This window comes from Sphaerodactylus townsendi, linkage group LG11 (genome assembly GCF_021028975.2).
Source record: "Sphaerodactylus townsendi isolate TG3544 linkage group LG11, MPM_Stown_v2.3, whole genome shotgun sequence".
Classification (NCBI taxonomy): Eukaryota; Metazoa; Chordata; class Lepidosauria; order Squamata; family Sphaerodactylidae; genus Sphaerodactylus; species Sphaerodactylus townsendi.
Window position 1 is genome coordinate 2,779,440 of NC_059435.1, and position 56,504 is coordinate 2,835,943.

Below are 56,504 nucleotides of genomic sequence, written 5' to 3' on the forward strand. Positions count from 1 at the left end.
ACTGAAGCCAGGACCTGCGGGGCTGCCTGTCTTGCAGCCTCTGTCAGCAGGGCCAGCCACCTGTTGCTGGAGGAAGCGGAGTTCTTGACGGAGCTCATCCTGGCTGCGGCGCAACTTGGCCGTCTCTCACCTCAGGTCTCGGGCCAGGTAGACGGAGTCCCGCTGCTCAATCTCAAGGAGCTCCCCCTCATCAGGGTCTGGTCCCCACCACTGCAGGGCCCCCACCATCCAGGAAGCTCGGCGTTCTGGGGTGCGGCTGGGCCATTCCCATTTCTACAATTTGCATGGTGTGGCCACGCGTCACCTGGTTCATGAGGGTAGGGGGTCCTGACTGGGGCTCTCTCCCCAGAACCATCTGGCCTGGCTGCCCCAGTTGTAGTTCCATCGTTGGTGTCCCACCATTGCCAGTATCCATTCCGCCATCGCTACATCCATTGCTATAGCTTCGGGGGAAGGGCAGTATATAAAACTAACAATAAAAATAAATAGATAGATAGATAGATAGATAGATAGATAGATAGATAGATAGATAGATAGATAGATAGATAGATAGATAGATAGATAGATAGATAGATAGATAGATAGATAGATAGATAGATAGATAGATAGATAGATAGATAGATAGATAGATAGATAGATAGATAGATAGATAGATAGATAGATAGATAGATAGATAGATAGATAGATAGATAGATAGATAGATAGAGGATGGGCAGTATGCGCAGTTGTTTGGAAGGTGCCTCAAGGACGTAGGAGAGAAAGACAGGCCACCTGTTCAGCCTCCTGTTGCCCAAGGCTGGGAGGCTCCCCAGGGTCATTTGCTGTAAACATCAAGGAGAAAGATACAGGGAGGAGAGAGACGGCCCCTTCTACATAACAATCAGCACACATATCAATCAGAGTAGACATCAAACAGAATACACTGGAGTACATGTTAACATTCAGGCTTTGGTCCTGACACAACTATAGTAATAGGGAATGAATTGAGGTTCATCCTGATTCACCAGCTTATACAATACCTTAAATATTGTTTTGCTAAAAAGAGACTAGTCTTTTCCAGTAACCCTGGCTTATGATGTAGCAAAATAACAGGTTAAAAGAAAATCAGTAGAGTAATCAAATATGGATCTACCCAGTCCAGGTGATGAATGTGAGAGCCAACCATCCCAATTTGTATTCGTGCCAAATACTTCAAGCTGTGCAAACACATCATTAGCAACTTTGATTAGGGAAATTAGGCAGCAAAAGGCTGGGTGCTTTTTTGACCGAGAGGCCAAGGCATTTGGTCCAAGTCAACGTCGTCGGGGACATGAGACGAAATCTAATTCAGGGTCTGGTTCCACTTGTTTAGTTCAGTAAGAGATTTGTTTTGAGTTCCTTCATAGGATGTGTTCAGGACTATCAATCAATTCAGCAGCTGTTCCATTTGTCTCAGTGTGAAACATATTATTTCTTGTTATTTTCCTTGCCAGTCGGCAGACAGAGGAAGAAAAGGTCCCCCATTTTACAGACGGTTGCCCTTCGTACCAGCAGATCAGCATCTGTGGGTCAGCTGGGCCCTTCTCTTGCATTGCAATGGCCAGTGACACTAATCTAGGTGCCTGCATCTGAGCCCACACACATGCAGGAGTCCTGATCATTTGTTTCAGGAGTTCTTTTGAAACCCTCCACCCAAGATCTCAGGCCGCAAAGTCACCAATATGCTGATCATGCCCAGCCATGCCTTCCTTTCCCCCCTAATCCCAAGGATGCTGCTGGTTCTCTGAGCTGGTACTTGGAGTCAGCAATAGGCTGGATAAAGATGAACAAGCTGAAGCTTTATCCCAACAAAACAGACCTCCCCGGGGTTAGTAGGAAAGAAGGCCAGAGACGTAAGATCTCTGCTTCCCTCGAAAAGCCAGGTTTGCACCCTGAGAATACAACCCCAACGCAGCCGTCTCCTTAGAAAACCAGGGGGCTGCCTGCCGGGAGCGCAGCAACTGTGCCCATCCCTGGGTCAGCCAGATCTAGCCATAGAGATCTGAGGGAGAAGGGCAGCTAGTCAGCATATAAATAAACGTAAATGAAAATACTTCCCATCATCCATTGAGAAGCCAGCCACCTTGCTGGGAGAACATGAAATTTCCTCCTGGACTCCACCTTGGCTAGCTAACAGTCTGCTGAGTCAGAGAGGCAAGCCACACCTGTGACTTTTCAACTATGCCAGGAGTTTTCTTTGACACGGGATCCGATTGAAGCAGGGGCGGGTCCAAGGTGCTCTCAGCTGAGCTCCTATTGTGCTGCTGGTGCTGAACTTCCTTCTGAGAGCTGCCGAGTTTCTGAAGCTGTCCCCTGAGCTCTTTGCTGGCTTTCCCAGTCCTTGCAGGGAGCCGGAGTGAGCAGAGGAGCCGTCTGTGGGAGGGCCACTGCCATGCGGCGTGCCTGCATTCCTGCTGCTGTGCCTGGTAGGAGTGGAGAGACTCGGCTTCCCCTCTGGGCCGCGAGTGGCCTCCTCCTGCCCGCCCACCCGGCAAGACCCCTCTCCTGGAGGCCCCTGTGAGGCCTCCCCCGGCCCCTGTGGCCATGCTGAAGCAGATCCTGTCAGACATGTTCGTGGATCCAGAGCTGCTGGCTGAGCTCAGCGAGGAGCAGAAGCAGATCTTGTTCTTCAAGATGAGGCAGGAACAGCTGAGAAGGTGGAAGGAGAGGGAAGCTGCTGCCCCGCTGGAGGAGGACGCCTCGAGAGGGCAACGAGCAGGGAGGACAGGTGGGTGGCGGAGCTGAGCTGAGGGCTGGCCGGATGCCTGCCCGCCTGCCCTGGGGAGGGCGTCCGGGAGTGGCTGCAGGCAGGTGTGACAGGCGTTTGCCTGCACGGTGGGATTGCAGTGTTGGCAATATTTGGTTTTTCTGTCGTTCTCTGGGGCATTCTGAATGCTGCGCCTGCAACATCTCGTCTACCCATAAGACAGCCCTGAAAGGCCGGCCAGCATTCGTCTCCCCCAGTCCTGGAGGATGTTGACGGTAGAAGTCCCTTCATTCACAGCCTCGCAGAAAATTCAAGCTTCTTGAGCTGTTGGAAGGATTGAGTTGCTAGGCTGCTTTTAGCATTGTTAAGTGCTTGTTTATTGTATTTTAAACCATGTTGCATGCTGCCCTGGGCCTGGCAGGGGAAGGGCAGCCTACTAAGTCCAACAAATATTAACAACAACAGCAATAGCAGCAGCAGCAGCAGCAACAACAACAACAACAACATACACACAATTTCCGTGCAAGAATTTTTGACTCCCCCATGCCACCCCACTGTTTCTGAGCATGCCTGGTGGGGCTTCCTCCTTCCGGCCAGACAGAACCCTTCTCTTCTCTGGTTGAAGGGGAAATGGTGGCTGCAGGCAGGACCTCCACAGGCCACTTCAGCTGAGCTTTCACAATGGTGGGCTTCGCTCTGTTCTCTCCCTTTAGTCTTTGGATAAGTTAATTCATGGAGGGGGCTGCATTTTTGCAGTCTTGGGAAATATGCAGTCGGGGCATATTTCCACTGTGCCTCAGAGATGGTGGGAAGGGTGTGTGTGCATAACTGGCCACCTTGTGGCTCCTATCATGATGTGTCAAATTGGAGGGGGTTATGGGGGTGGTGCCAGCAGTGTGGGGCCAGCGCCGTGCTCCTTTTCTGCTCTGCATCGCCAAAATACACAATTGCAGATCCAGTTCCATTCGGCCCGGGGGAGGGGGCTGCCTGCTCTGCCACAGACTTGCTGTGAGGCAACCGTCTGAGACGACAGTGGGTGTTTCCCTGCCTCAGCCCATCTCTTCTCACTTGACCCTGCATGACCCACTCAGCTGGCCCAGCAGGCATTGCTCGTTCCGGTAGAGTAGGGAGATCTTAAGTGTTGTCACGACCCTTCTGTGACCACTTCTCTCTGGAATAGCCTTTCACAGCAGGAGCGGGGGGGGGGGGTCCCTGGCTGATTTTTTTTACTGAATTCATTTATGCCCCTCCTTTCTCCTCAGTGGGGTCCCAAAGCAGCTTACATTATTCTCTTTTTTCCATTTTATCCACACAGCAACCTTGTGAGGTAGATTAGGATGAGGGTGTGACTAACTCAGGGACACCCAGAAAGCTTCCAAGGCACAAGTGGGGATCCAGACCTGGGTCTTCCAGGTACGTTCTTAACCGCTGTACCTGCCCCGACTGTTTTCATGGGTGTTTTTAGGAAAACTTATGACTTTTTTTTTTAACTCTACAAGGTAAATTTACTCCAGATTGATTTTGTGGATCATTTTTGAGCTGTGTGCTGCATTGTACCATCCCCTGGTGTTGTTTTATAGCTGTGGATTAAGCATCATGCTATGTTGGTTTTGATTCTTGTTGCTGCAAGACACGCAGAATATATGGAAGAATGGAAAATGAGTTGCTGCAACAACAACACCCCCCCCACACACACACACACAGAAATCTGTATCAATTGCGAGACAGAGTAAGAGCTGGAACAGAAATGTTACATGATAAGTAATGCAACATTAAAGCATAAAATTATCACAATCACTATCTTATTATTTTTTTGTTAGGCAGACTAGTTGGCAGTCAATGATGGCCAGTTAATCAGTGTGAGTCTGTGATCACAGAGATTCTATTCCTAGAAGGGGCCGTAGGAGCTGCCTGGTCCAACTCCCTGTTCAATGCAAGATCAGCTCGGAGCGTCCCTGACAAGCCACTGTCTGAGGGGAAGCTCACCACCTCCCTGGGCAGCCTGTTCCACTGCCGAACTTCTCTTACTGAAATCCCTTTTCCTAATATCCAGACAGGACCTTTCTGCCCATAACCTATTATTGCAAGTCCAGGAGCAGCTCCCTGCCCTCCTTTAACTGACAGCCTTTCAGATACTTAAAGAGCGCAGTCCTGTCCCCGCTCAGCATCCTCTTCTGTGGACTAAACTTTCCCAACCGCCCTCAGCCTCTCCTCGCAGGACCCCTGATCTTCCTTGCTCTCCTCTGCACTGGCTCTACTCTGTCCACACCCTTTTTGAAGGGAGGCCTCCAAAACTGCACACAATACTCCAGGTGAGGCCTGACCAGTGCAGTGTGCAGCTGGACTGTGACATCTGGTGATTTGGATGTTCTGCCCCTTCTGATGGGCTGCAAAACCATATTGGCCTTTTTTTGCCCCTGTGTCACACTGATGGCTCGTATTCTTGTCCATACACAGGATCACCTAGAAGTGTAACCCCCACCCCCATCCAGTGTGCATGTCTCTCATTGGAATGACTCAGATGTAGAACTCTGCACGTGTTCTTCTTGAGCCGCATCTTGTTTACATCTGCTCACTTTTCCAGTGTGTTCAGATCTCCTTTATATTCCAGGGTGTTCACTACTCCTCACTACTCCAATTTGGCGTCATCTATAAATTTAATGAGTTTTAGGAAGCATATAATGGCTGAGGCACTTAATTTAGCGGCGGAGATGGCCCGATTCCTATGTAGTGTCCAGGAGGCCCTATGATGGTAGGTAAGCCCTAGGTATTTATATGACTGCACCTGCTCGAAACTACTGTGGCCTATCCGCCAATTGGTGGCTTTCCATTTATGCCAGGTAAATGTCACTCACAATTTTGGATTTATCTAAGTTAAGTTGCAAATCGTTGAGTGTGCAGTATTCTATACAACACTCTAAAGCTCTCCTTAGTCCGACTTGTGAGCGGGAAAGTACAACTGCGTCATCAGCAAACAGAAGCAGGGGTATGGAAGTTGAGTCCAGAGTTGGACTATGTACTTGGGCCTCACTTTTAGTGTGGGAAGCTAGATCGTTAATAAAGAGCAAGAGTGTAGGAGCCAATGCATAACCTTGTTTTGCTAGTAACTTGAATTTTTGGGGTTAACAATCCCTCCATGTTACATCTCCACGTGGCAATAGGTGTTTGTGTGCAGGATCTTAATTAATTCAAGCAACCTTTTGGCTCTACACCTTGGCTGCTGGAGTTTCTTTCCAGAGAATCTCTCTATTAACAGAATCCAAATGCTGCCCGGAGATCAATAAAGGCTTGCATACAAAGGCTCTTTTTTCCCCTCTTATATTTAGTTATCAAGCAAACTTAACACTGTAGGCAGTGGTCGAGGGTTGACTTACCCCTTTGGAATCCAATTTTGTTCCTTCCCTATGACATTTTATCAACAATCCAATCAGTTAATTTCCCAAGGAGTGTATTTGGCATAAAGTTTCCCAAGACCCAGAGAAGACTGATTGGTCTATAATGTCAGATGGACTGTTAGGGTCACTTGCTTCTTATAGATAAGGATGATAATTGAGTAGCTCCACACAGTGGGAATTATGCCTGTTTGGTTAACCATGTTAAACAATCGTGCCAATATAAGGGACCACCATTCTCTAAATAATGCACTATAAACAAACTCTGGAAGAAGAGTGTCAGGACCAGCAGCTTTACCTCGTTTAAGTTGGCTTATAAGCTTTCCTCTAATCTCAAGAGAGAGACCACGGGGAGGCCAGGGGGGTTGTCAGAAGGTAGAACATGAACCAGGGTGGAATGAGAATTCTGGCACTCCCCATTGTTTCCAAAAAAAACTCATACCATTGCTTGATCTTGAGATACTAGAAGGAGAGGATAATTGCTATCTCTAAGCTCCACCAGTGACTATTTTCCAGAATCTTCTAGGAGTCGTTGTCCTGTACTGATTGAATCAAGGAATTCCAGCAAACGATCAATTGCCTCTCTGTTGATTAGTCCCAGTAGTTGCAATGCTAATTATGCTTTTCGCAATAAAGTAAGATGTGGGCAGGCTATCCCATTTTTGGCTTTTATAGTTTTTGTAAATTTCCCGCAGTGAGTGTTTTATGGCCATACTCCTAGAGCAGAATTCCAACCTGCGTGGAGATTTATTGGGCAAGGATACATTCTTGCGTTGGGACTGTTGGATTAAATCCTTAATTTTTTTGGTGATGTCATCAAGTTTTAAAACCATCTCATCCGGGGATGGAGCCCTTAGCATATCCAACCTCAGTTGCTTCAGCTCTTGAGAGCTGAGAAGCTGTGTAATTTTGTACTCCAATGCCTTGGAGAATTTAATGAGTTATTCCTCTGGATCATTCATAAAAATATTGAAAAGGGCCGGGACCAAAAACAAGATCTGTGCACGCCCCCCCACCCCACACTGCTGCCATGGGACACCTCCCTCTATTCAGATGATATTCCATTGGCAACTATTCTTTGGCTGGGGTTCTCCAACCTAACTCTCCTTGAGTCTAGTCTGTGGTACTCCAGCTTCCTGAAATCAAGGTGAATGCTTTCTCGGTCTTGTGGCATATCGCTCATCCTTCAAGAGGTCTGGAAGATGTGTTGTTGGAGCTCTCCGTTGTGAAGGGGGCAGGGCGGGGGTTCATACTTGTCTAATGCAGCCAGGTGCTTTTCAGCAGCCTCTCCGCTGGAGCCAACCGGTAGCCCAGATGCTGCCTATCACCATCTCATGACGAGACTGTTTTCTTCTTCAGGGAGCAGCTGAGGCAAAATAGGCATTGACCTTCCTGCTTTCTCTCTGTCTGCATTTCTCCATTTTCACCCAAGAGCCTGTCCCCTCTTTTGCCTGGCGTTTCCTCCTCACTTGACTGAAGGAACTCTCCTTGTTGTTGAGAGCTTCCCAGGCCAGCCTCAGCTCACTGGGAGCTTCAGATACTCGTCTTTAACGGTATGTCTTGCTTCCATTTCGTGAACATTTTCTTGTTAGCTCATCATGAAGTTCTCTGTTCATCCACTTTGGCTGCTTGAATCTCCTACCATGTTTCTGAGGAGTTGCTGGAATATTGAGGGCTTGAGATTGCAAGCATTTTTGTTTTAGGAGACCCCACCCTTCTAATGAGCAGGAGAATAAAATACGTTGTACTGTTTCATTGGTTCCTGAATCACAAGGGCAGACTCGTTCTGCCTATGGTGCTCTGTGTATGGTACTCTGGAATCTTCCAGAGAGTAGGGCAGATCACATAACGTTAAAGTGAGCAAGAGTGTGAGCTCTATGCTGCCTCAGATTTTGCAAGAGGGAAAGAGATCCGGCTGGTGTGCTTGGGATTCCCAGACTCAATGGGAAGCATGTCTCAGAGGCAGCACATAAAAAGTTTTGAGCCTCAATTTCCAAAAATCTGTGTTTTATACTTCTGCAAGCATCAGAACGGCAATGAAAGGACTCAATAGATAGGCCAATAGTGTTTATCTTTTTCTCAGTTGCAATTAGCCAGCTAGATAAATGTGACTGAGTAAGCATCTCATAAATCAGACTTGAAGGGGCAGAGTTATGGAGCACCCGCAGACAGTACTTAGGTGCCCTGAGCCACGCTGACCAGTTTCAGCAGAAAGGGCTGCGTAAAAACACACCTCGGCATTCTCATGAATTTGCATAAAAAGTGAATTGCGGGAGTTCGATTGAGTAGCTGGCAAATCCAGTCCACAATGGGGCGCCATGTAAAAGTTGAGTGTCTGTCTTAGTGTTGAAGATTCTTAAAGTTGTGAGGACAAGCTGATTACCTGGTCAATACTAAGTGAGGTATGGCTGAGCCCCTCATATTTTCCTCAGCCAAACAGGTCAGGAACTTCTGTGACTATGGATGCTTGGCAGAGTTTGTCCCCCAGCACACATCAGAGAAATTGAAGTCGCACATACCTCCATGGTCATGTTGCTTGGATACCCTGTCTAGCTGCTCAAGGAGGGCTATGTTCACGTTCTCATCCTGGTCATGTGATCTGTAGCAGACTCCAACCACAATACTCTAACCCTAACCCTTCTGTCCCTTATCCTGGCCCAGTTATTGTCCACTGGGCTGTCACCCTCCTCCTCCAGCATTTCCTGACGAGGAAGCCCCCTCCTCACTTACAGCGGCTCTCCACCTCCCTTCTGCCCCTTTTGGTTTTTCTTGAACAATTCATATCTGTCCACCACCACATTGCAGTCATGGGACTCATCCCACCAAGACTCTGTAATGCCTTCTACCTCTTGTCCCTCTGGCGGCATTAGAAGCTCGAGCTCATCCATTGGGACCATCACACCTGAAGTCCCATACCTCCATTTGATCCAGCCTTCCCATGTGGTGCTCTGCTGTTTACGTTCCTTCATTGAACACTAGTCATCTCCTTCCCCTTGTGATATTTGGTCATTGACCGTAAATAAAGTCGTCGTCGTCTTCTTGTTCTTCCTCTTCCTCTTCCTCTTCCTCTTCCTCTTCCTCTTCCTCCTCCTCCTCCTACTCCTCCTCCTCCTCCTCCCCCCCTTGTGGTTCAAAGCCCTCCCGATGAATCTCTCCAGGGTTCTGCCAAACATATTCTCCCCTGACCTTGATGGGTGGAGTCCATTATGTGCCAGAAAACAACCTGTGGCCCCAAGATCAAAACCACTCCTGCCATTTCCTGACAGCCGTGTTTAAAGTTTTTTCCCATCAGAATTTGAGGAAAGTGTTCTCTCCTTTCTGAGCAGAAGCGTGTGCAGCAATCGCAGTTGGCCCTTTTGGGGAGAAGGGAAAGCAGAGTTGTGTCGTAACTGGCATGACGGTTCCTCAGGAAGGAAAGTCTCTCTTTGGGAGTTGGATATGGATGTGTAGCCTTGGAGGACTCTCTTTCCCCCCTACTTGTGTTTTTGTACGTAAATCAAAATATGGCAGACACATCTTAATCATCAGTGTTCTTTTACACTGCAGTTGAAACTGAATCCTGACAAGACAGTAAGAGGAAATGGCAACAATGCAAATGACATTGTCCTTTCCACAGTTGATAGGGTTCAGCTCATCTTGTTGACTTGGTGATGAGCCATGGGGTGGTACTGGGCCCAGCATTATTGCTGGAGAATGCAGCTGCAGAAACACTTCATGTAGCCCAGAACGTGGCCCCCCACCTTGACTTGGCCGATCTGGCCACTGTCAGGAGGCCTGTTATTATGGGGATTTGGCTATTGCTGCTTTCTGTATGCTGAGGCTGGAGGAATGGGTTAAGTGCATTTTTAACTGACTTTCAACTGTCTTCTGTATGATGTTATACTGTACCAGGTGCTGCTCAAGGTCAGTGTCTGGCCGTCTTTACCATTATCTCTTTCTCAGTTCCTTTTGGGCATGCTTTCCCAGGATTGGGGGGGGGGGTTTGCAGTCTGCTTTAACTGCTGGGTTTTGCGTGGGCAAACCTCAGTTCTGGCATGACCAGAGAAGATCCTCAATACTCAATAAACTACTGTTCTTTTACATGAGTTTGTTTCAGTTTTTGGGATTCTGACATTATGCAAGAACTCCTCTTAGGTTGAATTCCATGCTGCTGTGCATTGCTGGAATTTCACCTTCTACTTTTGCAACTTTTATCAAAGACTTTTCTTGCCAGTATGCTCTCTTCCGAGACCCAGCCAAGGGGAGCGTCTGCAGCTGCAGACCAAGGGTGCCCCATTTTTGATGATTTAACAGGAACTTCGGACTCAGCCTCTGACCCAGCAGAGGGGCCTCGGATCCCACTTGGAAGTGCGGCAGGCAGAGAAGCCCCTGCCCCAGGTGGATTTTTGGGCTCCATCAATCAGTTCACGACTGCCCCGTTAGACAGCTCGCAGGGAGTTACCGTGCGCCGTCGTCGGGGTCTGGGCTATTGAGAATCTCAACCTTCGGGTTTTGGCAGTGCAATGTGGGCTACAGCACCTTTGGCTGGAAACGTATCGTTGGCCGTCCATCTGTTGGAAGGGGCCAGCTCATCGGAAGCTGAAGCCTGGTGGATGCTCCAAGTGTCAGAGGAGGCCTGGGCTTCAGAGCGAGAGGAGTACAGCCGGGCCTGCGCCAGAGGGAATGGGACATTGAGCACCTGCAAGTGGCCCTCACCCAGGCTCACCAAGTAGCCCCTGCTCCCGGAGCTGGTGTAGCCATAACGCCAGCTGCCCTGGCGCCAGTACCTGCCCAGCTGGTTTCAGTTCCAGTTCCAGGGCCTGCTCCAGCACCGGCACCAGCTCAGCCTGCTCAACCGGGACCCGCTCCAGCGCCAGTGCTAGTTCACCCTGCTCAACCGGTGACGGCCCCGGCCCCGATTCCAGTGCCAGGCCAGCCGCCTTTCCAGCCGGGCCCCGGAGGGGTCCCCCTGCCGCCAGCTGCACCTGGTCCGTTACCGGTCCTGCCTCTGGTGCCGCCATTCATACCACCTGGATGGGGAGCTCCGGGTGAAGCATTGCCAAACTTTGCACCATATGGGGTAGCTCCCCCTCTGTTCATGCCCAGGATCCAGCTGACTACTCGTTTTGATGGGACTCAGGACTTGCTCCTGGCTTTCCTGGTTCAGGTCAATGCCCACATGTTGCAGTATGGGCGGCAGTACCTGAATGATTTTGAGCGTGTTTGTGAGGTGGGATCAAGGCTAGATGGTCCTGCAGCCAATCGGTACGTGAACCTATTTCAACGTCAAGCAGCTGAGCTGCGCAACTTCCAAGATTTAATGATGGCCCTTCGATGCCGCTTTGAGAGACCATTTGTGGGCAAGCAAGCTAAACAGGGACTCATGGAGATGCGTCAGGGCAAAACCCCTTTCGCTGAGTTTGTGGAAAACTTCCGTATCGTGGCCAGTAAGATCCACGATTGGGATGACCCTATGAAAGTGTTTGCCTTCAAGAAAGCCCTACACCCGGACTTGTTAAACTGGGCTCTTGTTCGGGACAGCCCGCAGACCCTGATGGAGTGGATCGTACTCGCGGAGGCTAGAATGCGTGAAGTGGCCACATTGGGAGTTCCAGCCGGATGATCCCCACTCGCCCAGCCACGTAGGAGGGGTGCCCCGAGTTCCAAGCCTACATGCCCTGCTCCTTCCAAATGCCAGATCTAGCCGGAAGAAAATGCCCACCACCGCCTGAATCTTTGCCTGTATTGCAGCAGGGAGGGCCATATTGCTGCATTTTGTCCCACCAAGCGCACCCCCACTCCAGCCACTTCCACCCCAGTGGTCAAGCCAGCCAAGCCGACCAAACCACCGCCGAAAGGGGGTGCCCATGCAGCAGCTCCCCATGCTGATGGAGGGGAACAGCCGATTCCTTGGGAGCCTCCCAAGCCAGAACGGGTGAGTGAAGCTATCATTCTACCCCTTGTTCTGACCAACGGGCCTGGATGCCCAAACTTAGTGGTCCATGCCCTCGTATCTACCGGCTGCTCTCACTGTTTAATACATCCCCATTTGGTGGAAGCACATGGGCTGCAGCCCGTTTTGTTGAAGGAGACTATTCGGTTTGACCAAATGGATGGCAGACCAATGGGCAGCTGTTCACCCCGAAGATCCTGGCCAATTGTGAGGGGCATTGGGAACACCATAGCTTCATAATTGCCCCCATCTCTCAGTACCCCATGATATTGGGACTATCTTGGCTCGTGGATCATGACCCATCAGTGAAGTGGTCTCAACGTGTCTTGACTTTTACTGATCCTCCTTGTGGAGACCACATGAGCCCTGATCCCCCTGAACATTTGCTACATCCGCCTTGCACTCTATCCCAACCTTCTGTTAACCCTAAAATTCCCTCACCATACCGGGACTTGTGGCAAGTGTTTGAAGAGACTGAGTGCGATTCCTTGCCACCCCATCGTGATACTGACTGTAAAATCGAACTGGTCCCTGGAGCTAAACTGCCCAAGGGATGGCTATATCCCATGAGTCCTGCTGAGGATACCGAGTTGCAGGCATTCCTGAATAAGAATTTGGCACGCGGGTTCATTCGAAGGGCGTGCAGCGGTTTTGCAGCCCCAGTTCTGTTTGTGAAAAAGAAGGACGGTTCCTTGCGGCTCTGTACTGACTACAGGGGTTTGAACGCTGTTTCGGCCTGTAACAAATACCCGTTACCCCTGATCAATGATCTACTTGCGAATCTTGGCTCGGGATGTATTTTTACTATGTTGGATTTACGTGAGGCCTGTTACTGAGTGCGTATGGCTGAGGGCCATGAACATTTAACTGCTTTTAATACTCGCTATGGACAGTATGAATACTTAATCGTGCCTTTTGGGCTCCCCGGAGCCCCCGCCGTGTTTCAGAGTCTGATCAATGGTATTTTGGATGACTTGTTATTTAAAGGAGTTGCCGTGTATTTGGATGATGTTTTGATTTACTCCCGTGATGAAGAATCTCATATTGCCTTGGTCCACAAAGTGTTGTCACAGCTACGGGCGAATTCCCTGTTTGTAAAACTCTCTAAGTGTGAATTTCACAAGCCTCAGTTGGACTTTTTGGGCTACTGCATTTCTGCCACTGGTTTGGAGATGGACCTCGCTAAGGTTGCTGACGTGCAGGCATGGCCCCCTCCTCATACTCGTAAGCAACTCCAGTCCTTTCTGGGCTTTGCCAATGTTTACCGTGACTTTATCCCTCACTTTTCCTCCTTGGCTCTCCCTTTGACTGATCTGTTACGTACCAAGGGGAAGGGCCCTTCAGCTTCCCATCCAAGTGCTCCTTTGGATTGGAGCTCTGCTTGCCAGTCTGCTTTTGATTCCCTGAAAGCTGCCTTCACTTCTGAACCTGTTCTCGCCCACCCTGACCCTTCCTTGCCGTTCGTGGTTCATGTTAATACTTCGGACAAGATCTTGGGTGCTGCCCTTCTTCAGCGGGGTTCGGATGGACGCCTCCATCCCTGTGCGTATCTCTCCCGCAAGTTTTCGGATACTGAACTCAATTGGACTGTTGATGATAAAGAAATTCTATTTTGCTTTTTTGGATTCCCCAATTTTTTATGTCTAATTTACAGTAGCTTTCTAGTTGGCAGAATGTATACCAGTGACAAGGTTGGTATTCCCAGGTTATCTGGTGCCTTTGTTTTAGGATGGGTTGGTCATTATTCCAGAGAATTATATCTTGGTATTTTGGCCAAAAGGTTGTTGTTGATCTAACTCCACCATAATGGGAGGCTACTGTAGAATATATTTTTATATTTGTTCCAGATTTTAATTAAGGCCAGAACGAATAAAATGGTTTTTTATAACTTTGTCTATTGTGGTTTTTTTAACTTTATTCGGCCAAAGATATGCATGCCAACCTTTTGTTAAATTGTATCCCTCAAGATCTAGCAATTCCATGGTTTTCCAGCCTGACAGTCCATTCCCCAATGGCCATCCTATTGCTGCTGCATCATATGGTATAACTGGAGATCTGGAACATCCCAGTCCCCTGCTTCTTTTGTTGGATAAGGTGCTTTATAATGTATTCTGGGTTTCTTACCTTCCCAGATGAATTTATTAATTTTTTTCCTCCATTGTGCAAAACTTGATTTAGTTATGACCAGGGGGAGGTTCAGAAACAAAAACATAAATTTAGGGAGGATATTCATCTTAACTATACTTATTCTGTCTAACAATGATGTCTGTTTTCCTGCCCACGCTATTAGTTTATTTTTAACTGCTATCCACGTCTGGTCATAATTGTTTTTTAGGAGATTTTTATTATTATCCTCTATCCAAATGCCTAGATATTTAACTTTCTTTTCCACCTTAATATTAGTTAGTTGTTGAATTCTCTGTTTTTCTCTTATGGACAGATTAAATGTCAGCATCTTAGTCTTTTGAAAATTTATTTTTAAGCCTGCTAGGGCACCATACTCTTCTAGCACTTTAAAAACTTTTAAAATATTTTCTATAGGATCATCTATAAATAAGACTATGTCATCAGCAAAAGCTAGAATTTTAAATGAATGTTTTTTTTATTTTTATGCCTTCAAAAATTTTCTGGTTTAGAATCTCTCTTATTACTATTTCGAGCGTGTTTATATATAACAAAGGCGATATTGGGCATCCCTGTCTAGTTCCTTTCTCGATTTTAAATTTCCCTGAATAATCCCCATTTATTTTAATTACTGCTTCCTGGTCTTTATAAATTTAATGTATTGCTCTGTAGAATTCATCTTTTATACCCATTTTAACTAATACTGCGAACATAAAATCCCAGCTGACCATATCAAAGTCCTTTTCAGCATCGAGGAATACCATAGCAGTTGGAAGATCGGGCCTATAATTTATATATTCTATTAAATTTATAGTTTTTCTAATATTATGGTTAGCTTGGTTTCTGGGAAGAAATCCAGATTGTTCTTCCTTTATGTAATTGTTTAGAATTAGTTTTAACCTTTTTGCCAGTATACTGGTAAAGATCTTATAATCGATGTTCAACAACGATATGGGGTGGAATTCTTTAAGATCTAGTGGTTCCTGTTCTTTTTTCGGGATCAGGATTATAGTAGCCTGTTTCCAGGATGGTGGAATGTTTCCACCTTTTAGAATACCATTGTATAGTCTTAGTTGATGGTCTTTCAATGCTGAACTAAAAGTTTTATAATAGCTGGCCGAAATTCCATCCATCCCTGGAGATTTGTTTTTAAGTTTATTGATTGTATTTTCTAATTCAATCATAGTTATTTCTTTGTTCAATTCTTTTAATTGTTCTTGTTTTAACTGTTGTATATTTTGATCATTCAAGTATGTCTCAATTTTTCTTTTGTCTATCTCTTCTTTCTTATATAGATTTGAATAGTATTTCTCAAAAGCTTCTCTTATTTTATTTGTTTCTGTTAATGTTCTAGATCCATCTTTAATCTGGTTTATGGTCTGTTTTGCTCTCTGTTTCCTTAGTTTATTAGCTAGCCATCTACCTATTTTGTTGTCTAATGCATAATATTTGTGTTGCAGATACATCCAGTCTTTTGCTATTTGGTCTGTTGTTAAAGTTTCTAATTGGTCTTTTATAATTTTTATTTGTTTCAGAATTATGACCCAGTCCTTCATTTTCCATTGGTTTTTATATTTGCCCATGGTAACAACCCATACAATGGGATTATGGTCCAAAACCACTCTTGGTTTAATGTGGATTTCCATTGTATTTGCACTCAACTGTTTTGACGCCCAGACCATATCAACCCTGGAGTGGGAGTGAAACCTGCTTGAATAGAACGTAAAATCTTTATGGTTCCCTTCCTTCATTCTCCATATATCATATAATTTCAAATCTTTTGTTAGTTCGAAGAAGGATTTTGGTAATTTCCCATCTTTGCTCATTTTATTTGTGACTTGTTTATTTCTTTTTTGACATATTTTTCTTATCTAAATCAGTGTCTACCACACCATTAAAGTCTCCTACTAATACCCAATTTTGAATCTGAAATGTTGAAAGTTCCTGATTCAATTCTTGGAAAAAGCAGGCTTTATTTGAATTGGGGGCATAGATTCCTACTATCATAAGGACAGTATTTTCATATGTTATCTCTACTCCCAAGAACCTCCCTGCTTTATCGTTAATTTTTTCTTTTGGGTTCCATTTTTCTGGAATATATAGTGCCACCCCCTCTTTTTTTCCTGGTAGCCTGAATGGAATAAACGTCCCAGTTTGTTGTTTATAATTAATCTTTCTTCCCCTTTCTTTATATGTGTTTCTTGTAGACACAAAATGTGGGGAGATTCTTTTATAAAATGAGCAAAGATTTTTTTTCTTTTGCCTGGATGGTTCAGGCCATTTACATTACAAGTTACAACTTTCATTGCCATTTGTATTGTAGTTATATATATTTACACCGTCCTTCTTTGTTATGCCCTCTTTCCCCTTTTCCCTTTTCTCCCCCCTTTCACCCCCTCTCTGTTCTTACTTTACTGTTGTTGGGGGTAGACTTGCTTCTTTTGACAGGAATTCTTGGGCTTGAGGAACTGTGACAACATTCATCCTCTTACCCTTCCACAAAAATGACAGTCCTTCTGGGATTATCCATCTGTATTTTTTTCCCATCAAGATGTTCGTCAATCTTCAGTAATCCTTGCGTCTTTGTTGGATAGACGCTGGTAGTTCTTTCATGATATTTTATTTCCATCTAGATGGTAGTTTTTCTGTGAGTTTGCACAGAGTAGTTCCTCCCGAAGATCGTGTCTTACACAGCTAAATACCATGTCCCTGGGTTGACTATTATTTCTAGATGATCTAGTATTAACTTTGAGAATTTCTTCTCTAGTCAGACCCCCAAACCTCTTGTAATAGGGGCATAATTCTGCTTAAGGTGACTTCTTTGTCCAGTTCTGGGACTCCCCTAATTCTAAGCATTTTCTCTTTTAGAGTGTATTCCAGTACTGCCAGTATGTCGTCTTGGTGTAGGTTATGTTCTCTTAGGTTTTCCACTGCAACATGTTAGCCTTGTTTCTTTCCCTTTTAAATCTTCAGTAATTTGAAGCAAAGTCTCTTCTATTTTTTTTAATGTGGCTTAAGTCTTTTTTAAGGTTTTGCATTTCTCCTTCCATTCTAGTGAATCTCTCCCTGGTCTCCTGTTGAAATGTGACCAGGTCTTTTTGGGAACTTGTTGTGATGTCTAGTAACTTTTCCAGTTTGGAATTTAAATTAGCCATTTTTTCTGGAGTTTTGGGTTCTACCAGGCTTGGCTCTCCCTTTGACTGATCTGTTACGTACCAAGGAGAAGGGCCCTTCAGCTTCCTGTCCAATTGCTCCTTTGGTTTGGAGCTCTGCTTGCCAGTCTGCTTTTGATTCCCTGAAAGCTGCCTTCACTTCTGAACCTGTTCTCGCCCACCCTGACCCTTCCTTGCTGTTCCTGGTTCATGTTGATGCTTCGGACAAGATCTTGGGTGCTGCCCTTCTTCAGCGGGGTCCCTGTGCGAATCTCTCCCACAAGTTTTCGGATGCTGAACTCAATTGGGCTGTTGGTGATAAAGAAACCTGTGCTATCAAGGTCTCTCTTACTGTGTGGAGGCATTTCTTAGAGGGAGCAGAGCACCCCTTTGAGGTCTGGACTGATCATAAAAACCTGGCTGCCCTTTGCTCTCCGGGCCGGCTATCTGCTAAACAGATCTGTTGGGCGGACTTTTTGCACGCTTTCATTTTACCGTGCATTTTTTTCTGGGCAAAACCAACCATTTGGTGGACGCCCTCTCCCGCTTGCCAGAGGGAGAGGAGCGCAAGGTGGATCCTTCGCTTTCCCGCACTATTCTCTCCCCCACCCACTTGGGCTTGGCGGTTACCCGGTCGCAGGCGAAGGTGGAGCCCCCGCCATCTGTATCACCTCCTGGATATCTTCTCATATCATATCCTCCTGGATTAGTATTACATGATGGTGTTTGGTGTCGTGGCTCGCTGTTGTATGTTCTGCCCCATCTGCAGTCTCAAATCCTCCACCAGGGGCATGATTCCCTGGTCACTTTGGCTTTGTGAAAACTTTGCATTTGCTTCGCAGACAATTTTGGTGGAAGACCATGCGTAAGGACATTGAGGCTTATACTAAGGGCTGCCCTGTCTGTGCTTGGGCCCTTTAAGATTGTCAGGGTGATAAATAAAGTGACTGCTGAACTGGAATTGCCTAATGCTTTGCACAAAATACACCCTGTGTTTCATTGCAGCCTACTGAAGAAGACATGTTCTGCGGATGTCTGGCATCCAGAGAAGAAGGTTCCTCCTCTGGTCCTGATTAATGGGACTAAACATTGCAAACTGTCTGACATTCTTGATTCTCGCATCTATTGAAACTGCTTGCAGTATTTGGTCTCTTGGAAAGGTTGTTTACCTGGGCAGAATCAGTGGATATTTGCTGAGAATGTTAAAGCCCCAGCAAGCCAGGGGAGGGCCCTAGAGGGAGCAGAATGTCAGGAGGCCTGTTATTATGGGGATTTTGCTATTGCTGCTTTCTGTACGCTGGGGGTGGAGGAATGGGTTAATTGCATTTGTAACTGACTTTCAACTGTCTTCTGTGTGATGTTATACTGTACCAGGTACTGCTCAAGGTCAGTGTCTTTACCATGATCTCTTTCTCAGTTCCTTTTGGGCGTGCTTTCCCAGGATGAGGGGTGCAGGCTACTTTAACTACTGGGTTTTGCACGGGCAAACCTCAGTTCTGGCATGACCAGAGAAGATCCTCAATACTCAATGAACTACTGTTCTTTTACATGAGTTTGTTTCAGTTTTTGGGATTCTGACAGCCACATAGATCCATGTTCCAGTGACTTTGACATTTGGCTATTGCAATGTACTGTACTTGGGTCTACCCTTGAAGTCAACTCAGAAATTCCAGTTGATACAGAATCCTGTAGGTCAGTCACTGTCAGGAGCCAGGCCAGGGGTCCGCAGGGGTCTGTGGCTCTGGAGCTGCATGTGGCTCTTTTGTCCTTGTACTGTGGCTCCACGTGGCTTGGGTCCTCTCAGCCTCCTTTGGAGAGCCACCCTAAGGCAGTGGTTCTCAACCTTCCTAATGCCACGACCCTTTAATACAGTTCCTCATGTTGTGGTGACCCCCAACCCTAACATTTATCCATTTTACAGATGGAGAACACTGATTCAGAGAGTCTTAGGCGATACCTGTGAAAGGGGTGTTCGACTCCCAAAGGGGTCCTGCCCTCCAGGTTGAGAACCACTGCCCTAACGGTTAATGGGAAAGAGTCCCCATTCCTAGAGAGGCACAGCCCGAGATAGCTATTCCAAGCCACTTCCGGCTTCCCTGTCCCAGCTGCCTGGTTGGCTGATGATGGTGATGATGGTGCAGGGCGGGGGTGGAGCATCACTAGTGGATCCTCTTGAACAGGTGAGTGGCGAAGGGCGGGAAACGGGAAGGAGTTGCAGGAGCACAGATTTTCAGCGCAATCCTAACCTCAGTCCGTCCCCTTTGAATGGGGGTCAGGGGTCGACTCTGCTTTGGTTGGCCTCATTTCCCCCTCTCCCAGGTCCTTCTTGGGGAGCGGGACCACATGGGGGACCCCAGCACTACCACCTTGGGTTGAAGCTCCAGGGGCTTTCCTGGCGGATAGAAGCCTGGCTGAATCCAGGTGAGAAAGACGATGTCAGGTTTCAAAGGAGTTATTACCTGCAGCCCTGCAAGGTTGTACTTGTTGGGGCTGTTTGGTGGGGAGGCGGGGGTGGGTGGGAATTGTTTGCTTCTGCATTGCCAAGGAGGGCAGGAGCGCATGGGGAAAGCCTTGCACGTGGATCTTGGAAGGTTTACTTCAGAGTAAACCAGTGGAGGGTAATCTTGTAGATCATGGAAGGGAGGAAGGCCGGGATCATCCTCAACCATGGTTGTCGCGGGTTGCCAACTCCTGGTGGAAAATTCCAGGACATTTGGGGGTAGATTCTCAGAAGCTGTGGCTTTTGGGACCAGGGCGGCGGCCATGCTCAGTCAGGAATATGGCTGTCGAGTCCACCCTCCATGACAGACTTTTTTTGGGGGGGGAGAAGTTCAGCCCCCCCAGAAGTTGACAACCCCATTAAAGGCACCAATTTTGATCCACCATCCAAGTGGAATTTGAGGGGATTATTATTTTTTAAGAGTTCAAAATGTTCAAAATGTGTTCTTTACATAAATAAAATATAATTTTCTCTGTAACACTTCATGGTTTTCATAAGCAACATACTATAATTGTTTATACAAAGCGTAAAGGTAAAAAAACAATATATACAATGTTATCTTCATTTTAAATGTCAAAAAGTATTTGCGGTTTCATTGGATTATATTAGTCAAATGTTGCCCCTCCTTCATTTGGAACTGTGACGACTTTGAGGTACCTGGGCAGGGGAGGCCCCAGCACACCCTGTGAATGGGGCATTGTGGAGAGGTTCTTGACCATGATTTGCATGTGAGCGTGGGGAGCCAGGCTGAAACATATTTTTTTTTATTTGCAGCCCATTTGCAGCACGGAAAATCTGTGCAGTGGAAGCTCGGAGCAGATGGTGACGTCTGGGTGTGGGTGATGGGGGAGCACCCACTGGATACGCCGTATGACTTGCTGTGCAGTGAACTCGTTGCTGAGAGAGAGAGGAGGCAGCCACCACAGGGAACTGAAGCACGGAGGTTGGTATGACTCTTCAATCACACCAACAAGCAGGGAGAAAAATCTGGTCCTTCCAGTTTGTGTGGCTGACTTTTCCTGCCGGCCAAGAGAATTTAATTGGGCCTGGTGTGCAGCAAGATCAAGTGGAAACTTCCCCTTTCAAGTTAAGCAATTCTTCAACACACATTTTACTTTTTGAAGGCCTTTATTTATCAATGTACCGTGGCAGAATCCATATTTTCTCCAACTCTCTTTGTCAGCAAATATTCATAGGAATAACAGAAAATAGTTGTAACTCTGTAGTATTCTATTGCTTTTGATGTCCACATTCGTATTTCCACCATTCAATGTGTTAATATTTTTCTTTTTACAATTGTTGCCACTAATTTTGTATCACCAGCAATATTTTGTTCAAGGTAACTCCCATCATAGAAGTTGCAATCTAAAACCACAACCCTGCAGAATTGTGCACTGTTAAACAATAGAACTTCCTTGTCAGATAATAATAAAATAACAAACCATGTTAAAACACAGTCCATTGTTATATTTAAAAGAGTTGTATAGTGTATCTAAAAACCTATAATAAATCCTCTTTTCCCACTGCCAGAAACAAATTGCCAAGAATCAAAGAACCTCAGAGAGTCACCAACCATCAATTCTGAGTAATATTAAACAAAATCCCTCTGCCCCCAAAGGCAGGCTGCCTAGAAGAGCCAGCCAACCACAAGCCGGGCCTCCTGCCGTGTGGGCCCCTCCCAGGCTCAGCGCTGTGAGTGGGAAACACCAAGCAAGGACCTGTGGTGGCAAAGAGATGTTTCATTCATCCAGTTAGAGCATCTGGACTAACCAGCTCTGAACAGGACTTTGCTACCCAAAATGTTTAGTGGCAGATTTCTCCAGCATTTAAAGGCTGATAAGTCAAATGAGTTAGATATGAGTTCTGTTCTTGAACTAAAACCAGCAAACTAGACAAAAAACTTTCAGAAATGTTCACCATTTGTTGAAAGAAGCATAGTTCTCTTTATTAAGCAATACATGTTAAGAAGTACGGTCATGTGAAAATGAGCCCTGTAGTTACTGTAAAATCAAGTTCTAATATTATCAGCGTTCCTAACATTTCTTAGTCAAATTATAGTAAGTAATATTTAAAAAGTGAACTAGGTTTCATGTTGTTGTTTCATTGCTTTTGGGGATTGTCAAATAAGTCCAAATCACACATATCTCATCTAACCTTCTTCTGAGATTTCTTTCTAGAGAAATCTGATTTGCTTATAATGGTAGTGCATTTTTATAGAAAAGTATCACTTATTTTACTCTTCCATCTTAATTATGTGATTACTGTCTAGATAAGTGACATTCTTAACTAAATGTAGGTGTATATGAGATAACTAAAAATAGGTGCAGGTGAGATAATAGGCATGTTATCAGCAGGTTAGAAACAACAAAGGGAACGGCTATTTTAGATCTGCTCCTGACCAGTAATGATGACCTCATCAGTGGAGAAGAAGTGGCAGGATCCTTAGATGGGAATGATCATATTCTCCTGAAGTTTGTTATACAGTGGAAAGGAGATGCTAAGTGTAGTCATACACACATTCAGTAAGCTTAAGAATCTACTGGGTGCAATCCCATGGTCAAAAATACTAAAAGAAAAGGGTGCATGATTGGTTGTTGTGGGCTTTCCAGGCTGTGTGGCTGTGGTCTGGTGGATCTTGTTCCTAACGTTTTGCCTGCATCTGTGACTGGCATCTTCAGAGGTGTATCACAGAGAGAAGTGTGTTGCACACTGTAACTCCACCCCCCAGCTCCTCAAAAGACATATGTAATTTGCTCCTAAAATATCAACATTTCTGACCATTGATGCCTTCCCCAACCATGAAAAGTCTGTCCACCAGCCATGGTGAGCGATGGGAACCTCCACAAATACCAGGGGATAGATGGCTGTGTCAGTGGAAGGCCTTGGCCTCTTTTGCATGTATGTTGGCCCTCCTGGCAACTTATTAGTCACTTCATGAAGCAGGTTGCTGGACCACATGAGTGACTGGTCTGATCCAGCAGGGTCCTGCTTATGTTCTTAGCCTTACCTCTGACTTGCCTGGGTTCAGCTTGTTCTGCCTTCGATCCCTGTAGGTCTCAAATCTTAAGACAATAAATGGACTCTGTGTTGTTGATCAGTAGCGTTTATTGATAAGTGTCAGAACACCAAAGTCTGGCAAAGCCAGTTCTGACAAACCTGGCTTTTGCCATTCCCTTTATTCCCTATGGACCCCCCCCCCCCCCCAAATTCTCAAGAAATGGTGAAAAACAGTCTCTGGAGTGAAGGCATCCCAAGGTTGGCGGCAGACAGTGAGAGAGCCACCTGGCTTCCTGCCCCCACAAAATAATGGATATGACTCCACTTCCCATGGGATCAGGATGTCAGGGGAAAGCCTAGTTATCTACAAAGCATGTGAAGTCATAAAGATCAAGGACATAATGTCCCAGATGGCAGTGGTAACATATAGCAGGCTGCTTACGTATATCTTTTAGCAGCAGTGATTTGTAGCATTAAGCAGTTACAATGAGGTAGGAATTGTTAGGATTTGCAAGTGTCTGTCACAATCCGGATTATAAGGGGTTAACTCTGTGCATGTTAATTAGCTAGTGAGGTCAGTGTCTTGCTATCAGTTCATTGATTAGTCATTGGGCAGTTAATCCGACATTGCTTATGTGAGGCAGAGCACGTAGGTCAGAGGTTATGAAGTTAACTATGTTTCTTTGTCTCACAGCACATGAGGTTTTACTTTGTACCTGCAAGATGGATTCACCTTAAGAGGTGAATGCCTAGGCCACATGTGGGCCCTACCCTGATTTAGTTAAGTAAAGTTTTTCTTTTTATAATCACAGCAAAAGTCTCACGGTCTTTCCTCTGACTCTGCTTATTACTCAAACAGGGAAGCAATTCCCCAACAGGAATGTATATCAGTCACCTAGATACAATCCTCCCTAGCAATACCGAACCATCTTTTAGAGCCAAGATGGATGTCCTTGGAGGCTGAGACTATTAAACGTAAGAGGCGTAATGTGCTTATTGATTATGTCCAACCTCAAAATTCCATTAAGCAGCCTCATAGAAATATTGAGGGAGATGGATGCGTGAGTGGGTCCCTGTGGCACTCCACAGGAAAAGAAGGTTGGTGACCCCTGATTTAGGGTAATTTGGTTTTTAACCAATTCAAAATGTGAATAGTATGTGAGTATTACTGAGTACGCCAGAGACACAGTTTGGTATTCCTCTCATGCGAAGCATCCAAAGCAAGCACAGAGAGGCCCATCACAGCAATATCCGCGAATCAGTACAGTCTAGTGTCAGGGTCTGTTACTCCAGTCAATAATTGAGACTCATGAAAGTATCAAGAGCTTTATTGAACTGTGTGAGGACCCCAGCGGGGGCTCTGGCTCCTGTTCCTGGTATATATCAGAGATCATTTTACCTTAGTCCCAGGAAATGGGAGATAAGGGGGATGTATGCCTGAATCCCTAGTTACAAAGCAAAGCAATAGCTGGGCCATCCAAGCCCGAAACAGGGATATCAGGCCAGATGTGGCCTAGGGCAAGTAGCAGGAACTGCCAGACTCCGTAGAGCCAGGCCAGTCCCTGGGATGCCACCTCAGTCCCCCACCACTAAAGGAAAGTCACGTCTGTGCTTATTGGCCTGGCGCTTGTAAGAGTCCCTTGCCTCCACGAGGGTTTGCAGAATAGCAGGCCACTGCTTTGCAACAGATTGCACCCAGTCCTGAATCTCTGGCGCAGGATTGTTTTCCAACTGGAGCATAGGCAGAGGGGGGGCTGACCAACCGTGGACCACTTCAAAGGGTGTCTTGCCCGTGCTGCTATGAACAGAGTTATTGTAGGCATACTCAGCATAAGGTAGCAAGTCAGCCCAATTATCCTGCTGATAATTTGCATAACACCTCAGGTACTGCTCCAATGTCTGGTTGGATCGCTCACTCTTGCCATCAGATTGAGGATGGTAGGCCGAGGACACCCCCTGTTCCACCCCCGAACAACTTCAGAAAAGCCCTCCAAAAGCGGGAGACAAACTGGGCCCCCCAATCTGAAATTATCTTCCGGGGGGCAGAATGCAACCCATAGATATGCAGCATTAACAGTTCAGCCAGCTTCTGTGCCGTGGGGATGGAGGTGCAAGGAATGAAATGGGCCTGCTTATAAAACAGATCAACAACAGTCCATATCACCTTTTTGCCATGACTCAAAGGCAGGTCTGTAATAAAGTCCATCGAGATCACCTGCCAGGGCTCGCTAGGCAATGCAATGTCCTGTAACAATCCTTGGGGCTTTGCTGGGATTGTTTTAGCCATGGCACAGACAGGGCAGCCTTTTATATAAGTCTCAATATCCTTACACATAGTTTTCCACCAAAACTGCCTGCACCCGAGCAATGGCAGGCACTTGAACAGCCGCCGGGGCAGGTAGTGGAACTGGAGCAGGCTGGAGTGGCTGGGCTGGCGCTGCCACAATGGCAGCAGCCCCCTGAACAGGCATGGAAGCAGGTGCAGGTTGTCCTAGTGCTGGACCCATCACAGGAGCAGGAGCGGCTTGTTGTGCCTGGACGAGGGCTGCCCAGAGATGCCCCATGCTTTTCTCCATCTGGTGCAATGCCCGGCGGTACTCCTCTCTCTCGGAATCCCACGCCTCTTCCGAAGCCTGAAGCATCCGCCACGCCTCGGCTTCTGAGGAATCGGCTCCTTCAGATGGGCGGCCGGCAACGGATACATTCCTAGCCAGAGGTGCCGTTGCCCAACTCGCGCTTCCAAATCCCACGATCTGTGAGTCTCGATAATAATCCGGGCCCCGATGACGGCGCACGGTAACTACCTGCGAGCCATCTAACGGGGCAGTCAGGAACAGATTGGTGGAGTCCGAGAAGCCAGTTGGAGTAGGGTCTCCTCCCAAAGTGGTTGCTTCCCCAGATTGCATCCGAGACCCCTCGGCGGGGTCAGAGGAAGAATCCGAAGTCCCAGTCAAGTCTGCAGAAATGGGACGCCCAGCCTCTGCTCTCGCAGACACTTCTCCCTGCTGAGTTTCAAGCGAAGTCATGCTGACAGAATTAGTTCCCTCTCACGAGGTAAAAATAAAAGGGTGAAATTCCAGCAATGCACAGCAGCATGGAATTCAACCTAAGGAGAGTTCTGGCTTAATGTCAGAATCCCAAACACACACAGAGACTCTTGTTGAAGAACAGTAGTTTTTAATGGTGTAGGATCTTCCCTGGCTAAAGCCAGAACTGAGAATTGCCCACGCAAAACCCAGTAATTAAAACAGCTTGCACCCCCCAGCCTGGGAAAGCGCGCCTAAAAGTAAGTGTCTGGAAGATAACATGAGATGGGCAAGCAGTGACCTTGAACACCACCTGGTGCTGCATAACATTCTACAGAAACAGTGAAGAGACAGTTAGAAATGCATTTAACCCATTCCACCCTGTGCATTGAAACAGCTGCATAAGCAAAATCCCCAAATACAGGCCTCCTGACACCTGACATCTGGCAATGATGTGGCTCTTAGCTGTGCTGTACAACTCTTTGTTGAGGACATTTCTCAAATGTGATCCAAGGCCTGTTGGATAACAGGTTAAATAGTACTGTGATCTGAAGCACCATCATTTTGTCAAAAGTTTCAGGATGATTTCCTAGCAGTTTTGACAGGTTTCTGGGTATTGGGAAGGCTGCCGTGTGGAGTTCCCTATCTTTCTTGGCTGTTAACGTTGTTGTTGGAAGTAGCATGCAAAGTAACTGAGATAATTCTCAGCAGGGAGCAGGCAAGTGATCAGCTGTACAATTTTCAACAAAAAAACAACCACCCCTAAGTAGAATTAGAACTTCATCTGCCATGTGCTGGACAGTCTTTGCTACAGAGTGCCTGTCATTCTGAGAGGTAGGCACTAGGGCCCAAGTGGAGCATTCTGAAAGAAAAATGGTCCAGCACACGGTGGATGAAGTTACAACTCTGCTGAATACTTTTTGTTGAAAAGGGTATAGAGAGGGCTGTCAGGTTAGAGACCCTTCCATCCTTTTGTGTCACCTCTGAACTGATACCCTTATGTCTAATTCCCTCCTCCTACTCAGCAGTTGTGTCCTCCTGCTTCCCTAGCTAGCAAGGAAGCTGCAGGCTATCTCTGTCTGTCAGCTTTCCTATCTGAAATGCACTTCTGTAATAAACATTTACCTTTTAATCAGTGTGGCTGCCACTTCTCTGTGCACGGGCATCCTAACAAAATTTTTGCCAAACAAAGATGAGCAAGGAGTTAAAGAAGATCAGTGCTTCCCTTTTTGATGAGACTTCCTGAAGCCTCTCAAATTCATGGTGGTCCATCCACTGATTAAAAGGTTTGGGGTTTTTGTCAGTAATAGTTATGTTTCCTGCCTTTTTTAAAGGAAAGTGGTGGCGCGAATGGTGTAGGATCGACTCCAAGGCTTTTCTGTTTGACTCCTTTACCCTTATTTTGGCTTCAGACCATTAGTTTGGGGCTGCCTTATATTGTTTAACTGAAACAGTTGTTGTTAGCAGCAGTGGCGTAGGAGGTTAAGAGCTCGTGTATCTAATCTGGAGGAACCGGGTTTGATTCCCAGCTCTGCCACCTGAGCTGTGGAGGCTTCTCTGGGGAATTCAGATTAGCCTGTTCACTCCCACACACGCCTGCTGGGTGACCTTGGGCTAGTCACAGCTTCTCGGAGCGCTCTCAGCCCCACCTACCTCACAGGGTGATGTAGTGTGGATGTTTTGTGTTTTGTGTTTTTGTGCTGTGTTTTTGTGCTTCTTAAACATGCTACGTGGAGCAAGAAGTTTTTATAGTCGGCAAGTCTTAATACAAATTGGACTGAAATGTGAAATGGCTATTACGGAAGATTTCATATGTCTTCACAATATACCGGCAGAGGCAGCTAGGACCCCGGGGGAACCCTGGATTACAATTCCTGGTAGAAGGTTGAGACGAAGGCGGGATAGAAGGAGGAAGAGAGGGTGCCGGGCTGGTGTTTTTACTAAGCTGGGAAGGTGTAGTTTCAAGTCTGCACTTCCAAGCATTTTTCTTACTAATGCACGATCTCTTATCAACAAAATGGATGAATTAAGGCTACAGACTGTGAAGAGCAGGTTTGGCAAGAACAGCTGTGTTTTATTAATTACAGAAACCTGGCTTCACTCACAAATTCCCGATGCGGCAGTTGAACTACCTGGTTTCACTTCTTTCCGGCAGGACAGAAGCAGTAAAGATTCTGGGAAGCAGAAAGGAGGGGGTTTAAGCCTCTATGTGAATAAGAGCTGGTGCACTAATGCAAGCATCACAGGGGGTCACTGCTCAAGGGAATTGGAAAGTATGACTATTAGATGCAGACCCATATATCTGCCACGGGAGTTTAGTGTGGTTATCATCATTGCGGTATACATTCCACCTAATGCTAATGCTGCCATAGCTTTGAGCTCTCTGTATAACATTGTTGAAAACCAGCAGAAAAAGCATCCTGATGCTGTGCTCATTATAGGAGGAGACTTTAATCATACTAATTTAAAAACAGTGCTCCCTAAACTCTACCAGCATGTTAGGTGCCCCACTAGAGGATCCAATACATTGGATAAAGTGTATACCAACATTAAGGATGCCTACAAGGTGATACAATTACCACACTTGGGTCAGTCAGACCATTTGTCACTGTTTCTGGCACCAGCATATATTCCACTTGGGAGGCGGGTGTTGCCTGTAATAAAGACTGTAAAATCCTGGCCTGATGATGCCTCTAAACTACTTCAAGATTGTTTTGAGACAACAAATTGGGATGTTTTCTACCACCCAGATCTGGAGGAGTATACCACTGCTGTTCTGAGTTATATCACCTACTGCACAGACACTCTTACTGTGGATAAGCGCATCCGGATTTACTCCAACCATAAACCCTGGATGACAAGGGAGGTTCAGCGACTTTTGCATGACAGGAATATTGCTTTCAGATCTGGTGATGAGGGAAAGTATAGTGCGGCGAGAGCCAGTCTCAAGAGAGGCATTCGACAAGCCAAGATGAGTTATAAGAGAAAAATTGAAGATTATTTTAATAACAACAACATGAGGCAGGTGTGGCAGGGGATTCAACAAATTACCAATCATAAACCAACCAATGACATCTCTGTAGATGGGGATTCTTCTTCTCTGGCAGAGGAGCTAAATCACTTTTTTGCCCGCTTTGAAACAGGTCTATCAGAAGGAGATGACACACAGCCACTAGGTGATTGCAGCTCACACCTCACTGTGGAGGAACATGAGGTGAGGCAAGTTTTGAGGGCTGTGAATCCAAGGAAGGCTGCTGGACCGGATGGTATTCCCGGTCGGGTGTTAAAGGAATGCGCTAACCAACTGGCTGGTGTTTTTACTGGGATCTTTAATCGATCTTTATCCCAGTCCACCATTCCATCTTGTTTGAAAGCTTCCACCATTGTTCCACTACCAAAGAGATTTCCTGCTGACAATCTTCAGGATTATAGACCAGTGGCACTCACCCCCATCATCATGAAGTGTTTTGAAAAACTGGTCCATAGGCATATTAGTTCTTGCCTTCCAGATACATTTGATAAACATCAGTTCGCATATCGGACTAATAGATCTACGGAGGATGCCATTGCCATTAGCCGCCACACAGCTTTGACGCATCTGGAACAGCAGGGGAATTATGTGCAAATGCTCTTTGCAGACTTTAGTTCCGCATTTAATACAATCTCGCCACAAAGACTGGTGACAAAACTTGTGGACCTTGGACTCTCACATTCAATCTGTTTGTGGATTAGGGACTTCTTGTCGGATCGCTCCTAGAGGGCATAGACTGGGAAATCGGTTTCAGTTCTTACTCTAAATATGGGGAACTTACAGGGCTGTGTGTTGATCTTACTGTTCACCCTTTATACATGATTGTACTCCTGTTCATCATAGTAACACCATTATCAAATTTTGCTGATGACAACGGCAGGGCAGGGCAGGGGAGGCGTGTCCCCAGGCCCCGGCGACGTGCCGGAGGGCCGGAGAGCAGGTGAGTCGACCGGGCGACGGCGCCCAGCGGCACCGTCTTCCTGGTTCTTTCTGGGACTGTCCATGTGGACGGTCCCAGCATTGTCGGGTCAGCGTCAGAAACGCCGACCCAAGCCCTTCCGCCTCCGTGCAGAAAGGGCCTTAGTTATTTCCTCATTTAATTGACTTTTATTCTCATCTGTAAATTGTTCTGTCATGTTCTTTTGTATATATTCCTGAATGTCTTCTTCCTTACTTTCTGTACTCTTATATAATTTGGTATAGTACTCTACAAATTTCCCTATTATTTTGTTTTGTAAAACTCCTCTCATTGCTTTTTATTTCTGTAATTCTACTTTTCTGATATCCTTTCTTTAATTTGAACGATAACCACTTTCCCGGTTTGTTGGCGTTTTCAAAATATTGCATTTTAGAGTAATTAATTTTCTTTTCTATTTCACTTGTCAATAATAGATTTATACTGATTTTGTACCTTCATCATATCATTTTTAAGTTATCATTTTGAGGTTCTTTCATCATTTCCTTTTCTATATTTTTAATTTTTCCCAGTAATTCATTTTCATATTTTACTCTTTCTTTCTTCCATATATTATTTTCTTTGAAAAATAAACCTCTTGCGAAAGCTTTAAACATATCCCACACTATGTTAACATCATTTGGTTACATTTTTGCTCCAAATCCACCATTTTTTGGCTTATATCTTTAATTATTTTCATTTCTGATTTCATGTTATTAATTTCCATGCAGACTATATTAAATTTATTGTCCATAGCAATCAGTTTGCCCTCTAGTTCATTAAACCTTGTCATGTTGTCTTTCTGCATGCCATTCATCATTTCAATAACATGGTCCAATTTTGCTTCCATTTCCATTTTTTCAATAAGACTCCCCTTCCTTGTTTTGGATTTTCGGGGCCGATTTACTGCGCCTTCGGGGTTTTCTTGTCCCTCCTTTTTATCCCAGAGGAACTGCTGGTAGCGCCTGAGGTCCCCCACAGTTTGCCTACTTTGGGGTCCCTCCTGCTGCCAGTACAGGATAGGGTTTCACGGAGAGCGAAGCTGCCTCGCCTCCGTCTTCTCCGCCGCGCAACCGGAAGTTCCCCGCTGCGCAACCGGAAGTTCCCACCTTTCACCTTTTTCTTTTACTAAAATACCTTAAGGAAGCAACCAGTGAGCTCCAGAGCAGACTGCCCCTCCTCCTCCTCCTCCTCCTCCTCCTCTGTTGCTGGGGTTTCTCAGTATCAGAATCCAATCAGAGAGCTAAACTGCTGCAGTGGTTAAAGAACTACAAATGCTTCTAAAATGGGTCAGTGGCCACATGGCTGCTATCACTTGTAGTTTGGCCCTAAGAGACATGCTTTGCTCGCACGGGCACGCGCAGGCTCCTCCAGTTCCCTCTCTTTTCTGGCAAAGAGGTTTTGCAGGGGTTTGTGGTACCCCACCATCCCAAGCAATGCATATCCACCTCAAGAGCTGCTATGCCTCTCTCACTTGTACTTGTAGTGGATTTCCAACTTCTTCCACAGATGAAAAACATTGTAAAATGACAACAGCATAAAATCCCTGCTGAACATACAGAATGAAAGTTACAGTTTCTTGACAGAGCTTTTGTGTCAGGTCTCCAACCTTAAGCCAATAAATGGACTCTGTGTTGTTGATCAGTAGCATTTATTGATAAACACCAAAGCCTGGCAAAGCCAGTTCCAACAAACCTGGCTTTTGCCACTCCCTTTATTCCCTACAAATCCCCCCTCCCAAATTCCCAAGAGATGGTGAAAAACAGTCCCACAGTGAAGGCACCCCAAGGTCAGCAGCAGATAGGAGAGAGAAGAAGAGTTTGGATTTTTATCCCCCCTTTCTCTCCTGCAGGAGACTCAAAGGGGCTTACAACATCCTTGCCCTTCCCCCCTCACAACAAACACCCTGTGAGGTGGGTGGGGCTGAGAGAGCTCCGAGAAGCTGTGACTAGCCCAAGATCACCCAGCTGGCATGTGTGGGAGTGTACAGGCTAATCTGAATTCCCCAGATAAGCCTCCACAGCTCAGGCGGCAGAGCTGGGAATCAAACCCGGTTCCTCCAGATTAAATACACGAGCCCTTAATCTCCTACGCCACTGCTGCTCCTGAGCCACCTGGCTTCCTGCCCCCACTAGATAACAGATACGACTCCATTTCTTATGGGATCAGGATCTCAGGGGAAAGCCTAGTTATCTACAAAGCATGCAAATCCATAAAATAAAGATTAAGGAAAGAATGCCCCAGGTGGTAGTGGTAACATATAGCAGGCTGGTTACATATATCTTTTAGCAGCAGTGATTTGTAGTGTTAAGCAGTTGCAATGTGATAGGAATGCAGCTCAATCACCTAGATACAATCATAAGAACATAAGAACATAAGAACAAGCCAGCTGGATCAGACCAGAGTCCATCTAGTCCAGCTCTCTGCTACTCGCAGTGGCCCACCAGGTGCCTTTGGGAGCTCACCTGCAGGATGTGAAAGCAATGGCCTTCTGCGGCTGTTGCTCCCGAGCACCTGGACTGTTAAGGCATTTGCAATCTCAGATCAAAGAGGATCCCCCCTGATACTTTGGCATTAAAATAAAGTTCAGGCAAGAACTTTTTGCTATCTTTAAATTTCTGTTTATCATCCTGAGGGAACAACTTTACCCAACCAAGCTTTTCCTAAAGGTGACCATTTAACTGTTCTGTCACAGAGACAGTACAAATTGGCAGCTGTGATTAAAGCTTGAATTGGATCACATATAAACGAAAGTGTATAACCCTAGTAGAGCCAAGTGGGAATTTGAGAAAAGGTTGTGGGCACCATCACAGAATGGCATTGATGGGAGGATCCTTCTTCATGAGTCTGGAAGAGAAAGTATTCCTTATGTTTGAATGAGAGGAAACAGCTACTCACATCAAATAGATTTTTAAAAAGGGAAGTGACTGATGTACTGAGCATTTTCTTTTATGTGCAGCAGAGAAAAGATGCACAGATGGGGACCATCATGAATCAGAGCCAGACCCAAGGAGAACTGGCCACAGATCCTGTGGAGGATTCAGGGCAGAATGCAGACAAAGAAGATCCTGTTTGGCTGGAATCTTGTAAGGCACTTCAATGTGGACCCAGGGTTTTCATGGTAGATTTACATAGTGGTTTTTCTAGAGAAATTTTGCCGTGAGAGAACTCTCCTCCATCATTCTCCTTGTTTGAAACATTATCACGAATATTTGGGAGGGGACAAAAACTCAGCAGAAAAGAACATTCTTTGGATGCTTAAGGTAGCCGGCGTGATTTCTCCTTCCCATTTGTTCTTCACAGTGACCCTTTCAGGTAGGAAAATCTAAGATAAAACAACTGGTTGAAGATCATCCAGGGAGTTTCATTACAGAATTGAACCAGCTCTTCTGTGTCCTAGAGTGAAATTCTGTACCACTGTTCCACATTGGCTGTCTGCAGTGAGGACTCCTGTTCAGCCCCTGCTTGCCAAGTCAGAAAGCATCATTTAGCAGCAGGGCTGGGAACAGACCACTGCGGGAGCTGGTCAAATCTGCAAGCCACTTTAGCAGCAGGGCTCAAGAGGGTGGTTTTCATAGAATCATTGGAAGAGACCACCGGGGCCATCAAGGCCCACCCCCTGCCATGCATTCCACTGTCGAACAGCCCTGATGGTCCGGAAGTTCTTCCTGATGTTTAGGTGGGATCTCTTTTCCTGCACTTTGAATTCATTACTCCTTGTCCCAGTCTCTAGAGCAGCAGAAAACAAGCTTGTTCCCTCTTCAACATGACATCTCTTCAATTATTTCACCGTGGCTATCATGTCACCCCTTAACCTTCTGTTCACCAGACTAAACATACCCAGCTCTCTAAGTCTCTACTTGTAGGCAAAGAAGGTGCTGAGTAGTTCTGCCTTTTCTCCATCCTCTATTAGCATTTTGCCATCTCCTCCATGCAGTGACTCTGTCCTATCTTTTTTCTTCCTTTTGCTACGGACATAACCAAAAAAGCCTTTTTGTTGTTGTTGTTTTTAACCTCTCTGGCAAGCCTCAGCTCATTGTGAGCTTTAGCTTTTCTGACTTTCTCCCTACACGTCCTGGTTATTTGTTTGAATTCCTCTTTAGCGATTTCCCCCTTGTATTGTCGAAGGCTTTCACGGCTGGAATCACGGGAGTGTTGTGTGACTTCCGGACTGTATGGCCGTGTTCTAGTAGCATTTTCTCCTGACATTTTGCCTGCATCTGTGGCTGGCAACTTCAGAGGATATGATGGTATTAAAGCAAGTGGAGTATATATACCTGTGGAATGTCCAGGGTGGGAGAAAGAACCATTTGCCTGTTAACAAGTGTAAAGGATGCAATTAGCAAGCTTGATTTTCATGTGTTGGGTGGGATCCATCCATTTAGCATGTGAGTAACCATGAAGATAACATGGCCAGACTGGCCAACCACGTCTGAAGGGGGTGGGTCATAGCCCTATTCCTACAGCAGGGGAGTTCCAAATTGGTCCCTCTCCAGAAATGACCCGGGGCCCTGTATGTGGAGGATTGCTGCTGCAGGTATGACCCCCCCCCCCCGCCTGCTTCATTCCTCCCCCAGGCCTGGTAGTGGACCCTCCTGGCCCTCTTCGGCTGGGCTCTCTAGAATGGCCGTGGGTGGCTTTTTGCTGAGCTCCTGTGCTCTGCTGTGGGCAACGGCCTTGTTCTCTGGCAAGTAGGATTGAGCAGCAGAGATCAGCTTTGACGTGTCTGACCGTGCTGTTGAGCGACCGTGGGAGGCTTCCTGTGGGAGGAGGGCAGTTGGAGGCTGCTGTTCTTCTTCATTCAGTGCACGCATCCTCAGCCTTCCCCCCAAGGGCCAGTGGACAGTCTTGCTCTTCTGGTTGCAGTGAGGCAATCCAAAGCAGCCGACGAACGGCGCCGGTCCCTGGCCAGGCACGCACGAGACGACTACAAGAGGCTCTCACTGCAAGGGAAGCACAAGGGCCAAGCGGCAGATGCTCCCAGGCCTTGTGGGAGGGGGGAGCCGAGGCGGGTGCTCTCCCCTCCGCCACCTCTGCCACCCAAGCCCAAGACTCTTCTTCCCAGAGCCAGGGTAGCCAATGGACCACTAACCCGGTGAGTAGCCCGAAGGTCTGGCTGAGAGGGAAGGGCGGAGGGGCAGGCGAAGCCAGGACCATGCTTGTCTTCACTGGCCATGCTGGGCTTGTCTGCCCTTTGAGGCCCTGGCCAGGGAGGGTGGAATGACTCGCTTCTGGCTGCACAGCCAGGACCTGAGCGCTGCACGGCTGCCCTGGCCTCCAGCTGCCTCCTGCTTCGCGTGGGATCGTGCAGCTGAAACTCAGATTGCTTGGGAAAGGGTTGGATAAATCTGTGGCAGGCATGAGCTGTGACAGCGGCCTACTCAGAGCTGGCTTGGCTCTTTGCTTCGGAGCCTGCAGAGGCCCTGGGTTGCTGGGAACAAGAGGGGTGGAGCACAGGATCTTCAGTCGAACCCAGAGAGACATTTCTGGACTGGCAGGGTGTGCCCGGGCACCGGGGGCGGCAGCAGCCACTTGCAGGCGCAGAGGGGTGGTTAGACCAAGTTGGCATTCGGAAGAGCCCTGAGTGAGACCTGCAAGGGGCTCAGGAGCCCTTGGGGGGAACGGGCCTCCCCCTTTCCTGGACACACGACACAGCCTCATGTACCCAGGGGGTCCTCCCAGTCTTCCCCAGCCTCTCTGCATCCACTTGGGCTGTCCCCATGCGAGGTGTCTGCCCCGTGCCCAGTGCTGTCGGGAAGTGGGCCGTTTCCTGCTCCCCTGCGGGACTGTGGTGCATTTGTGCATCTTGTTGGGATTCCCCAACTTTTCTCCCATCTTTCTCAATCTGGTTTTTCTCCCAGATTTTGGGAAGCCCGAGTGGCTGCTGTGGAGGCAGAAACGTTTGGGTCTTCCTGGCTCCCCCCAACCCGCCTGCCTCACATGGTTCTGCCCCTGTCCCTGCAGAGGTGATTTCCTCCCCACTCCTGCCATTTTAAAATTGGCAATTGAATATCATTATATCAATATAACGTGATATTAAAAAGCAAGGCTCTGGCACCTATAGGCCAGAGGGAAAGACACATATGAGCAAGAAAAGAGACTAAAAAAGAAAGGATGAAAGATGGGAATTCTGAGAACCTGCCAGGAGGACCAAATGGCAGAGCAATCTCCCGTTGCTGGGTTTTTGTTGTTGTTCCGTCTTTACTGGGGAAGAAGGGGCCACTGGGGAGAGGAAACTGTGCATCCATTTGCTGGCAGAAGATCTGGTGTCCATGTGCCTGAAGATCAGGGCGACTGCCACCAATCCTTGTCATTGGACTGAGGAGGACTCCCGCTTGATGGGGTTTGGGAACCTCTGAGCGTGACTAAGTAGAGCAAACCCCCCACCCCACCACCTTTAGCTGGGAAGCTCTGCAGTAATAACAATATGACATGTATGAATCTTTGCATTTGGGACTGATGGGATAGCCGGCTAAAGGTAGGTTTTCCTGGCAGAAACAGGGCACGTTGGGCTGCTCTTGCATGGTGGTCATCCAGCTCAGAAGTGAGAGACACAGTGTGGTTATGTGGAGACACAAAGGCCAGAAGCGTCAGCCAGAGTGGGAGGTTTGTCCTATGGAATGAGAGGCAATAGTACTAAAAGAACAACACTCAAATCTGTAAAAGACAATGAGAAATCTTTATTCATTAACAAAAATAGGAATTGTCTGCAGGTCGTGCTGTTGTTTGAAGTACTGATGTGAGTGTTTGCAGAAGTTTCTCAAACAGCATTCTCTCTGTACCTGCAATGCCCTTTTGCCCTGACAGGAAGCAGGGAGTTCAAAGGAGCACTTCGACTTCCACTCGGGAGAGCATCGTTCAGTGGTTCAAGGAAGATCAGCTGCCTCTGCGGGCAGGCTTGGAGAGGGCGGCAGGCCACGTGGCTCCCTGGTTCCACGGTGAGTACGGGAGTGGGAAAGAGCCCAGGAGGACTGGGGGGGGGGCTATTCTCTCTCTGCTGTTGCCCCCTGGATTTCTGTTCCAGTTGAAAGACCACCTGTAAACACTTTGGGGGGGGGAGGTGCTTGTTCTTCATATGACCTGCTAGTGCCTTGCTTTAAATATATATTTTTATTAATTTTCTCAAGATAGTTAAACAAAAAAAAGGATATATGAAAAAGAAAAAAAATTGAACACAGACAAAACAGAAAAAGATAATACGGCTGCCCAAAAATTGTTTGAATATTAGCTCTAACATGTTGGATCTAGAGATTATGAAACTAATATTATCAGAGAGAACATTACACAGTTTTGAAAGGTGCCTTGCTTTTTGAGGGTGTGTTACCGCGAATTGCCAGGTAACAATAAGTGATTTCAGCTCAGCAACTTAATGAGGCGCAGGGAGCAGGCGTTTCTTCAAAGCAGAAAGGATTTTATTGCAAGTGATTTCTTGGCACAGCTCAGCAGAAAAGGACCCCCACATGGCTGCGCGTCAGCCCCTTTTATACATTTCCCAGTAACCCAGAAAAGGGGTGTTGAACCGTTAGACAAAGACAACTTTAAATGATCCAATGAATTCTTGGATCCTGAAAGTAAGGATGTGAACAGTCCAATGAGCTTCTGGATCCTGAGAGTAAAACTTCAAACAGTCCAATAGCAAAACAGGGTGACATCTTCCAAGGCTGGGTGACCCTTGAGTGCTGGCAACAGATTCAATTAGCAAGTCCAAAGAGGGTTGTTGTTCTTATCAAAGGGCCGGCTGGGCGTTGGTCTAAGCAGCATTCCAGAGTCAACTTCCTTGTTACTTAATTTCAGCCTTTCTGGCCACTGCTTTGGCCATCAGAAACAAATTTCAAAAATAACATTTCTAAACTTAAACGTTAGGGAAACCTTAAAGGATAAACACACGTATTTATACTTATGGGCAAGACTTTCCAGATACTTATTGGCATGGCTTTCTTAAATCTAACAATAATAAAACCTTAAACTAACTGAAGAACCTAACTAAACTAACATCCTAAACTGCAGGCACATCATAAATTCAACTAAAAAGGGGCTTTTATTACATCCTAGAAAGGCATAAACAAGAGGGAAACCATATATTATTGGCACAAGCATACATAAGCATTCTCTATGAGCCTTATGGAGGCTTCTGAACCACACAAGTCTCCGCGTCTGGGCATGGAGCCAGTGTAGCCAGGCAACCTGACTTCAGGAAAATATTTTGTTTATTTTCCTGGCGGTAACAGGTGCTGCATTCATAATCCTGGGGTCTCTGCAAACCATTCCCACAGCAGCAGCATCCTGCAATGGGAATGATTCTCATGCAACCCATGTTTTGGTGATGGGAACAAATCCTGACAGGTAGCAGCAGGAGGGCCTGCCCTTCCACAGCAGAGGTGCCCGGGCAACAGAACAATAAAACAGCAGCAGAGAGATCGCCTTACTAAATAGAATCCGCCTCACCCAGGGACGTAGGTAAGGGGGGCGGGTTCTGGGTTCAAACCCCTCCCGTCACATGTCCAGCTCGCCTCAGCCCTTGGGCCGTTTCAGGTTTTTGCTCTGCTGTATTTCTTGGCTTGAGCAGCCGTGGCGCAGTGGTTAAGAGCAGGTGCACTCTGATCTGGAGGAACCGGGTTTGATTCCCAGCTCTGCCGCCTGCGTTGTGGAGGCTTCTCTGGGGAATTCAGATTAGCCTGTACACTCCCACACACGCCAGCTGGGTGACCTTGGGCTAGTCACAGCTTCTCGGAGCTCTCTCAGCCCCACCTACCTCACAGGGTGTTTGTTGTGAGGGGGGAAGGGCAAGGAGATTGTCAGCCCCTTTGAGTCTCCTGCAGGAGAGAAAGGGGGGAGATAAATCCAAACTCTCCTCCTCCTCCTCCTCCTCCTCCTCCTCCTCCTCCTCCTTCTTCTTCAATGCTGCCTTTCTGTTGAAAGGAGCCGAAGCAGCTCATGCTACTACAAGGATACAATTATAACCATTATGTTAAAAATCACTAAATTACGACTGAAGTGAAGCAGCTCTAAATCATTTCATTTGATCATTCCAAGTTTTTGGAATCCTCCGGGAGGCCCACAGAGAAAATACCAACATGGCCCCCCAGGGGAGGGATCTTTGCATTCCTTCTGTAATCGAGAGAGGAACTTGCTGGATCGAGGCAGTGGCATATCTGCCAGAGGGACATGGGGGGGGGGGTCAATTGACTCCAGGCATCCCCATTGGATCACGTGGGGGCTGCCCCTCAGCCCGGCCCCACCAGGCTGTTCCTTTAGCCAGCGAAGCCTCTGTCGGCTGAGGGAGCAGCCTGGTGGGGCCGGGCTGAGAGTTGGCCCGCGGCAGGCTCCCTTCGGCCTGGACCCACCCGGCTGCCCGGGGCCGCCACAGCTGGCTAAAGTAAGTGGGGTGCCGGGGGGCGTGGGGGTGCCTGGAGCAGGTGTTGTCCTGGGCGCCACTTCCCCCTGGCATGCCTCTGGATCCGGGGGACACTGTCGATGTTGTTGAAGGCTTTCACAGCCAGATTCAACTGGCAGTTGTGGGTTTTCCGAGCTGTGTGGCCGTGGTCTGGTACACTGTAACAGACTTCCCTCTGTGATACACCTCTGAAGATGCCAGCCACAGATGCAGGCAAAATGTTAGGAGCAAGATCTACCAGACCACGGCCACACAGCCCCCCGGAAAGACCACCACAACCAACTGTCAATGTTGTTTACATGGATTTCAGTAAAGCCTTTGACCGGGTGCCCCATGATTTCCTGATCAGTACACTAGAGGACTGTGGACTGGACTGCAGGTTCCCTCTACATGGAAAGGGAACTGGTTGGAGAATTTCACCCAAAGAGTGGTTGTCAATGGCATTTCATCAGAATGGTTGGGGGGGGGGGGGGGAGTCCAGTGGAGTGCCACAGGGCTCAGTTCTGGGCCCGGTACTTTTAAAATAATTTTATAAATGACCTGGATGAGGATGTGAAGGGACTACCTGTTAAATTTGCAGAGGATACTACATTGGGAGAAACAGCAAATACACCTGAAGATGCGAATAAGATGCAATTCAACAAGGATAAGTGCAGAGTTCTACATCTGGATAACAAAAATGAGGAACACACATACTGTGTAGCAGTGTATGTGACCAAGATCTTGGGGTACATGTAGACAGTAAGTTAAAGATAAAGGGACAGTGTGATGCAGCCACAAAAAAGGCTAATGCGATCGAAGGGAGTATCAACAGAGGCATGACATCCAAATCACAAGATGCCATAGTCCCTCTGTATACTACATTCATAAGGCTGCATTTGGAGTCCTGTGTGTAGTTCCGGAAGCCTCACTTCAAAAACGATGTGAACAGAGTGGGGCGGGTGGAGAGGAAAACGAGGAGGGTGATGAGGGGCCTGGAGACCGAGCCCTGGGAGGAAAGGCTGAGGGACTGGGGAACTGTTCAGTCTGGAGGAGAGGAGATTGAAGGGGATCACGGTTGCTCTCTTTATGTAGTTGAAGGGCTGTCACTTAGAGAGGGAGCAGCAGAAGAGAGAACTCACAATAATGGGTCTAAATTATGGGCAGAAAAGTTCTGACTGGATATTAGGAGGAAAAGTTTACATTAGGAGTTTTGCATCAGTGGAATCAGCTGTTTAGGGAGGTGGTGAGCCCCCTTCAACCTGTCCCTTTCCCGGCAGAGGTCATCCAGCCGGGCAACCAAGGCTGTGGTGGTGACCGTCCACCTTCCAATAACCAGACTGGCGTTCAGTTGAAGTAGGCATATTGATCAGAGGATAAACGCTGGCTTTGCCAGAACTGAAGGTCTAAGGGATTGCTTCTAGTTAATATCTCTACTCGGGCCCCCTTCCCCTCAGCAGCTCCCCAAAAGCAAAGCCATTCCCCAGCCGTGCAGCTTCTCCAAGGTCAGGGACTTGATAAAACCCAGGTGCTGTCGGCCAAACAAAAAATGGTTGCTATTAACATCAGTGGCAGAGCGCCAAGGGGGAGGGGGGTGCGTCGTGCACTGGGCGGAAAATTGCCCCCAGCCCCTCCCCCTTTTCCCTGCGCCCCCCACGGCACCCCCCACCCCCTTCCCTCACTTACCTATGATCCTTTTTTAAGTACTTTAGGAACTACAGTTCCCAGGAGACCTTGGGGCTCACAAGGTCTCCTGGGAAGTATAGTGCGTCAGGCAGTTTTTCCCCCTGAACTGTGAAGAGGCCGCTTTTTTCAGCCTCAAAAAGTACTAGAAATAGAAAAGGGACGTAAGTGTGGGAAGGAGGGCGTGTGTGTGTGTGTGTGTGTGTGTGTGTGTGTGTGTGTGCGTGCTGCAGGGGGGCCATGGGGGGGGGCGGAAAAAACACACTGCACACCGGGCACAGTTTGGCCCAGCTACGCCTCTGATTAACATAAGCAAAGCAAAGCGCTGTTACTTGTAGCTGGGGGTTCTGGTGCCACCTCCTCCTGGCCTCCTCTGGCATGATGGCAAGACCTGGGTGGGGTTTTGACAGCCATTTCAGCCCCATAACCAGACCTAAATCCATATAGGAATGGATCCAACCAATTTGCTTCATTCAGAAATCATTGAAGCCATCTAATCACTTCTGGTCCAGTTATCTTGCTCAAGAATGGTACGTTGGAGACAGGACTGTTCAACTGTGAGTCATGAAATCTCCTACTGCAACTAATATTAGCCTTCCAGGGGCCCCTGGGCTGTTGCCCTGTTTTACGACTATGGCAGACTTGGCTTTCTGCCTCTGAGGCAGCTCATCTTGGCCCAGGAGTGCAGTTGAAACAAGTGAAACCAGGCAGGCCTTGGTTTTATTTCCTTGCCAGTTGCTCCCAGTCTGAATCAGGTCCTGTATTGCTAAAATGGCACAGGGAGGTCCTCTAGTCTACCCTCACAATGGGGGGATTTGCATGGCTGGAAGCAACAGCAGCAAGGCAGGTTAAGTGGGGAAAGTGGAGAAAATGCTGGCGGGCTGAAGAGAAGCTGGCGAGTTGTTGTTTTTTTACAGACAACCAGTCAGCAAACTTGTTTTTCATGTTTAGGCATTTTGGCAACAAAGGAGGCGGAAGAGCTGCTGAGCAATGCGGTGCCTGGGACCTTCTTGATCCGGGTCAGTGAGAAGATCAAAGGCTACGTCCTTTCCTATCAGTCAGCCAAGGGCTGCAAACACTTCCTGATAGATGCTTCGGGGGAGTCCTACAGCTTCCTGGGGGTGGACCAGCTGCAGCATTCCCTGTTGGCTGACTTAGTGGATTACCATAAGGTGAGCTTCTTTGCATGCTTTTCCTTGGCTTTTTGCTGTCTCTTTTGCAAGTGTGCAAAAGCTTTCTGGAGCCCAACATTTTCTTTGTGTGAGATTTTTGCAAGATGGGGCTACCCTGCAAGAAAATGCAGGCAAAGACTTGGTCATTATGCCCAAGTGGCCGCCTTCTTTGTGAGCATGCATTCTCATCAGTTTTGATTCTCAGTTATGCATACGTTTGCCCTTTGTTGGCACTCACCTTACTGCCAGATCCGAGAATTCCCGCATTTTCCAAATGCTCTGTAAATGTGACTGTCACCAGCCCTTCATTCTCCTAACTATTGGTAACAGGCTCAGGCAGCAGTGCAGTAGTGCCCTGGGGACATCGCCCTGGGTGCCCCTGTGGGAGTCAAGGGGTAGTGGTGGAAATATCGCCCCCCCCCACACTTCTGGGAAGGAGGAGGGGTGTGGTTGGGCCTCAGCACAACATGTGTGCGCCACCTGGGCCAAGGCCTGTCTAGGCGGTGTGTGCATGTCATGCCAAGGCTCTGCCCCCTCCTCCTTCCCAGAAGTGGCTGGGCCTCACCCCGCTCAGCACCCCCCCCCCACAGCACCCCCCATGCCGCCCCACTTACCTGAGTTCAGCTGGTTGCAAAAAACGGACTCTGAAGTATTGATCAGCAGCATTTATTGATGAGGTATCGCAGCACCCTATTGTCAGGAGTGGCACCTGCCCCCTCCTGACATCAAAGAGGCACCAGGAGGTCAAAGCGATAGTCTCCCATGCCCGCAGCCTCCATTCCTCCCTCCTCCCTCTGGAGCTCAAGCAGGGGTAGCCAAGTTATCTACATTACGAAGCGCATAGAAACAGAACAATCGGCATATTAACGTATGATGACAGCATTCGCTGCCCCCCCGGCCAGCAGAACCGATTCCCCTTAGCCCAGATGTGCCTCCTGGCGCCTCTTTGTCTGATGTGGGGAGGGGGCAGGTGCCACTCCTGACAATATGGTGATGCGATACCTCATCAATAAATGCTTCTGATCAGTACTTCAGAGTCCGTTCATTGGCTTAAGGTTCCGAGACCTAACACAAGCCCCACCATCAAAAACCTACCATGGTAAAATCATACTAAGCAACAATCCAGACTAGCTGTGCTGTGCGGCCATTAACCTCCCAACTTTGCTGCCAGCTGCAATGGAAGTGGTTGATCATCATAAGAAATGATTTATGAATTCTGGTAACGGTCAGAGCTTTAGTATGTGAATGTTGGAGGACAGATTTTCACCCATAAATCCATTTTCTTTGGACAGGATGAGCCCATCACATCTTTGGGGAAGGAGCTTCTGCTGTACCCCTGCGGCCAGCAGGGTCAGGCACCCGATTACCTGGATCTCTTCCAATGAAGCCTCCCGTTCCAATTCGCTGCCATGTGGAGAGAAGCCCCTTGATGTGAAGTTTCTGACTGAAACAAAGCCGGTGCCTTTCAGCTCTTGCCTGGGCCTCTCCAATTGCTGGCCTCTTTCACCATCTGGAAATAAAAGGCTAGTCACTCTTGTCTGCTGGCTACAGTCAGTTGTTGGGCAAAAAGCCCCATCCAGGTATGAAAAACCAGGACATGCAATTCTGGTGGCATGAAGAAAAAGACAGAAGAATAAGTCATTTGGGAGAGATAATTGGGGCATTTAATTTCTTGTCATCTTTGTTCCCGCTAAAGCCTGCCATTGTGCATTGTTGAAAGGAAGTGATGTTGTACATCTTCCAAGGACAATTCCATTGTTTCCGGAAAAATACTTGAAGTGGTTGTATTGTGGAGAAACAGGTAGAGTTGCCTTGGTAGCAACAAGAGGGTGAGCTCTCTCTGCTCCCAGGAGCTGGTGGGGGAAACAGAATTGAGACCTCTCAGCTGCAGCTTCAGAAATAAACCTGTTCCAGAATGGCATCTTGACAGGTTTTTGTCCTTCCAGTGGATCTGACTTGCTGCTAGATTGAGAGGGAAAACCTTGGTCTTCCTAAATAAAGATGCCATGGATGGAAGTTGTCCAAAACCACTTGCCCCTTTGTCTCCCTTCTAGGTGGCCACTGGACTTCCTAAACTGCACATTCATCTGTGTCTATATAACTGGACAGTGAGTTGATTTGCTTGTTTCCCCCAAGCTCCACATCCTAAGGATTGAGGGAATTCAAGCCCAGTGGACCAACCTGAATGCAACACGGATCCTTTGAAGGCTGTCAGCTGCACAACACTGTCACATGACGATGGCACAGAAAAGGGTTACTGCTGAGTGTGTTGTCCATGGACTGCTCTGTTCGTTCTTGACACACAACCACCTCAGGCCTTGTTCTTCAGTGCAGGCTTTTAGGAAGGGTGCAACCTTCTAGCAGTGAAATGTGGCTGGCGTTCCCATATGGCTCTTAATAGGGGAAGACACAAGCCCGCAGCAGTCCTGCAGTGCCCCTCCCCCATGGGCAAGATGCAGCTAGGGTTGCCAGCAAGAGAGTGCAGTTGGGTCAATGACATGTCATCCTTTCTGTGGCACACCTGAAAGTGAAGTCACGTTGCTCAAGGATTCAACAAAAACTCTGATTTTACCACAGAGTGTCCACTGAATCCTAGAGCAGCCTGTTGGGAAAATGCAGTGGTTGTTCTTTCCTAGTTTGTGCCAAGTATACTTTAGGTGCATTTCCCACTACCTAAGTGCCAGGCTGTGTGCTCATGGCGTGCACAAGATGGGAATCTGTGGAAATGGCCCCTTTCCCTTTTGGACCAAAGTCTTGTCCTGTAGTGGGGAACTGTAGCTGTTTTTTTTCTTATCCACATAAAATAACCCCAGTTGCAAATGACCGACTACCTCAAACCAGACCAAGACATTGGCATTCATTGGGTGCAGGGTAGATGGGCACTGAGATTAAGCAACAGTTTGGAGCAACATGTTTATTAAATGCTTAATTATAAAAATTATGTTTGGAATATAGGGTTTCCAGTAGTCATGTGCCTGACCTGGATAGCCCAGACTAAAATCTGCGCTATTCGCAGCAATAAACACAATTTCAACAAGCCCTCCCCACCACTGCCGAAGCCGTCTTCACCCTGGTTCCGTCACACGTTCGACCCCTCAGCGCGGGTTTTTCCAGGATGTGCTTGAAAGTGAACCTTTTGAAAAAACACACGTTGGAGCCAGATCCGAGGGGAGAATCAGGGATTGGATCTGCGTTTGTTTTTGCGCCATTGGAGTGACGTGACGGCTTTCCAGCGAATCAGAGCACTTTAATTATTGAAAAGGCGGGGCAGGGGCGGGAGATGAAAAGCCCTGGCTGGTGCGGGGAGAAAGGGAAGGTTTGCCTTTCTCCGTTGCCTTCCGGTGTCAGGACCAAGCCTGTCAGTATCTTGATGTCTTGCTGTGTGTGATTAGCAATTGTCTTCCTGTTCCCCTCTTCCCTTCCTAGCAATCTCCTGTTAGCAATCTCCTGGCGCTGGCCCATCTTCAAAGAGGTGTGAAAGGTTCCCAGGTCCTTTGTAGCTTTGTAGTAGAAACTGTAATGGACATTTGGTGTGGGGCAAAACGGGGGGGATTAAAAGATATAAGTCCTGGATCTGAGCTCTCTAGCTCAGATCCTGCTTTACATTGTTACTCTACGCATCCCCTGGAATAAACTGCTTTTGGACTTTCCTACGGTCTCTGTTATTTCCACGTTCGAGAGTCTGACATCCGGGTGGTGGGGGAGAGAGGAGCAGAGCAGAGAGTTGTACTGGGCCTGTGGACGCTGTGGAGATGACCCTCTCCCTTTCCTAGAAGAGCGAGTAGGACCATTTGCTCCAAAGCTCCACTTCCTTGAGAAGTCGCCCTCAATGCTGCCTGGCCAGCATTTCTTCCTGGCTACAAGCCATCAACTGAGAGCGGAAATGTTTGAAAGCTCGGGATGCCCCCCCCATCTCCTCCCTCCCACCCCTTTTAGCACAACCGCCTTCTCGAGCGCACTCTTGGAAAGGGAAAGTTGCCGGCGCACCACCAAGATTTGATTCTCTGTGGGGAGATTTGAAAGGGCGGGGAGGGGGGAGTTATCCTGCCCCTCTGAGCTCGATCCAGTTCGAGGAGAAAAGCGTTAAGCTTTCTATATTCCAGTCGGGGTCTTGTTAGGCTGCAGTCACCTGCATTTTCTAACTCCAGTGTAACAAAAAATGTGAGAACCTTTCTTGATTACACCTTTGATGATAATTTAGATTTTACATTTAATTTGCATTTTGTTTTTGGAAGTCTTGAGTGGAGAGTTTTTTTTATTGTGACTTCACCATGTGGCTGCACGCAAAACATTTTTTTAAAAAAAGGTTTCACCCCAACACAACACAATGGCCAATCAGGATGAGGAAGAATGTGCCAGCTGAGCAGATTGCGTGTCGGAGGGGAGTGTTGCTTGGATCTACATCATTTGAATCTGGCATAGACATCTAAGTTTTCAGTGGAGTGGGAAGGGAGAATGTAAGACGAAAAGGTACTGTTTCTTTTGAAACCTGGTTGTATCCATATTTAATTTCTCAGTGGGGATTCGACCTAGCTTAATCTCATCAAACCTCAAAAACGAAACAGGGTCGGCCCTGGCAAGTATTTGAATGGGAGACTTCCAAGAAATACCAGGGTTATGACGTAGAGGCACCTTTGAATGGCTCTTGCCACAAGTCAGCAAAGACTTGATGGCAAAAAAGGGGACACTTCCACTGTAAAGGAATACCTTCTGGTTGATTTCCTTTAAGTTAGTGTGCATAAGGGAAGTAAAAATCCCTAGGAAATACTAGTTAATCCTCCTAGTTGAATGTAGATAGCCAGATTCCCTCACTTTAACCTTTACTCCCAAGTGAGCATTTACAGAGCCCTGCTTGCATGTTGCGCTTGTAGTAGACTCCACCATCAACTGCTTCAAACCAGGCTGTGATGTTTTCCACATGAAGGTGGGGTGTGTTGTTTCCCGATTGCTGCTGTGGCTGCTGATACAGCCATGTGGCAATGGGGTTTCCACATGGCAGGTTTCCCCATAATTTCCCTGCCCCCCCCCCCCCCGCAGAGACTATTCTCCCCACCCCACTTGAAGTTTTTCTGGATATTTTTAAAATTAGCAATTGAATATTAGCATGCCTGTCAGGTTCCCTGAATTCACAGCTATCATTTTTTAAAAGTATGTCTCTAGCCCCTTTTGTTGTGGAAATAGAAGGGGAAAGGTATATTTCAGGGACCAGAGACGTTTTAAAATGGAAGCTGGGAGTTCAGTGATCTGGGTGGACAGGTTTTTTAAAAAACTGTAATGATATAACAATGTTCAATTGTGGATTGAAAACAACCAAATGAGCTCCCAGTGGTGGGGGACAATTGGGCAGGGAACATGGCAGCTGTGTTAGTGGGACTGGGAAACCCAAACTTTCCCACCTACATGGTAGCTATCCAGTCTTTTTCAGTGATCTTTCCCAAAATCTATCAGCAAAGCAGATTTAGGAAAGCTGGGGAAACCCTGGAAGGTGCACAAATGTACTTTGCCGCTGTGAGGAAGCAGGGAGAAAACACTTCCTGAGTGGAGCAAATAACCTGTGCGGAAATAGCCTGCGTGCGCCTGGCCTTCTATTGGCATCTGCCAAATCAATTCTGTTTGGCTCTGTCTTGAGTCACCAACTGTCAGGAGGCCTGTCATTATGGGGATTTTGCTATTGCTGCTTTCTGTTTGCTGGGCGTGGAGGAATGGGTTGACTGCATTTCTAACTGACTTTCAACTGTTTTCTGTATGATGTTATAGTCAGTGCCTGGCCATCTCTACCGTTATCTCTTTCACAGTTCCTTTTGGGCATGCTTTCCCAGGATGGGGGAGCAGCCTGCTCTAACTACTGGGTTTTGTGCAGGCAAACCTCAGTTCTGGCATGACCAGAGAAGATCCTCAATATTCAATAAACTGCTGTTCTTATACATGAGTTTGTTTCAGTTTTTGGGATTCTGACACCAACTTACTGGTTCTTCACTACAGACCAAGGACAGCCAGTAGGATATTTGAAAGCATTTGAGTATTTTAAAGGCTGCCTGTTAGAGGAGGGCAAGGAGCTCTTTCAGTTGGCAGCAGAGGAGAGGACTTGCAACAATGAATATAAATTACAAGCAGAAAGGTACCTGCTCCACATTTTTATAGTGGGATTCATTAAGCAGTGAAATGGGCTGCCTGGGGAGATAGTGAGCTCCTCCACACTGGCAGTCTTTAAGTACGGCCTGGACAAACACGTGTCTGAGATGCTCAAGGTCTACGGGGACACATGGGGTATCGCAAGTCCCCGGGCGCATGCTATTCTGTCACATGGGGGGGGGGTTGCCCGGCACAGGTGGCTTCCCACATGTCAGAATGGTGGGCACTGTGCATTGGTCAACACGGCCTCCGACAGAGGTGGGGGGCTGGCACGGGAGTGCCTGGAAGGCTCCCAGCCCAGCCCAGCCCAGCCCAGCTGCTGCCCCCCCCCCACTTCTATCAGAGGCTGGCATGAGCAGGTACGCATCTTCAGTGGACATAAGAACATAAGAACATAAGAACAAGCCAGCTGGATCAGACCAAAGTCCATCTAGTCCAGCTCTGCTACTCGCAGTGGCCCACCAGGTGCCTTTGGGAGCTCACATGTAGGATGTGAACGCAATGGCCTTCTGTGGCTGTTGCTCCCGATCACCTGGTCTGTTAAGGCATTTGCAATCTCAGATCAAAGAGGATCAAGATTGGTAGCCATAGATCGACTTCTCCTCCATAAATCTGTCCAAGCCCCTTTTAAAGCTATCCAGGTTAGTGGCCATCACCACCTCCTGTGGCAGCATATTCCAAACACCAATCACACGTTGTGTGAAGAAGTGTTTCCTTTTATTAGTCCTAATTTCTTCCCCCCAGCATTTTCAATGGATGCCCCCTGGTTCTAGTATTGTGAGAAAGAGAAAAATTTCTCTCTGTCCACATTTTCTACCCCCTGCATAATTTTATAAACTTCAATCATATCCCCTCTTAGCCGCCTCCTCTCCAAACTAAAGAGTCCCAAGCGCTGCAGCCTCTCCTCATAAGGAAGGTGCTCCAGTCCCTCAATCATCTTTGTTGCCCTTCTCTGCACTTTTTTTCTTCCATCTCCTCAATATCCTTTTTGATGATGTGCGGGCGACCAGAAGAACTGGACACTGGTACTCGCAAGTGCGGCTCGCTTTCACTGCTTTATATAAGAGGGCATGACAATCTTGCAGCTTTATTATCAATTCCTTTCCTAATGGATCCCCAGCATAAAGTTTGCCCTTTTTCACAGCTGCCATGCATTGAGTTGACATTCCCATGGAACTATCAACTAAGACGCCTAAACTCCTCTTTCCTGGTCTGTGACTGATAGCACTGACCCCTGTAAGCGTGTATGTGAAGTTTGGATTTTTTGCCCCTGTGTGCATCACTCTTTACATTTTGCTACTATTGAACTGCATTTGCCTTTTCTGGAGCCCACTCCCTAATTTATCAAGGTCCGCTTAGGAGCTCTTCGTAATCCTTTGTGGTTCTCACCACCCTACATAATTTGGTATCATCTGCAAACTTGGCCACCACGCTTACCCACTTCCTACTTCCAGGTCATTTTATGAATAGGTTAAAAGAGCACTGGGTCCCAAAACGGATCCTCCAAGTGGGGACACCACTCCGACATCTCTCCATTGTGAGAACTTCCCATTTTACACCCACTCTTTGTTTCCTGTTCCTCAACCAGTTTTTAATCCATAGGAGGACTTCCCCTCTTATTCCCTTCATTGCTGAGTTTTCTCAACAGTCTCTGGTGAGGAACTTTGTCAAAGCCTTTTGGAAATCCAAGTAGACAATGTCCACCGGTTCACCCCTGTCCACATGCCTGTTTACACCCTCCAAAGAACTCTCTAGTAAGTTTGTAAGACAGGATTTGCCTCTTGCAAAAGCCATGCTGACTCTTTCTCTACAGCATGGTCTTGCTTTTCTACATGTTTTATAATTTTTATCTTTAATGATAGATTCTACTAATTTACTTCAGGAACAGATGTCAAACTGACTGGCCTGTAATTTCCCCCGGGTCCCCCCCTCTAGATCCCTTCTTCTTAAAGATTGGTGCGTGACATTGGCCATCTTCCAGTCTCTCAGGGATGGAGAGCCTGATTCCAGGGATAAGTTGCATATTAAAGTGAGAAGATCAGCAATTTCATGCTTGAGCTCTTTAAGAACTCTTTGGGTGAATGCAATCCTGGGCCAGAGGATTTGGTAACATTTAGTTTTATCAATGGCTGCCAGAACTTCTTCCTTGTCTACCACTATCTTAGCTAGTTCCTCGGATTCACCTCCTAAGAAAGCTTGGTTCCAGGTGCAGGAATGTTCCTCACCTCCTCTTGGGTGAAGACAGATGCAAAGAATTCCATTCAGCTTCTCTGCAATCTCCCTGCCTACACTTTAGCAAACCCCTTTGTTCCCTTTGTCATCTAACTTGGGCCTACCGCTTCCCTTGCTGGCTTCCTGCTTTTGGATGTACTTGAAGAACTGTTTGTTGCTGGTCTTGATGTTCGCAGCCATGCGTTCCTCATAATCCTTTTTGCCTCCCTCTCTTTACAGCTAACTTGCTTCTCTTTTGCCACCATTTGTGTTCCCTCTCATATTCTCCTTCATCAGTAGCCAAACTGGACTTCCATTTTTCTAAAAAAAGAGACATTTTCTTTTTTTCTGATAATTTCTATAAACCTCTCTTTGTTAACCATGGTGGCTTTCTTTTTTGGACTGGGTGCTGCCTTACTTCTAACCTGTGGAACACATTCCATCTGAGCTTTTATTACTGTGTTTTTAAATAACCTCCAAGCATCCTGGACAGTTTTGACTCTCTTTGATTTTTTCTCCTTTTCAGCTTCCTGCTAAGCATACTATCCCCCCCCTCCTCATCTTTGAGAAATTTCCCTTTCTGAAGGCGAATGTAACTACATTAGTAGTTGCCACTTGTTCACATGCTGAGATACTGAATCTGACAGCATTGTGGTCGCTGTTCCCTCATCGGCTCCAACAAACACTGAGCTTCCCTGCACCAGGTCCTGGGTCCCACATAGAATTAGATCTAGGGATCACATCTCCCCTGGTTGGTTCCACAAACCATCTGCTCTAAGCCACAGTCATTTAGCATATCCAGGGAATGCTCTCTCCTTACTATGACCTGAACATGCATTTTCTCCAGTTTTATATGGGGATAGTTAAAATCACCCATTACCACTACATTTTGCTTTTGTTGGCCTCTCTAATTTCTTTTCCATCTCAGGAATCCCTCTTGTGCACTTCGGTCAGGGGGCCGATAATATATTCCTAATATTAAACTGTCCTTCACACCTGGTATTGATATCCACAGTGATTCTCGTAGGGGAACCAGCTCCCCTTGCATTTTGTCTATTTTATGTGATACTATGCTCTCTTTGATGCTCAAAGGGTAACTCCACCCCCAATGCGCCCTATCCTATCCTTCCTATATAGAGCTCTGTAGCCTGGGCATATAACAGCATCCCACTGGTTCTCCTCATTCTTCACCATGTCTCTGTAATGCTCCACTATATCAAAGCGTCCCTCCTTCAAAACTCTGTACTCTAGTTCCCGCATTTTAGGGTCGTAATGCTTCTACTATTAGCATAGAGACACTCCTGTATACCCTGCTCTCTGTCCTTAACCTGGGATTTATGTGTTTCTACCCTCAAGTCTTTTGTAGACACTATCCCACCTTGTCACATGCACATTGCTATGTTCCTCGCTTGTATGTGGTTGATTTAGAATAGCCTCCCCTCTCTGTCTGCATCCCCATAGATCACGGTATTCGAACCGAAGTCACCTCAGCTCTTTGCTCGGCTTTCCCCAGTGATCAGTTTAAAAGCTGTTCTGCCACCTTTTTTTAATGCGTTGAGCGCCAGCAGCCTGGTTCCCTCTTTGGTTAAGATGAAGCCCGGGTCCCATTTGTGTACAGGCCTACCTTTGTCCCAAAAGGTTCCCCAGTTTCTGGACAAATCTGAAACCCTCTGCCTTAAGCTACCAACCTTCTCATCCACGCATTGAGACCCTGTATCTCCGCTGTTGCCTAGTTTCCTCGCCTCTGCTGGCCAAGTGGAATCGAGGTAGCATTTCTTGAGAATGCCACCTTGGAGGTCCTGGACTTCAATCTGGTTTCCTAGCAGCCTAAATTTAAGGCTTCCAGAACCTCCCGGCTACATTTCCCAATCTCGTTGGTGCCAATGTGGGACCACAACTGCTGACTCCAATTCCCCAGCACTGCTCCTAAAAGCCTATCTAGATCGGCGTGACATCTGCAACCTTCGCACCAGGCAGGAGCCCAAAGTCACCATGCGGTCCTCCCGCCTCTCACAAACCCAACTCTCTCTACATTTCTAATGATCTAATCACACCCACTACAAGGAGCCCCCCCCACCTCCTCAGGGGTAATCCTCAGTGCGAGAGGATAGCTGATCACCAGTTAAGGAAGGGATCCCATCTAAGGGAGCATCTTCCACCACCTCAGACTGGCACCCTCCATCCCCAAGGCCTTCATTCTCCATGACATCTGAAGAGATGTCACCTTGGGAGTGGGACCCGGCTGTTAGGTCCCTGAAAGCCTCGTCTGTCACCCTCTCTGCCTCTTTCAGCTTCTCCAGGTCTGCCACCTTGGCTTCAAGAGAACGCACACGTTCCTTGAGTGCCAGGAGCTCACTGCAGCGAGGGCACACCTCGCTGGTGGAGGTGGAGGGTGGCTGGCCTGGGAGCACCTGACAGGCTCCTGGCCTGGCTGCGGCTGCCATGCCCACCACCTCAATCAGAGGTCAGGTGGGGGCACAAAAACAAGGGCTTGTCACCAGTCATGGTTTTATGCTGGTATGCCTCTGGGAGGGGGTCGGCCTAGGTGGCCCCTTTCAGTTCTATATTTCACTTACTGACTGATAACTTATCACCCTTGGTATTCTTCTGTAGTCCTCTAGATATGAGGTGGATTCCCATGAACCTCAAAGGGTTTCTTATTGTGAAGTTATGTCAGAGCTTGGCAGAGGCCTATTGTCAGATTCCCAATGATGGAAACAAAGTCTTGTTAAAACAGTCCTTCATTCAGCATCTTGCGAACAGCGTGAAAAAGCCAGAACTGACTTTTCCCCATGCAAACTGTCAGTAATATCATTGAGGGTGCACCCCCCCCCCCATGTGAACCAAAAGCACAAATATGCAGACAGTGAGAGATAAAATGCAAGTCCATTAGAGTTGGCCTTGGACAACACCTGCTGGAGAAAAAGAGCAGATACACAATATCCAACTAAAATGTCCAAGCCCCAAAGATGCATCCCGTAGGCATCCTGGCATCTTGCTTCCCCCAGGGCCCTCCCCATGGTTTGCTTGGACAGGAATGATGGAAGTCCCGAATGAGCTTAGGAGCTCTGAAGTGAACAGCATCCACCCATTCATTATGTCCAGGTAACCAGCCTTCCCAGGAAACCAAATACTGCAAGCAGTTATGATAGATGCGAGAGTCATGTATAGAAGAAATTTCATATGCGCTTCAATATCCTGGCGCATAGACCGCCATCAGAACTGCTGACGAATACGAATACAGAATAGTCCGGGATGCCGGGACCGTTACCGCGCAGTCCGCCCCCTCTGGAAGGTGGGAAAGGGCATCGGCCAGTTTGTTTGATTTGCCCGGGAAGAAATGCACTGTGAAACGAAAGTGATTGAAAAAATCCGCCCACTGAATCTGCTTGGCGGTCAAATGGCCAGGTTTACAGAAAAGCCAAATTCTTGTGATCAGTCCAACTTGGAAGGGATGCCTCCGCCCCTTCAAAAAAAATGCTGCCAAACTAACAAAGCCGTTTTAATAGCACAAGTCTCTTTGTCACCAGTTTAGTTCAGGGCCAGAAAACTTTTTGGAAAGATAAGCACAGGGATGCAATTGACCAGAAGCATCCCGCTGCAAGAGAGATGCGCCAAGCGCCTTGTCTGATGTGTCTACATGGACTACAAACAGTTTGGAGAGATCGGGATGGTGTAAGATTGGCTCTGATGTAAAGGCGGTTTTCAACTAGTCAAACGCTTCCTGGCAATCATTAGTCTAATGCAACAGAGCATTCGGCTGTCCTGCATTGGGCCCCTTCCCCTTAGTACGTAACAAATCAGTGATTGGCAATGCTAATTCAGCAAAATTGGGAATAAAGTCTCAGTAGAAGTTTGCAAAGCCCAAAAAAGATTGTAGCTGCTTCCGGGTACGGGGAGGGGGCCAATTCACAACATCAGCGACCTTGGCTGGATCCATTTCCAACCCAGCGGCAGACACCCAATAGCCCAAGAAATCTAACTTGGACTGATGGAATTCACATTTGGATAGTTTTACAAAAAGAGAGTTCTTTAAAAGCCGCTGTAACACTTCCCGCACCAGTGAAACATGGGATGCCTCAACCTCTGTGTAAATCAACAAGTAGACCACAACTCCTTTATACAGTAAATCATCCAGAATTTCATTACCTAAACTCTGGAACATGCCAGGGGCCCTGCTTAACCCAAATGACATTACTAAATATTCATATTGGCCATAACGGGTATTGAAAGCAGTAGAATAGAATAGAATAGAATAGAATAGAATAGAATAGAATAGAATCTTTATTGGCCAAGTGTGATTGGACACACAAGGAATTTGTCTCCGGTGCATATGCTCTCAGTGTACATAAAAGAAAAATACATTTGTCAAGAATCATAAGGTACAGCACTTAATCATAAGGTACAGCACTTAATGATTGTCATATAGGTCTAGTAAGCAATCAGGAAACAATCAGTAGTAATGAAAACATAAATGTAAAATCATAAAATAAAATAAATAAAATGTCAGCACAGGCTATAGTCATACAGTCAAGTAAGTGGGAAGGAGATGGATAACAGGAATGATGAAAAAAGTAGTGGTAATTAATTATAATAAGTATATAATACAAATAGTTTAACATTACCGAGGGAACATTTGTTTAGCTGGAGTGATGGCATTCGAAAAACTGTTCTTATGTCTAGTTGTCTTGGTGTGCAATGCTCTGTATGCGACGCTTTAGAGGGTAAGAGTTTGGAAACAGCTTATGTCCAGGATGGTAGGGGTCAGTAAATATTTTTCACAGCCCTTTTTTTTTGACCCGCGGCAGGTACAGGTCCTCAATGGAAGCTGCGTTAGCAAGTAATTGTTTTTTCTACAGTTCTGATTATTCTCTGGGAAGTCTGTGTCGATCTTGTTGGGTTTTGCAGAACAAAACCACACAAAGAGTAGAGGTGCAGATGACAAGACTCAATGGATTCCTCTGCAGAACTGTATCAGCAGCTCCTTTGCAGTTTGAGCTTCCTGGAGTTGAAGAGAAAGAACATTCTTTGTTGTGCTTTTTTTGATGACATTTTGATACATTGACCATTTGAAATCGCGACGATAAGATGGAGCTCATAGAAACTTAAAGGTCTCACTTCATTGATACTGTGTTGTTCAGTATTGGCCAGAGAGTGAGGGTAGGATGGGAGGGTTTCTCCACTGAAATCTACCACCATTTCTACGGTTTTAAGTGTTCAGATTCTAGATTGTTCCAGTGGCGTTCCACGAGGCTCAGTTGTTCAACCTCCCGCCTTGCATGCGTTTCATCGTTGTTCAAATGACACCAATCACTGTTGTATCATCTGCAGAATTCAGCATTATTAACAGATGGATCGCTTGAGATGCAAGTCATTGGTATGCTGGTGAGAGAAGAGAAGCGTGAAAGTACACATTGCCTTAGGGGCCCCTGTGCTCATTTTTACAGGTGTCTGATGTAATTTTTCCTAGCTTCACCTGCTGTTTCCTCATCTGTTAGGAAGCTTCAGATCCACTTACAAATATGCTCAGGTACTTCCCCTAGCTGATTTAGATTTGATTTAGAAAGAATGCAGATGTTCATAATTTCGCCAGCAATTCTTAATCGCCTGACACGGTAAACCAGATCTCACGCAAATCCAGCTTCGTAAAAATACATCCAGTGCCCAAATTAGCTAGCAGTTCCTTTATGAGGGGCAGCAGATATTTATTGGTGGTAGATATTGCATTCAAACCTCGATAGTCTGTACATAATCATAACGAGAAATCCTTTTTTTGACAAACAATACCAGTGCTGCAAAACCGTTTTCTGCGCCTTCCTCGTTGGAAACAAATTTTTTTATTCCTACAAGAGTCTCATAAGCATCCTCGGTTGACCTTATGGGATAAGCTTTAATCTTAGGTAGTAAAAAATACAACTAGGGACCAATACAGTCCGAATCACAAATGGGGCAGGAGTATTGTATTCAGCCTCTTCAAATACCCGGCGCATAAATCCCGTAAGGCTGGAAACGTCCATCAGAAGTGAGGAGACATGGCTGAAGCTATAACTTATGCTAGAATCCAGAGCTGTAGTATGCTGCATTTCAGTACGTGTTATA

At 47.0% G+C, this 56,504-nt stretch overlaps 1 protein-coding gene across 1 annotated transcript; it reads left to right on the plus strand.

Annotated features, from left to right (window-relative positions):
* Positions 1-2,373: 2,373 nt before the first annotated feature.
* Positions 2,374-45,523, plus strand: SH2D4A (SH2 domain containing 4A). The gene is made up of 9 exons (XM_048511321.1): positions 2,374-2,746; positions 20,600-20,772; positions 22,644-22,648; positions 25,160-25,513; positions 32,691-32,920; positions 34,701-34,929; positions 36,642-36,772; positions 41,842-42,062; positions 43,355-45,523. Exons 1-9 carry the CDS (start codon positions 2,563-2,565, stop codon positions 43,445-43,447), a joined length of 1,620 nt encoding a protein of 539 aa, XP_048367278.1. The 5' UTR covers positions 2,374-2,562; the 3' UTR covers positions 43,448-45,523.
* The last annotated feature ends 10,981 nt before the right edge of the window (positions 45,524-56,504 follow it).

Bases quoted from the DNA above. Each gene is read 5' to 3' on its own strand.
- SH2D4A (XM_048511321.1), top strand. From the start codon at position 2,563: ATGCTGAAGCAGATCCTGTCAGACATGTTCGTGGATCCAGAGCTGCTG. The intron at 32,921-34,700 runs GTAAGGCACTTC...TTCTGGTTGCAG, and splicing joins TCCTGTTTGGCTGGAATCTT to TGAGGCAATCCAAAGCAGCC. The intron at 34,930-36,641 runs GTGAGTAGCCCG...TTGCCCTGACAG, and splicing joins GCCAATGGACCACTAACCCG to GAAGCAGGGAGTTCAAAGGA.